General features: G+C 43.3%; 1 long non-coding RNA gene across 1 annotated transcript; it reads left to right on the top strand.

Moving 5' to 3' along the window:
* Positions 1 to 37662: 37662 nt before the first annotated feature.
* On the top strand, positions 37663 to 58078 carry LOC134929104 (uncharacterized). Its single transcript, XR_010178288.1, has 5 exons — positions 37663 to 37799; positions 52763 to 52944; positions 53506 to 53558; positions 56190 to 56311; positions 57895 to 58078. It is a non-coding gene; the product is annotated as an uncharacterized LOC134929104 (long non-coding RNA).
* The last annotated feature ends 14011 nt before the right edge of the window (positions 58079 to 72089 follow it).

Genomic DNA, 72089 nt, shown 5'->3' on the forward strand with positions numbered 1-72089 from the left:
CTGGGGAGCACTATTGCAGTGCCAGTTATAGGTTATAGCAGGAGCCAGGAGTACATAATATATTATATAGTGAGTGACCACCAGACACACAGTGCAGTTTATTTAATATATCCGTTCTCTGCCTGAAAAAAGCGATACACACAGTGACTCAGTCAGTCACATACCATATCTGTGTGCACTGCTCAGGCTCAGGCCAGTGTGCTGCATCATCTATTATCTATATATAATATTATATATATATCTGTCTGACTGCTCAGCTCACACAGCTTATAATTGTGGGGGAGACTGGGGAGCACTACTGCAGTGCCAGTTATAGGTTATAGCAGGAGCCAGGAGTACATAATATATTATATAGTGAGTGACCACCAGACACACAGTGCAGTTTATTTAATATATCCGTTCTCTGCCTGAAAAAAGCGATACACACAGTGACTCAGTCAGTCACATACCATATCTGTGTGCACTGCTCAGGCTCAGGCCAGTGTGCTGCATCATCTATTATCTATATATAATATTATATATATCTGTCTGACTGCTCAGCTCACACAGCTTATAATTGTGGGGGAGACTGGGGAGCACTACTGCAGTGCCAGTTATAGGTTATAGCAGGAGCCAGGAGTACATATTATATTAAAATTAAACAGTGCACACTTTTGCTGCAGGAGTGCCACTGCCAGTGTGACTGACCAGTGACCTGACCACACTGACCACCAGTATAGTTAGTAGTATACTTATATTGTGATTGCCTGAAAAAGTTAAACACTCGTCGTGTGACTTCACTTGTGTGTTTTTTTTTTTTTATTCTATAAAAATAAAACTCATTCTGCTGACAGACAGTGTCCAGCAGGTCCGTCATTATATAATATATAATATATACCTGTCCGGCTGCAGTAGTGATATATATATATTTTTTATATCATTTATCATCCAGTCGCAGCAGACACAGTACGGTAGTTCACGGCTGTGGCTACCTCTGTGTCTCTGCACTCGGCAGGCAGTCCGTCCATAATTGTAATACCACCTAACCGTGGATTTTTTTCATTCTTCTTTATACATACATAGTTACATAGACATCTTCTCTTTATCAACCAGTCTATATTAGCTGCAGACACAGTACAGTACGGTAGTTCACAGCTGTGGCTACCTCTGTGTCTGCACTCGGCAGGCAGTCCGTCCATAATTGTATACCACCTAACCGTGGTTTTTTTTCATTCTTCTTTATACATACATAGTTACATAGACATCTTCTCTTTATCAACCAGTCTATATTAGCTGCAGACACAGTACAGTACGGTAGTTCACGGCTGTGGCTACCTCTGTGTCTGCACTCGGCAGGCAGTCCGTCCATAATTGTATACCACCTAACCGTGGATTTTTTTCAGTCTTCTTTATACATACATAGTTACATAGACATCTTCTCTTTATCAACCAGTCTATATTAGCTGCAGACACAGTACAGTACGGTAGTTCACGGCTGTGGCTACCTCTGTGTCTGCAGTCGGCAGGCAGTCCATAATTGTATACTAGTATCCATCTCCATTGTTTACCTGAGGTGCCTTTTAGTTGTGCCTATTAAAATATGGAGAACAAAAATGTTGAGGTTCCAAAATTAGGGAAAGATCAAGATCCACTTCCACCTCGTGCTGAAGCTGCTGCCACTAGTCATGGCCGAGACGATGAAATGCCAGCAACGTCGTCTGCCAAGGCCGATGCCCAATGTCATAGTACAGAGCATGTCAAATCCAAAACACCAAATATCAGAAAAAAAAGGACTCCAAAACCTAAAATAAAATTGTCGGAGGAGAAGCGTAAACTTGCCAATATGCCATTTACCACACGGAGTGGCAAGGAACGGCTGAGGCCCTGGCCTATGTTCATGGCTAGTGGTTCAGCTTCACATGAGGATGGAAGCACTCAGCCTCTCGCTAGAAAAATGAAAAGACTCAAGCTGGCAAAAGCAGCACAGCAAAGAACTGTGCATTCTTCGAAATCCCAAATCCACAAGGAGAGTCCAATTGTGTCGGTTGCGATGCCTGACCTTCCCAACACTGGACGTGAAGAGCATGCGCCTTCCACCATTTGCACGCCCCCTGCAAGTGCTGGAAGGAGCACCCACAGTCCAGTTCCTGATAGTCAGATTGAAGATGTCAGTGTTGAAGTACACCAGGATGAGGAGGATATGGGTGTTGCTGGCGCTGGGGAGGAAATTGACCAGGAGGATTCTGATGGTGAGGTGGTTTGTTTAAGTCAGGCACCCGGGGAGACACCTGTTGTCCGTGGGAGGAATATGGCCGTTGACATGCCAGGTGAAAATACCCAAAAAATCAGCTCTTCGGTGTGGAGGTATTTCACCAGAAATGCGGACAACAGGTGTCAAGCCGTGTGTTCCCTTTGTCAAGCTGTAATAAGTAGGGGTAAGGACGTTAACCACCTCGGAACATCCTCCCTTATACGTCACCTGCAGCGCATTCATAATAAGTCAGTGACAAGTTCAAAAACTTTGGGTGACAGCGGAAGCAGTCCACTGACCAGTAAATCCCTTCCTCTTGTAACCAAGCTCACGCAAACCACCCCACCAACTCCCTCAGTGTCAATTTCCTCCTTCCCCAGGAATGCCAATAGTCCTGCAGGCCATGTCACTGGCAATTCTGACGAGTCCTCTCCTGCCTGGGATTCCTCCGATGCATCCTTGCGTGTAACGCCTACTGCTGCTGGCGCTGCTGTTGTTGCCGCTGGGAGTCGATGGTCATCCCAGAGGGGAAGTCGTAAGCCCACTTGTACTACTTCCAGTAAGCAATTGACTGTTCAACAGTCCTTTGCGAGGAAGATGAAATATCACAGCAGTCATCCTACTGCAAAGCGGATAACTGAGGCCTTGACAACTATGTTGGTGTTAGACGTGCGTCCGGTATCCGCCGTTAGTTCACAGGGAACTAGACAATTTATTGAGGCAGTGTGCCCCCGTTACCAAATACCATCTAGGTTCCACTTCTCTAGGCAGGCGATACCGAGAATGTACACGGACGTCAGAAAAAGACTCACCAGTGTCCTAAAAAATGCAGTTGTACCCAATGTCCACTTAACCACGGACATGTGGACAAGTGGAGCAGGGCAGGGTCAGGGCTATATGACTGTGACAGCCCACTGGGTAGATGTATGGACTCCCGCCGCAAGAACAGCAGCGGCGGCACCAGTAGCAGCATCTCGCAAACGCCAACTCTTTCCTAGGCAGGCTACGCTTTGTATCACCGCTTTCCAGAATACGCACACAGCTGAAAACCTCTTACGGCAACTGAGGAAGATCATCGCGGAATGGCTTACCCCAATTGGACTCTCCTGTGGATTTGTGGCATCGGACAACGCCAGCAATATTGTGTGTGCATTAAATATGGGCAAATTCCAGCACGTCCCATGTTTTGCACATACCTTGAATTTGGTGGTGCAGAATTTTTTAAAAAACGACAGAGGCGTGCAAGAGATGCGGTCGGTGGCCAGAAAAATTGCGGGACACTTTCGGCGTACAGGCACCACGTACAGAAGACTGGAGCACCACCAAAAACTACTGAACCTGCCCTGCCATCATCTGAAGCAAGAAGTGGTAACGAGGTGGAATTCAACCCTCTATATGCTTCAGAGGTTGGAGGAGCAGCAAAAGGCCATTCAAGCCTATACAATTGAGCACGATATAGGTGGTGGAATGCACCTGTCTCAAGTGCAGTGGAGAATGATTTCAACGTTGTGCAAGGTTCTGATGCCCTTTGAACTTGCCACACGTGAAGTCAGTTCAGACACTGCCAGCCTGAGTCAGGTCATTCCCCTCATCAGGCTTTTGCAGAAGAAGCTGGAGGCATTGAAGAAGGAGCTAAAAGGGAGCGATTCCGCTAGGCATGTGGGACTTGTGGATGCAGCCCTTAATTCGCTTAACAAGGATTCACGGGTGGTCAATCTGTTGAAATCAGAGCACTACATTTTGGCCACCGTGCTCGATCCTAGATTTAAAGCCTACCTTGGATCTCTCTTTCCGGCAGACACAAGTCTGCTTGGGTGCAAAGACCTGCTGGTGACAAAATTGTCAAGTCAAGCGGAACGCGACCTGTCAACATCTCCTCCTTCACATTCTCCCGCAACTGGGGGTGCGAGGAAAAGGCTCAGAATTCCGAGCCCACCCGCTGGCGGTGATGCAGGGCAGTCTGGAGCGACTGCTGATGCTGACATCTGGTCCGGACTGAAGGACCTGACAACGATTACGGACATGTCGTCTACTGTCACTGCATATGATTCTCTCAACATTGATAGAATGGTGGAGGATTATATGAGTGACCGCATCCAAGTAGGCACGTCACACAGTCCGTACTTATACTGGCAGGAAAAAGAGGCAATTTGGAGGCCCTTGCACAAACTGGCTTTATTCTACCTAAGTTGCCCTCCCACAAGTGTGTACTCCGAAAGAGTGTTTAGTGCCGCCGCTCACCTTGTCAGCAATCGGCGTACGAGGTTACATCCAGAAAATGTGGAGAAGATGATGTTCATTAAAATGAATTATAATCAATTCCTCCGCGGAGACATTGACCAGCAGCAATTGCCTCCACAAAGTACACAGGGAGCTGAGATGGTGGATTCCAGTGGGGACGAATTGATAATCTGTGAGGAGGGGGATGTACACGGTGATATATCGGAGGGTGAAGATGAGGTGGACATCTTGCCTCTGTAGAGCCAGTTTGTGCAAGGAGAGATTAATTGCTTCTTTTTTGGGGGGGGTCCAAACCAACCCGTCATATCAGTCACAGTCGTGTGGCAGACCCTGTCACTGAAATGATGGGTTGGTTAAAGTGTGCATGTCCTGTTTTGTTTATACAACATAAGGGTGGGTGGGAGGGCCCAAGGACAATTCCATCTTGCACCTCTTTTTTCTTTTCTTTTTCTTTGCATCATGTGCTGATTGGGGAGGGTTTTTTGGAAGGGACATCCTGCGTGACACTGCAGTGCCACTCCTAGATGGGCCCGGTGTTTGTGTCGGCCACTAGGGTCGCTAATCTTACTCACACAGTCAGCTACCTCATTGCGCCTCTTTTTTTCTTTGCGTCATGTGCTGTTTGGGGAGGGTTTTTTGGAAGGGACATCCTGCGTGACACTGCAGTGCCACTCCTAGATGGGCCCGGTGTTTGTGTCGGCCACTAGGGTCGCTAATCTTACTCACACAGCTACCTCATTGCGCCTCTTTTTTTCTTTGCGTCATGTGCTGTTTGGGGAGGGTTTTTTGGAAGGGCCATCCTGCGTGACACTGCAGTGCCACTCCTAGATGGGCCCGGTGTTTGTGTCGGCCACTAGGGTCGCTAATCTTACTCACACAGCTACCTCATTGCGCCTCTTTTTTTCTTTGCGTCATGTGCTGTTTGGGGAGGGTTTTTTGGAAGGGACATCCTGCGTGACACTGCAGTGCCACTCCTAGATGGGCCCGGTGTTTGTGTCGGCCACTAGGGTCGCTTATCTTACTCACACAGCGACCTCGGTGCAAATTTTAGGACTAAAAATAATATTGTGAGGTGTGAGGTATTCAGAATAGACTGAAAATGAGTGTAAATTATGGTTTTTGAGGTTAATAATACTTTGGGATCAAAATGACCCCCAAATTCTATGATTTAAGCTGTTTTTTAGTGTTTTTTAAAAAAAACACCGAATCCAAAACACACCCGAATCCGACAAAAAAAATTCGGTGAGGTTTTGCCAAAACGCGTTCGAACCCAAAACACGGCCGCGGAACCGAACCCAAAACCAAAACACAAAACCCGAAAAATTTCAGGCGCTCATCTCTAGTACGGATGCTATTTCTTTTAAGCACTGTATATATATTTATCACAACACAATTACTACTAATTGTATTAACTGTAAGCCTGATTCAGAGAAACATGCTAATGCAGCTACTAGTGCGATTTTCTACACAACATAACTGCAGATATCAGCAAGTGAAGATGCCACCAAGAAATGAAAAGAACTATATGCAAGAGCAAGGAATATCAGGATGAAGGTTAGACCTATGGCTACACCCAGCAGTAGTCATGCAGGTGCCATGTTTTTGTAAGTTAGGGCTGACATCAGATGCACACCCCAAAAATGGCCATGACATTCCTGTGTTTTAACAACCACTACCCGCTAACACCATGTTAACACCCCAAAACGTTAATTTCCTGTCAATCGCTTTGTGAAGAAGTCCTCATTGCATGCAGGTTTTAAGCGGCACCTTGAAGCATGCACAATGCGAATGCAGCACATGCACACTTTGGCGATAATTGGTCAGTTTGGTGGAGCATTGGTTCATTTAAGAAAATGCTTGCATCTGTTGTGTATAGGTGTCAGGTGCACTTTAATGATTAAAATATAAAAATATTTTTAGTTTCTTTTATATGTAAAATAGTAACAAAAAATAACTAAAAAAAGTATGCAATTAGGAATGTTTGTGCTTATTTTATATAATTCAATAGCTATGGAAAGAGAAACAAATGAAAAAAAAACACTCTAATTTCTGCTCCAGGTAACTAAGAGGTGAGAGGAAGTAACAGGAGAGAAATTAAACACTGAACAGCGTTGGCCTTAAAGTATCTCTGCCCGTGCTTGTGAGGTGAAGTGGGACAACCCAGCTGTATCTCAACATTAATTCCTCAATAATTAATGATAAATCCATTAAATTTTAATCGTGAGTTGATAAGTAATCGTCCGGATGTCATGTCACTTGAATGTAAATGTGGCAAGTTGCCTGAAAATGTTCTTTACACCATCTTTTCGCTCTTCTTTTGATCAGGTGAAGGTGCATAAAAGTATACTTTGATAAAGATGACACCAAATTTCAACCCAGTAAATTGTGAAATATTTGTATGCATATAATTTATATAATCTCAGGTACAAAAGTTGCCAGGTAGTAATGTGCAGAAGAATACCTCAACACAAACAGATTCTATAAGGCGCCCATAACTTTATTGCGATTAACATAAACCTTTCTTAAGCTAGCTTATCACTAAAATAAAACGACACACACTGAAATAAAGACATGGAAACGGTAGCTGGAGTTAAAGGTCAGACGATATTTATTGATCGCTGACCAACTCTTTAAACTATAATTGTAATTGAAATTGAAATTTATTTAGATTGTAAAGTTAAATTTAAATTGGAGGATGGCAAAGGAAAAGTCGCTACCAGACACCGGCTCTAGTCACTTAGATGAAATCCAACAAACCAAGGAGGGGACTAACCAAACCCCGCCTCCTTCCTGCATAACCCGCATTGTGCTGGCCTCACCACTCTTATCTCTGGCAAACGTTCGGTTCCCACAGGGGAACGTCTAAATGTCCACCCGCAAGGGAAGAACACACCTGCCGTCCTTCTAAAGAGGGTGCCCCACAATGACCACTTATGCCTGTTTGACCGCTGGTTGGTAGCGACTTCCCACCACAAAGGTTTAACAAAATTGCCACCGCCATCCGAACAAGCAAACAAGAAAAACTAAAGATCTCTAACGAAAAGGACCAAAAACATCCTCCAGGATAACCTGAACTCCGTTCGGAGAAAGTTGAACCCCATCTTCCTTGTAGAACTGCCTATTACGCAGCACAAGTAAAGGATACCTGACAGCCACGCCACCTATGGCCCTGACAAACAGCGACACCGCCGAATTCACCTTCTTGCGATCCTTCTCAAGAGCCGAGAAACGCACCGCACCCCGCCAATGAAAACGCGGAACTATCTCAGAACACACAATACGGACTCCTGGCCAGTGACAACGAATCGCCACCAAATCCGCCTTAATGGACAAAATTAAGTCGATGCCTTTAACTCGGCCCAAATCATTGCCGCCCAAATGCAGGACACTACAGCTGGGGCAACCCCAGCGGTGCTCACGGTGAAAAAGGAGCCGCAACAAATCACCCCAAAGCATACCACGAACACCTAACCAACGTAACTCTCTAGTCCCAAAAACGTCAGCTGCCCTAAGTGCCATAGGATGCCTTGCCGCCCAAAAAATATAAGAATGGCCAACCAGCCCAAAATCAACGACGGCTGAAAAAGAAAACACCCTAACATAGAAATTTGAAACACAAAACTTAGATAAATGCAATAAACAGAAATAACCCAAGTGAAGGAGAAAACTCAAAAAAAAAAACGTGGACCTTAAGAGAATAGCCAAAATTAGGCCCCATCGGAGGAAAATTTAAAAATTCATTTCACACCCTCGATTCCTGAACGGTAAGCGTTCAAAAACCGACGAGTAAACAAGTTTTTGGGTTAGCGCAACAGGTGCACCTAAATCTTATCAAAACGAACATAAGACTTATAGGAGGCAGACTTCCAATGGCCCAGCTCCCGAATAGCTGCCGGGGAGGAGCCTGTATTTGCAGCATGGGTAGCCGCCCCAATCCAAAAGGAATGGGTACCGAAGTCCGCCCCGCGCAAGCCTAGCGCCTCCAAACATTTCTTAAACACTGCAGCAAATTGGAACTTAGTCAGCGGGCCCGCGTGCGCATGCACTAGCAACTGTTCGCCACCCGAAGGTCTCAACTGGAGATACTCCTGCGCTAGCCGCTGCGGGCAAACACTCGCATCCTCCCGGGCTTCCAAGTACACCCAGCGACCCCGATCTGTTTGATCTGTCTTGGACCGCACAATCCTACAGAGCAACAGGCCAACCTGCATGCGCACATTCCCGTAAAGCATACCGGAATCACAAGACGACTTTCTGCACGCCACTAACTCGCTCACCCTGAAAGCCCCAAAGAAAGCTAGGGCAAAAGCACAACTAAAAAGGGCCACCTAGAACTCAGAGGCCGCAATTCGAGGCAGCACACCCAGCAACTCCGTTAGAAGCTGCAAAGTCACGGGTCTACGGGAGTCCGCAGGCGCCGGTCGCATCCTAGCCCATCCTTTAAGTGCTCTGGAAAGGACAAAAGACCCGGTGGGGTCCGTCATCCCGTGGAGCCGAGAGTGAAAGGAAATGCCCGCAAGGGCAGAATACATGGCCGCTTTTGACCTACCCCCTTGATAATGCTCCCAAACAAAGGCCATCAAAACGTCTGCCGGGGACTCACCTGCCACACCGTACCTACTTTGAAAGGCCGACCAATCACGCCAGGCCGCATCATACGCCCTGAGCGTGGAAGGAGCCAACGCACACCTGGCCAGAGCAGCTAACCCGAGTCGACAATCTGCCAGACAGAAGGCGGGCACGGTAAACCCTCTGCCGCTGCTCCCGGAACCAACGCACGGAATCTATCAAACTGGAACCGAGACAACGCATCCGCAATCCCATTGTCGATTCCGGGAACGTGACGGGCCCTGAAATGAATATTGCGCCGCAAGCAAACCAGCACAAGATGTCGCAACAGCGCAAAGCCTGTGGAGAAGAAGAACGCTAATTATTGATAGCGTGCACCACTCCCAAGTTGTCGCAACTTAACGATATGTCCCGATTCGAGAACTGGCAGGCCCACAACTCCAGGGCAACGACGATCAGGAACAATTCCAGCAAAAGGAGGTTCTTGGTAAAACCCCGTGCCACCCTAGAGGACGGCCAAGCAGCAGCGCACTACGACCCAGCAAAAAATGCCCCAAAGACATGACTGCCCGAGGCATCAGTGAACAACTAGAGCCAACTGTTGGACAACAAGGGGGGTCCACAAAACCTCCCTGTTGAAGGACACCAGGAAAGAAGCCCAAACTCGCAAATCATCCCTGATCTTGCGGGAGAGGTACAGGGTGTGATGCTGCCTGACCGTCCCCACCGTGGCCCGTTCAAGTTTGCGACAGAAAACCCTACGCATGGGGATAATCAGGCACGCAAAGTTGAAGGAACCTAGCAACGACTGTACCTGGTTAAGCCGAACCCTGCGCTTGCCCAAACAATCGTGAATTAAATCCAAAATCTTACGCACTTTATCATCGGGGAGGCGACAGCAACCCACTACTGTGTCTATTTCAATTCCCAAATAGCTAAGACAACTGGAGGGGCCCTCACACTTGTCCGGCGCGACGGGAACCCCCAAACTTTCGAACAAGGACCTGGCAACCGACAGAATATTGCCACAGACAGAACTTCCCCCTGGGCCCACAAAGAGAAAATCGTCCAGGTAGTGAGCCGCTCCGGGGTGGCCGGAGGCGGCCTGGACGCACAAATGCAAAAAAGTGCTAAATCTCTCAAAATAGGCGCAGGATACCGAACAGCCCATGGGGAGACAACGATCCACGTAAAACTCGGCCCCCAATTTGAAACCCAGAAACCGCAGGGAATCAGGGTGCAGGGGAAGGAGCCGAAAAGCCGATTCAACGTCTAATTTCGCCAACAGTCTCCCCGGACCACAATCCCGAACCAAGCGCAGAGCCTCATCAAAAGACTGATAACGCACCCTGCACATGGCCTCGGTAATGGAGTCATTAACCGAAACACCAGGAGGATGCGACAAGTGCTGTATCAGGCGGAACTTACCCGGGGCCTTCTTGGGCACCACCCCCACGGGGGAGATGCACAAGGAGGGCAGAGGGGGAAAGGCGTAGGGCCCACATATGCGCCCCAAGCCAATCTCCGCGTCCACTTTCCACCGGACCTCGTGTGGGAATTCGAGAGCCGACTTCAAATTCCAGTGCGCCACCACATGCACCGAATCCAAAATGGGCATGCGAAAACCGTGACTAAAACCCTCCAAAAGGAATAACGCTGCCGACTTGTCGGAGTATAAACTAAGCGAGTGTCACAATTCTGGAACCCGAATAGGGGAGGGAGCCTTACTTACCAACTCCTCCGGCCTTGGCAGGAGCGGAGGGCTTACCGCTCGCCGCCGAGGTGCAGTCCTTGGCCGGATGACTGGCCCCGCACAACTTGCACGAGTGGCGAAAATTACAATTTACACCCCTAGTGCATTTGCCTTCGTTGTAGGCAAAACACCTGCCTTTCCCCGAGGAGCGGGAACCCGAAACACCGGTCGCCAAGGGCTTCTTGCCCGTGGCGTCCGAAGTGGGCTTAACCTGCTGCGTAACCTCCAACCAGACCTCGACATCCTTAAAACCCGCGGGCAGAACGGGGTTACCATCCTGATTACGACGGAATTTTTTGTCGTAATCTCACCAAGCGGAGCCCTTGGACTTCAAATACATGTCATGCACCAGAAAGAGATATTTAACCAAGTTTGGATACTCTGCGGGCCGCCATTCAGTGTAGCAAGCCGTGAAAACCAAGAAACCCTGCAACCACTAGTGAAAATTACGGAAAGCACTCTCCCCAATGCCCCACCGGTTTCTTAGCTGCGTCAAAAGCCTGTCGCATCTCATCCGTAAGGGTGAAGATGTCAACGTACTTCCCCTTCCTGATTTTCTCCTGCATCCGCTTGCGAACCCCCCGCGTAACGGCCGTATTGGCGCAATGCACAATCTCCATATAACGGGGGGGTAAAAGGGAACCGACGTCGCCAGCGCTATCGCCTTTCGCGATTCCTTAGCCACGCGCCGTGCAATAAGTCTAGCCAGTTTATGCGGGCACCGCGGAGAACCTGAGGAAACACTGCTAGAAGAGGTGGAAGAACTGCTAGAAGAATAATGAGAAGGAATAGCGTGCTCACCAGCGCCTGAAGGACCCGGAACAGCGTCATCCGCTTCACCCATCTCCGGTTGGTGTGGAATATCCCCTGTCGGTGCTGCGGCCGCAGCTCTCTCCGACCTCCGGCCCCTCCGCGACGAAGTCCCGGAACTCGCCATCACCTGAGCGGAGGAAACAGAAGGGACAACAGGCGCAGGAGAAACCAGCGCATCAACAGAATTGGGGGGAACAGGCGGGAGTGGGGGCAAAGCACATTCACTCGGTGGCGGGGGGCTAGCAGGTAGAGACAGGGAAGCACCCCCCACTGAGGAGGACGCAACGGCGGAGGGGAGAGGAGCCCTGACCCCCGGCGCGCCACCAACGGCGTAGGCAGGAAGCCACGCAGGAGGTGAAAGGTACCCAGCCGACCCGGGAAATCCTGACGAAACAGGATGGAACGGAGGGGGGGGGGGGGGGGTGGCTGCCAAAATTGGGCCAATGGGTTCACCCCAGCCGGGGAGGACCCGAAATACGCGTCCGCAAAGGAAGGGGGGGGGGGGATCGCAACCCGAGGGCCACGTGGGCTGGAAACTCGCGGCCGATCTGGCAAAATACGGAGACAAGTGCGGTGTGGAGGAAACCGGGAGGCCCGTGAAAGGCGCCCCAGAGGACACAGAAAACGCCTGCACAACTGGCCAAGGAAGGCCACCGGGGAAAAACTGTCCCCCTGCAAACCTGTGTGGCGCAGCAAACGACAGAGGAGGACCAGGCAGGTGGAACGCAGCAGCAATGGACGACTGTGTCGCCACCAGCTGCACCGCCCCCACTGGGCCCGGGGGAAGCGCCTGGAGCCCGTGCGCAGAAACCCAGCAGGTGACCGGGAGCCCAGTGAAAATGTCCCCGCTGAGAGATCCCCAGCCAGGGACCCCAGCGCCGACACCGCCCGTGGGGCCTCCGACGCGGCACTCCGTAAAATCCCCACCCCCCTGTAAAGCACCGGGGCCAGCACTAACGGTCCCATCCCCAACAAAATAAGCAGGCAAAAATGGCCCCCTCGCAGAGGGGAGCCCATCCGCTGCAGTTCTGGCCGGAGGCAGAGAGGGCACAGGAGACACCTGTAGCCCCACAGTAACAGGACCCCCCTGCAGCAGTTGACCCCCCTCACCCCCCGCAGCTCGCTCGTGGACGACAGGCACCACGTGGGTGCCCCCACCGCTGGCCGCAGCCGCCGGCGGGGGGGGAGGGGAGGCATGCCGGAACCAGCCGTGCCGGGCGAGGGAGCCCGGCCGAGACAACCCCCCCGCAGCCGCACCTGCAGTGCGCCCTCTAGCCGTACAATCATCTCTGGCAGGGGCGCGTGCCACAGCGGCCCGGCACCACCATGACACCGCAGACGCCGTGGGTAAACTCCGGGGGGGCGCACCAGCGGCCTCCACGAGGCAGCGGGAGGGAGGGGCGTATCGGCGGGGACGTGGAATGATAAGTGCTGCAAAGAATAATCTAACATGCAGGGCACAAATAATAAATGAGGAGGGAGGGCAAGGGAGGCAGCAATTAAATACAGAAAGGAATAAAAAACGAAAGTAATATTTTGGGATACAAATGAAAGTAATACAAGGCAAACCACACAGTACTTAAGGGCAGCAATATACTCAGCCTTCATGGGCCATACAAAATGGCAAGAGGATTTCTGAGGCACTTGACTATGGATTATATATTATCCTGAGACCAACCCCTAAAACCTTGATGGACAGCTCTATAATCCTATAGGAAAAATACCACCGAAAACCATGATCTATCTAGCAACTGCTTAGTCATAAACAACCAATCACAAAAAATTGGGCTCTTATATGGCCTCAGGCTTATGCAGCCTTCAGCTAATCTAAGGTAATCATTTTAACATACAATAAAAATAATATGTTGCATCATATACTACAGGAAATAAAAAACATAGGGATAAATGTAATAGCCTGCAACTTGCAGTAAGTGCTGATATTTTGGCAAATAAGCCTCAAGTTCCAGGTTGGTTTTGGTTTAGAAAAAAAAAACCACTTCAAATATCATGGCTAAATCACTGAAAACTTGCCACAACTCACAGGCTCAGAGTCGGAACTGCCGCCAGTGCAACCAGTGCGTTGCACTGGGGCCCGCCTCTGTCCAGGGGCCCAAAGCATGTAATGAGTCAAACTGACTCATTACATGCCGCTGTGTGCTGCGGGCAACCGCTGCCCGCAGCACACAGCCGCCCGGAGAGAGAGGAGAGGAGCGCAGCGGTACAGGGGAAGGAGGAGGAGGGAGGTGGAGCAGGGAGCCGCAGCAGCGCTGTTATTGGATGAGGCGCTGCTGCTGCTGTCCCTCTGCTTCACGATAGGCTGTCTTCTGCCGCTGTGAAGCGCATCCCAGCATTCGCAGCGGTGGAGAACAGCCTATAGTGAAGCAGAGGGACAGCAGCAGCAGCGCCTCCACCAATAACACAGCGCTGCTGCGGCTCCCTCCTCCACCTCGCTCCTCCTCCTTCACTCCTGCCCGGGAATCGTGATCTGCCAGAAGCTGCACTGAGGAGCCTGAGCCAGCGGAGAGGGTAAGTATAATTCATTCATTCTTTCTTTCTTTCTTTCTTTCTTTCTTTCTTTTTCTTTCCCTTTCTTTCTTTATGTGCAAAAAGGGGGACTGTCTGCCGTAATGTGTAAAAAAGGGGGAATCTGCCTGACGTAATGTGTAAAAAGGGGGAATCTGCCTGCCGTGATGTGCAAAAAGGGGACACTGTCTGCCGTAAAGTGTAAAAAGGGGACGCTGTCTGCTGTAATGTGTAAAAAGGGCACACTGTCTGCCGTTATGTGTAAAAGGGGCACGCTGTCTGCCGTTATGTGTAAAAAGGGGACGCTGTCTGCCGTTATGTGTAAAAAGTGTATGCTGTCTGCCGCTATGTGTAACAAGGGCACGCTGTCTGCCGTTATGTGTAAAAAGGGGACGCTGTCTGCCGCTATGTGTAAAAAGGGCACGCTGTCTGCCGTTATGTGTAAAAAGGGGACGCTGTCTGTCGTTATGTGTAAAAAGTGTACGCTGTCTGCCGCTATGTGTAACAAAGGCACGCTGTCTGCCGTTATGTGTAAAAAGGGGACGCTGTCTGCCGTTATGTGTAAAAAGTGCACGCTGTCTGCCGCTATGTGTAAAAAGTGCACACTGTCTGCCGTTATGTGTAAAAAGGAGGACGCTGTCTACTGTAATGTGTAAAAAGGGGAATCTGTCCGCCGTAAGGTGTAAAAGGGTCTCTACTTGGTGTAGTGGTGCTACTGTGCAGCGTCATTTGAATAATGGAGACTACTGTGCATCGTTTTATGAATTGGTATTATTTTGTGGCCACACTCCTTCCCCACAAAGCCATGCCCCTATGTATTTTTGCACGTGCCTACGTGCGCACTGCCCCTTTTTTGCATGCAGGGGTGGGGCTCCGATGCCATTTCTTGCACACAGTGCTAAAATGTCTAGTTACGGCACTGTTGCTAGGTATCCATTTCTCTGGCCCTGAGCAGGTCCCCCTCACCAGATCCTCTCCAGGGGTGATGTGGTAGACTTGGATGGGATGGGGGGGGGGGAGCCAAAGCATTTTGTCGCACCTGGGCCCATCGCTCGCTAGTTCCGCCATTGCACAGGCTATTACCTATAGCCCATTGTAGCAAGATGTAATTTAATGTTTTAACCCTTTATCATCCATTGAATGTTTCCGGTGTATCCCAGTGATGACACTAGTATAGTAGACAAATAAGGCCCTAAGTAACCCAAAACATCTGGTTTGGCCATTTAGACCAAATGTCCATCCTAATGGACAACGATTTGCTATCATTGTAGCTCATACACCAAAACACTGCAATTCAATCTAATTTGACACTCTTATACTCTAGCAACTTCAGTTACTGGTCACATGACCATTTAGGCGAATTCGATTAATAAATTACAATACGTTGTTATACTAGTAAAGTGGCGATCTTTCTGGGTGATGCCTTCTTTCAAACTTACAGCGGACGTGCTGTAAACTGCTTGTGTATTTTCGTACATTTAAATGGACATTCGGATCTGAATGGCAGCCATCATCACAATACAGTCTATGGCAAAAACATTTTTAAATAATTTTCATTTAAATGGACAAGGGATCATAAAGGGTTAAAGAATCAATGTTTGCACACTTTCTTTTTACTACCAATGAAATGCAGCTTAATATGCATTTGTATACCTATAATTGTGCTGGTGATTATATATTGGTCGCAATCAAAAATAAATCCAATAGTGTATGTCTCTAAATCAGGCACTTACAATTGGATGTAGGTCCATTTGTGCATTTAACAATTAAACTTTATTACATTTTGTTGCTTTGCCTACAGTATGGATAGAATTTGTGTGTGTATTTTGAACAACCTTGTAGTTCTACAATCACATAGATAGGGGTTACACAGTACAATAATTTTCTATAACAAATTATGGGCCTAATTCAGACCTGATCGCAGAAGCAAAATTGTTCTCTAATGGGCAAAACCATGGGGGTCATTCCGAGTTGTTCGCTCGTTGACGATTTTCGCTATGTTGCGATTAGCTGCTATGGTACGCATGGTACGCAGCGCGCATGCGCTAAGTTATTTAACTAAAAACTTAGTAGATTTGCTGGTGCTCGTACAACGCTTTTCAGTCGCACTGTTGTTCGGTAAATGATTGACAGGAAAGGGGCATTTTTGGGCGGCAACTCCGCGTTTTCACGGCGTTGGCTAAAAAACGCAGGCGTGTCAGGGAAAAACGCGGGAGTGTCTGGAGAAACAGGGGAGTCGCTGGCCGAACGCAGGGCGTGTGTTTGTGATGTCAAACCAGGAACTAAACGGACTGAGCTGATCGCAATCTGTGAGTAGGTCCGGAGCTACTCAGAAACTGCAAAGAATTATTTATTAGCAGTTCTGCTAATCTTTCGTTCACTATTCTGCTAAGCTAAGATACAGTCCCAGAGGGCGGTGGCCTAGCATGTGCAATGCTGCTAAAAGCAGCTAGCGAGCGAACAACTCGGAATGACCCCCCATGTGCACTGCAGGGGGGGCAGATATAACATTTGCAGAGAAATTTAGATTTCGGAGGGTTATTCTGTTTCTGTGCAGGGTAAATACTGTCTACTTTATTTTTACACTGCAATTTAGATTTCAGTTTGAACACACCCCACCCAAATCTAACTCTCTCTGCACATGTTATATCTGCCCCCCAGGCTTGGACTGGCCCACAAGGGTACAGGGGAAACCACCGGTGGGCCCCACTGCCTGGGGGCCCACCTCCTGCTTTAAGGATCAGGATCTAGACTGTGCACTTGAATTAGGGTGTAGTATGGTATGCCGGCGGTCGGGCTCCTGGCGACCAGCATACCGGCGCCAGAATCCCGACCACCGGCATACCAACAGCTGGGCGAGTGCAAATGAGCCCCATATGGGCTCGCTGCGCTCGCCATGCTGTGGGCATAGTGGCGCGCTACCGCTATCTATTCTCCCTCCAGGGGGGTCGTGGACCCCCAAGAGGGAGAAAAGATGTCGGTATGCCGGTGGTCGGGATTCCAGCGCCGGTATGGTGGTCTCCGGGAGCCCGGCCACCGGCAACCTGAAGACCACCCGTTACCTTATACTGGACTATGGTGTATTTTCTGCAGTGCATTGCTGTTATTAATCTGTTATTAATCTGGTACATTATCATGCATGCAGCAGTTACATTTACTGAATATATTTAGAAAGGGGCCCAGATGTTGCACTCTCTAATGGCTAGTCAAACCAATGAGGTGGCAGGCCAAACCGCCTCTGCAGACTGGCCACACCCCTAAACATGGGTCCCTACCACTGCATTCCCACCGGTGGGCCCTACATGACCCAGTCCGACACTGTCTGCCCCACCTGCCCATTTGAGAACAATTTTGCTGTTGCGATCAGGTCTGAATTAGGCCCTGAATTTCTTACAGGCTACCTAAAATAACTTCTAGAGTGTGAAAATTATTCACTAGGCATTCACTATACAGATAATTTATTTCAAGAAATTGAAATCAATGATCATCCTCATTTTTACATACAATAAAAAAATATTGTAGTGAAAAACAAGTAATAGTATTTATGTAACTAGTAACATTTACAAGTATTAGTTTTTACTAGTAAACAGAACAGTTAAAAGATACTGTACTGCTGCAAGTAGATTTATTTTTCTTCATTATCCTCTTGAGTTATAGCTACACTTGAAATAGAACAGTAATACCAACTTTAGCAACTCAATTTAAAATATTTTACATATCATTGAATAAATGCTACTTGTTATTTTAAGCTACTTAAACAAATATCATAAAAAGTTGTTTATAGTAATTTTAGTATTTGATATACAGTATGACATGATATACATTTATGTAAAACCTATTTTTTTTGATCACCTGATTTTAGTGTTTTTTTTTCAACTCCTACTCAATAATGTTATTTTCTATCTACAAATTTATTTTCAGCTAGTTTATAAACATAGGGTACAATAGTGGTTTAAGGTTTCTGGGTGCCCTAGGCAACATTTCACCATTCAGCCCCAGTTCCCTCTAATATATACTATCCTCTGCATTAGTTTTCCCAATTTATAATAGGCCACACAGCAGTGTCCCAAATTCATAATATACTCTAAAGAAATGCCTCATAACACTACCCCCAAGTCATAAAATGTCACACATCTGAGCCACAAATTAATTATATATCAAACTGCTGTATTCAGAGGTGTCACAACCCAGGTGCAAGGGGTGCAACCCGCACCAGGGTGTCACCCTCGGAAGGGGTGACATCAAAGTGCTGTCTCTTCTACAGTGAAAGGAAATGGTGCTGCATAGTCTCCGAGGGCAGCCAGCATCTCCAGAGATGATGGATACCCCCCTGGAGTGATGTAGCAGGGATCCCCGTGAAGTCATGCCCCCTTTTTTATTAGTCCATGCCCTCTTTACGGATGGGCGGGCCTACAGCTCAGGGGAGTAACACTAAGCGTGTACTGGGTGTCACCACTGCCGGCTGTATTCCCAATTCATAATTGTGCTACACATTAATGCCTCCAATACATAATATGCGACACATTTGTGTTCCCAATAGATAATATGCCATATAGCTGTGCCCCAAATATATTGCATGCTATATGTAGGCGGTATCTTATTAGCAGCGATAAATCATTGGGTGCAAAAAAATTGTTTCTTACAGTTTTTCCTAACGTTTCTCCGATTTTTTGTTTTTTACAGGCTATCTAATTAGATAGCCCATAAAAAAATGCATTTTTCTCCCGAAAACACACAGGTACAGTGAAACCAGTGTGTTTTCGTGAGAAACAGTGAAAAATGGGCTTTTCCGGGGATTTGGTTACATTTGCCTGAGGCAGGTGAAACCAAATCCCTAATAAGCCGCTGCTCAAGCTGGTTCATCGGGGCTAATAGGATAGCCCCGGCGAGACCTTTAGCCATGGTAATTTAAAGCAGGTATTAGGATACCACCCATTGTTGTGCCTCAAATTCATAATTATGCTACATAATGCCCCCAACACATTTCACACATATGTGCCCAAAATACTATAAATGCCACATAGCTGTACCACTAATAAATTACCCCACACATCAGTCCACCAAATCCTTTTTATGCGACACAGCTGTGCCCCAATACATTATGCCATACATCAGTGCCCCAATACATATTTATGCCCCTATATATGTCAACACTCATAAATGCATTATAAATTATGCCAGCACTTATTTACCGACACACACTCAACCAGTCAGCACTTATTTACACGCACACTCACACCCATTGTGTCAGCACTCATAAACACACACAGACACACACACACACACACACACACACACACACACACACACATATTCATTTTGTTACAGTAGCACTCATTAATCCCTAAAACACACATACTAACCCTGTCAGTATTAATTACTACACAATAAGTCCCAAACCACTACAAATACAATCACCCATTAATCCTAATAGATATATTTTACAAGGTTCTATTCAGTAGAAGCAGCTCCCTGCATGGTCTGGGGGTGCAGAGATTTTTATGAAAGCAACAGACTGGCGCCCAGAGGGAAGGAGAGGAGAGGACTGGAAGAGAGGGAAAGTGCAACCACCACTGCTACTGATTCTGCGCATTTCATCTCACTGACTGGTAAAAGTGTAGTGCAGAGTTCAGCAGGCTTTCCACTTACTGTATGTACTGTCATCTGGTCAACCCAGGACTACTGAATGATAACCAAATAAGCACACATCTGACTCTTAGCCATGCAGCTAGCTCCACCACATTACAGCGGACATCAGTGCTGTCACAGACAGTGTGCCAGAGATAAACCACCAGTATGGGGTGATAAATCACAGTGGGGTCAGGCATAATGATGGCTGTGGTTGAAAAGACCCGCAGCCACCTCCAATGTCATGTAAAAGAAGGTTGTTTTTTCATGGACATTCTTTATTTTGGAGGTACTGTAGGTAGACTTGGCTATACTCTCCTAGGTGCTAGCAGCCACAGGCAGCTGCCTAACACTATCTAATGTTATCAACAGCCCTGACAGTTTATAAAAGAATGGAGCGAAGATGAGGAAAAACATTATGTATACTGAAACAATAAAGTAGTATACAACCGCTCTAACAATGAGGTCCAATGGTAATGTAACACCCTGGGGTTGGTTGGCATGTCTAAGTGGTTGGAAGAGGTATCACAGATGTTACGTGGCTATGTGATGGACTTTTTCCCTAAAGTGTTTCTACCCATGACCTTGTCTGTAGTACCTTGCTCAGAGAGGTAGGATAGATTGATATGCAACAGGAATGAGAAAGCAATTCCAACAGGATTTATTTTTATTGAACCACAATGAACTCTGGATTAAAGAGGATGATTAGTTGTTTAGCAAAAATTAGACAATTCACAAGAATGAGATGACTTCAAAGAAGATTGGTAAATCACAGTTGACTTTAGCTTATGACATGCAGAAAACAATTAGTAATTCAATAGGACAATCTAATCGCAGATATATGCTTATTCCAATGCAACACAATAATAATGTGGTGATGAGAAGAATGATGAAAAATACAATTCTCAATTACATTTTATATATGCCTAGCATTCCTTAATGTTTCAATCTTCACCGGCTAATAATGTTGGAGCTCTTTTTTAAATCCTGAAGGGCCACTTGTATACAGTGGGGGCGATGGCACATGTGAACACGATGAATCCTGGGTTAACAAGAATGTCACTATAACTCAGTCTATACTAAAAGGATGAAACTAGTGAAGGTATATTAGTGTCTGTCAACAAATGCAGCTAACTTAGTAGTTAGGCTTCCATGGGTAAATAAACTCAGTATTATCCATGTAAAGTAACTTAATTTCACTTGCACAAATTAATCAGTCTCTTTCTCCTTAAAAGTCACCAAATATGTCTTTCAGCTATTCTTGAACAGAGTGTGTTTGTCTTAATAGCTGTATTCAAGCAGGTGCTGGTTTGTAAGATGCTGCTTCGAAGTGCTGTATTACGCTGCTTGTTCCATTTACAGGTCGCAACATGTTAAAAATGGACACTTGGGCTCGGCACTTTGTTTGCCTGTTGCTTGCAACAAAAACAGTCTCTGCATACTCACTCACTCGCTGGACCTGTCTCAGTGGTTCCTTGCTGCACAAGATGGCCACAGCGTTCATGCCTTTCAGTATGCCTGACAGTGACATTTTGCGCTCGCTCACCTGGTTCTTTGCTCTCTGGTAGCCTCCTGCTGTTTTTGCTCTGCAGCACTGCTCTCACCACCCAGCGTGACCACATGGTTAGCATCCATTACTCATTGCCCATTCCACTCCTTATTCAGCATGTCCAGCACCTCAAAAACTTTCCTCAGACTCCACCTTTTTCTTCCCACAAGACTCCTCTGCTCCCAGACTCCCTTGTCCAATCCGCACTCACTATCTGGAACATGTGACTTGACCAGGGTCTGACCTTAACCCCGGCTGCACCAAAATGTCACCTTCTCCAGCTGCAGAAACTGTAAGTAAGCCTTAAAGGGGCACACACACTACTTTCCTGGATGCCACAGTAACAAAAATATTAGTCACCAGTAAAATGCAGAATTTTAGTGAATAAGATAGGGAAAGAAATATTAAAAATATACATAATTTCAATCTTTAAAAAATATGGTTTAGCTAAACCATAATACTAGTGTCCTATGATGAGTTCAGGGGAAGACAAACTTATCAGATGTATTTTTTTTTTTTAAATATAAACTTGAATTAAAATGATGTAGTCCTTTCAAGCAAAAAACCTGATTGGTTGCTATGCGCTCAACAGATTCAGCAATTTCTTTCCTTTGTGGCACATACAAAATACTATTTTTTTTTTCAAATTGAAACAAGTTAAAAGTAAAGCATAAAGCTGACTTGTAAACCTGAAACAGCTTTAAACCTTGAGGTTGAGTTGAGATTCAGCGACCCTTTAAGTAAGAAGTGATTGTAGGTGGTTGTGTTTATTTTCCATAGTGATAAGGTAGGCGTATTGTGTGAGAGGGGTGGAGTTTTGTAAATTTTTAAAGGGATTGACAGATTTTATCATTCATTTCGTCTTCTGAAAATTCCCTCTCTCCCTACCTACTTATTTTGGTTTTTGTTGTGTGTTTTTGTGCTGTCATTGGTTGATGGCGGAAAGAAACTATTTTTATTTGTGAACATGAATGATACTGAATTATGCCTTGATTGCCCTTGTCCGGGCGTGTTTTCTGGGTTGCTGGTGAGTTGAACACTAACAATTGAGTTTTCGAGGTATTGTAATAGGGTGCGAGAAGCTGGAGGTGTGGGACTTTGTGCAAGAATGCCTTTGTTTATAAAGCTGCAAGGAAAATCCAGGTTGGTTTGCCTTGTACTGTAAATGAATGCCGCTTTAAAAATACGGGCATTCTCACACAAATCTCACACCTCCTGCTTCTTGCACCCAATTACATTTACACCATTGTGTGCAAGTCACTGTCTTGTTTGTTTTTCATTCTTTTTGTCCACAAACATACTAAAATTTTAATCATTCAATTCAATATCAAAAATAAATTTGATGAATTTTTAAACATTAACTCCAGTTGTCATGGGTCGTTATATATTTTATTAAGGTTATATTTGTTATATATTTATAAAACGGGGCTGAATGACACACTTCAACCGTTAGCGAGTTTAGAAATATATTTCCAGAATGAATATTCATAAACATTAAAATACAAAGAATTTTTTTTTTACCCAAAATGAACTACTTTACTATATTTATAACATTTCAAATATATTCACTTTAGAAAATGTGTATTTCTTATGAAGATAATTCAACACTCAGAAAATATGCTAAATATTGGAGTATTCCCTTAGAAAATATAGCTACAGGCATTTTTTTCAGTGCTCGTCCTATGATCTTATTAATGTGAGTTCCCAGGAAGGTTGTCTAAATGACCTTGAAAAATGCAAACACTTTGGCATCATTTTTATTCTTTAAACTAAGGGGGAAAACAGAAGACTTTGCAACATTAGACAAAAAATATTTTCTTTGCTTCCATAAAAGTTAGAAAATAACTAATACTAAATGTTTGATTAATTATGCAAACTGATGTAGAGAATTTTACTAATGAGTTTATAGCAAACTGTTTCTTCTTCAAGATTCACCAATATATTGCTTTATTAAAAGTTTTATATTAGCATTTCCATACTAAGGTATTAAGTAAGGAACTGCATTAATCTTCTGTGTGGAATATCTAATTCTTCCCCTTAACTCTGATTCACAGAAGTGCTGGAAAACTAATGCAAAGCTTTCATTGAAGCCTCACATCTTGTGACAACACAAAGACCTCCAGGATACTAATACACCATGGAGCTTTAAGCCTCATGCATTTTTCAAATATGAACGGAAAATAGTATCCTGTTTCTCTGAGGTATGAGCACTCAATTTCTTTGAATATTACTAACTACATGAAGAAAATGGTTGTGATTTTAATTCAAGTGATTCTGGAACTATATCCACAGCATGGATACTTTGAGCTTATTTGAAACCATATTTTTTAAAGCTCTTCACAGTTTCAGTTATTTTTTAAATTCTCAACAGGCAGTTTTCTCTCTATTCTCAGGTGTCTTATATAGTTTGCATTTGATTTTGTTACGTTAAATGATTCATTCAAATATATTATTCAGTGTAAACAATACATTGAAAGAATTTATGCTTTGGGCGTATTGAAGATATAGGTTTATGGAATTGACTTCTAGACCTGGAATACTTTATGAGGTTCTTAAAATATAAAGGAAGAAAAAGTTATTAAATGCAATCATGAAAGTGTGGAATCACTCGCTCTGAAAACTGAAGCCAGCAATCATAGTTGATAAGCACACCAAACTAAGGACCTGATTCAGTAAGGATTCAGTAAGTAGAAGAATTTGCAATCCTTTGAATCGCTTGTTGGTGGCCTCCCATCACAGGGCAAGGCCCCTCAGCAAGCTAACAGCCCCCCCTTCCCCCCCCCGACCATGCAGAAATTGAGGTGCGACCGCAATTTCAGCATGATCGCAAAAAAATTTGGTAGCCTCCTGCTGGTGCAGCTTGACTGCACCCGTAGGAGGCCTGCCACCATTTTAGTGATCACAGCGGCTGCATGTGATGTCATGCAGCCACCCGGATCATGCCACCCGGTTCGCAACGACACGCACCCGTTTCTATGTTGCCACCCCCGCAACGCTCCATCTCCAATTTGGAAATGGAGCACTGACGCCCCTCTGGCCCATAAACGCCTCTGCCTGATTGACAGACAGAGGCAATTGCATTTTCTGTGGAGCACTGAAGAAAATGTGGCTGCATGCGCATGCACTTGCATCCTCTTAGCAGATTTTGCTGTTGGATCGCGTATTGCGATCCAAACTGAATCAGTCCCTAAGTTAACATATATTACTTGCAGTAGTAATTCAAACACACTAGTAGGGATATACAGGATGACACATTGTTTGGCACTGTTGCTCATGTGCCTGAGCTGACTATGCATTTGTGTACATGCCTACAATATAGAGAATTCTACCAAATAGTTGCACTGGGAGGAACCCCAACCATTTACATTGAAGTTCCAGCACAGTATCTGTAAAGCTTTCAGATAGAGCTGTTTTCTCAGACCTCTCCACCTATAGAGAAAACTGAGCAGTAATGGGGTGATCAGCAGATGTTATGGCTATATGTCTATAATGGGGCGCTCAAATATTATACTTACCTTACTTCTCCAGTGTCGGTGCAAATGACATTGCTGTCTACTTTGCAACTGGGTCAGAGAGAGAGGGACCCACATGGAAGCTGCACATGCAGTAGCATTACAAGGATGGAGCCAGTGAAGCATGTGCCCAGGGTGCTGGCAGAGAAGGGGCACCAGCATGGGGTTTCTGCTCAGGATTTCACTTGGCCCACATATTCCCTAGTGATCAAAACTGGCAAGAGCTCCAGAATATTCTCATGTACAGGGGTGGCATCATGACCTTTTCAGTCTGCTCTGACAACACACACAACAGCAGTTGAAGATGATAACCTTATGCTTCCATCAGTGTCAGGCACAAGATGCATAGATTACACAATGTTGTTCTGACAGGAGCTGAGAGGAAAGAGCAGAAGTACAATAAAACACATTTATTGGTAAGTAAACCACTGGGTAAACTAACAATGGGAGTAGGGAATCAGTAGCATAAATCACATTACTGAATATACAGAGTGTGATTGGGGGAGGGGTAGCAATAAGGAACATATGGTATGAGAAGTGCCCAGCAAAGAAAATACAGGGGAGACACTATGAGGAGAGTACTATCGGTGACACTATAAGGAGAGTACTATCGGTGACACTATAAGGAGAGTACAGGTAGGGGGGCACTACAAGGGCTACAAAAATGCAGAATACAAGACTGCAGAAAGGATGGCACTATGCAGAGAATATAACCAATGATGGCTATATAAGGAGAATACAAACAAAGAGTGGCACTATAAGGAGAATACAGACAAAGGGAGGATACTCTATGACAATGTGCTGTACTGTATTTCTGACTACCAATAGGCTATAATTTGCAATAACAGTTTTCAAAGATTGCAATTTTTATTTGCCCTGGGCGCTATTGACACTAGCCTCTGGGAATATGGACCCCTCCTCTTTTTAAACACCCCTGGCTATATGTGAGCATGTTGACAAAGTATTTTCTGTGTAATTCTATCCCTAATGCTAACCCTAATGCTAACTTCAGGAAGGGGCGAATGACAGAAAAATGCAGGTCATGTCAGGTCATCAATGGCATATATAGTATATAGGGACATGGTCAGTCCAGGTGATGTAACTTATGTGGAAGAAAAGCAGTAGGTTCAGACGAATGTCTTTGAGTCAAGAGCAACAGTTTTATTCTAGAGTAGCAACGGTGGGTGTTTGAAAAGTAAACTCTTTTAGAGGTGTTCCAATCTCACGGTGTCAATTTAGAGTTCACCTGCTGTAGTATACAGAACAGCCGTCCAAGCTCTAAATCTCTCTGAACATTTTAAATCCTTTTTGCTGCTTTGGAAAGGTGAATTAATAAAAAAGAAAAGTATACTTTTGGGTAGATTTTGTTAAGAGAGGTGATATAAATGCAGTAATTATATTTTCTGAAAATTCAAAGTGTTCTTAACAGCAAAGTATATTTATGCAGTCACTGCTTAAATATCAGATTGCTAATGTTACTTCTTTTATACTGTTTTGTGTATTTTAATTACGTAATGTTTTATAATAATAGTTGAAATTTAGCAAACAACTTACTTTTTTTATAATTCCAGACACACAAATCATTTCAATAAATTACTGTTGCTTTTTATTCATTGAAATTTGATGACCATTGAATTCCTCTCTTTGCAAACAGTTCATCACCTCTGTTTCTAAAGTTTATATTTCTATATTTAATTGGTTAATTTAAAGCCTATGGAAATTTTCTTTGCTTGAAAAAGATATGTGTAATAATCAATTTACTAGCTAAATGTGTCATAACTAGAGATGTGCGGCGGACACTTTTCGGGTTTTGTGTTTTGGTTTTGGATCTGGACTTCCGTTCGTGTTTTGGATCTGGATTGGTTTTTCCAAAACCACCCTTTCGGGTGTGGTTTTGGACCTGAATTATTTTCAAAAAAACATAAACAGCTAAAATCACAAAGTTTGGTGGTATTTTTGAGCCTACAGTATTTTTAACCTCAATAACATTCATTTCCACTCATTTCCAGTCAATTTTGAACACCCCACATCTCACAATATTGCTTGAGGCCAAAAGGTTGCACTGAGGTACAGTGCCGTAACTAGACATTTTAGTGCTGTGTGCAAGATAGGGCATTGGCGCCACCCCTTTATGTAAAAAAGGGGCAGTGCACGCCGTAGGCATGCAAAAAATATAGGTGCGTGGCTTCATGGGGAAGGGGTGTGGTAACAAAATAATACCAATTCACATTACATATTATAGTAGTCTCCATTATTCAAATTACGCCGCACAGTAGCGCCACTACACCAGGCACAGCCCCTCTTACACATTACGGCGGACAGATTCCCCTTTTTAAACATTACGGCAGACAGAGTCCCCCTTGTACACATACGACAGACAGCTTCCCCTTTTTACACATTACGGCAGACAGCGTCCCTTTTTGAACATTACAGCAGACAGAGTCCCCCTTGTATACATTACGGCAGACAGCTTCCCCCTTTTTACACATTACGGCAGACAGCGTCCCCTTTTTACACATTACGGCAGACAGCATCCCCTTTTTACACATTACGGCAGACTGCGTCCCCCTTTTTACACATTACGGCAGACAGTACCCCTTTTTACACATTACGGCAGACAGATTCCCCTTTTTACACATTACGGCAGACAGCATCCCCTTTTTAAACATTACGGCAGAGTCCCCCATGTACACATTACGGCAGATAGCTTCCCCTTTTACAAACATACCACCTCCATATTTGATGACTTTTCACATTATGAGAACAGGCAAGAGGAAGAGGAAAGTGTCAAGAAGGTGATTAAAAATTAGAGAAGCACACGCAATCAGGAACAACACACAGGCTTTCAACTCCACTCCTATATTGGTGTGGAATGGAAAGGACTTCAACCAAGCAAATATATAATTACCACATCACTGAGCAAACTGAAAAACTAGGGGCCAAAGCCTCTGAATTTGTACCCCCTCTCCATTTTCAGGGATTAAGATAATCTCGGATTTAATGCTGGGATGCAAATAAACTGGTGTATACTACAGGATCAAGATTGGATATTTTCCCCTCCACGGAGTCTGGAGACTTATTTTGTGAAAATTTTGTGGGTTTCTTTTTTTTCTCCATTTTTTATTGCATTTTTATTTACATATTTTGTGGCAGAGGCCTTATTTTTGTTTTTAACAAATCCCAGTTACACGCATGTGAGCATACCTATGAGTCTCAGTTACACACAAGTGAGCAAAACTGTGCATCCTGATTATTTTATTCATATTTTATTTTTAACTAAAACAGCCCCTTTGATGTTTTAGCACCCCTCCTGAGCCCCCACAGCAGCCCCGGATGGGGCAAGTTGAGTTTGGGTGGGTTCAGTACAGTATTAAGCAGTACTGAGCAGTGAATTTTTTTGTTATTTAGCCCCTACCCTAGTGAAGCTTACCACTCTACAGTCAAAACTCATTTCATACTATAAGTAGGACTGTGGGAGGAAGCAATGCTAACCTTTGTGCCCACAGCATGCCTCAGCCTGGAAAGCCAGACATCTACCTGGCTGTAAACCACCATGAGACTCCATACTGGGCCTTATTAAGTAACTGTTTGTGCCTCACAGGAGCTCCTGGCCCACCTAGTGCTGCAGTGCAATGGAAAGCTGATGCAATGCAAGAACACTGATGCTCTGTTCTTCTAACACTGCAAGGTCTTTTGATAACCCTACGCAGCCCTCCGGAAAATAACCCTATACAATAAATGTGCATTTTGTAAAAATATAATCCCAAAATATGGAACATTAATAAATCAAAATTAAGGTTGATTAATTAGAGCCATTCATTTGAGTGAGTCCCTATCATGAAATAATTGAGAACAACCGCTGTCTAATGCTGGGTACACAGTTCATACCAGAAGATGTAGATGAACGGGTTCAGACAATGCACCCCTAGAATTATGTCAGACATATAGACATAGGTGTGTTTGGAAAATCTAGTTTTCTCCGACAGTTGCGATGGATTATGATTCTGTCTCTTCAGAGTCTGGCCACAAATATGGTCTCATTGGAAAACAGTTCGTCAAAATTGCATTTTCCATGTTCACCTTTGGGCTATATGTTTTCACAAATCTGTTTGTGATGTTGCAGATTGTTTCATATTCTGCTCTAGGCTTTAATTTTAACCTAGGCTCAAGTGCAGCAGCACCCCTGAAATTATACGGCAGCACCTCTGGACTTATACAGCACACAGGCTGCACCCATGGAGAATTACACAGCACAGCAGACAGACAACAGCATAACTGGACTTAAATGGCAGTGGGGCAACACCACTGGACTGATAGGGCAGAGGGGCAGCACCACATATAGGGAGCACCCCTGGAATGATGTGGCAGACAGAGAAAAGACGTGCAAGATGGAATTGTCCTTGGGCCCTCCCACCCACCCTTATGTTGTATAAACAGGACATGCATACTTTAAAAACCAATAAATTCAACAACAGGGTCTGCCACACGACTGTGGCTGAAATAATTGGTTTGTATGGGCCCCCACCAAAACAGGAGCAAATAATATTTCCTTTCACAAACTAGCTGGCAAGATGTTGACCTCATCCTCAGATCCCCCCTTCAGTGTTTACATCCTCATCCTCACAGAGAAATACTATTCAAACAACCCACATCATGTAGGTGTCAGTGGACTGCTTACGCTATTACCCGAAGTTTCTGAACTTGACAGGGGGCATGCAAATGGTGGTAGGAGCTTCCTCTTCACATGCAGTATTTGGAAGGTCAGGCCTAAAAATCGCAACCACAGACACACTTGGACTATCCTTGGGGATATGTGATATCTCTGAACGTACAGTTGTTTTTCCTTATTTTTTTTATTTTTCAAGAGGGAGGAGGGCTTCCATCTTCATGAGAAGCTGAATCACCAGTCACGAACATAGGCCAAGGCCTTAGTCTTTCCTTGCCACTTAGTGTCGATGTCATATTATCAATTTTACATTTCTTATCAGATAATTTCTTTATTTTTTGGGTTCTTAATTTTTGCTTCCCGGATTTTACATGCCCTCTATGGCATTGGGCATCAGCCTTAGCAGACGACGTTAATGGAATTGCATCATCAATGTCATGACTGGTGGCAGCAGCAGCTTCAGCACTAGTACTAGGAACTGGAAGTGGTTCCTGATCTTTCACCATTTTTTCATCCAAATTTTTGTTCTCCATTTCATAGGACAGCACCCCTTTATTATTACAGCACACAGAACAGTGCCCCTTTATTTTCACTGCACCCCTGAATTTTAACAGCATACAAGACAGGGCCAGTGTACAGTTATTTAAACAGCACCTCTACATTTTTACAGTATACAAGACAGGAGCAGTGTGCATTTATTTTCACAGCACTCCTTTATTTTTACAGCATACAGGACAGTGCCAGCACCCCTGTATTTTCACAACACCCCTGAATTTTTACAGTATACAAGACAGGGCCAGTGTACATTTATTTTCACATAACCCCTGAATTTTTACAGCATACAAGACAGAGACAGTGTACATTTATTTTCACAGAACCCCTGAATTTTTACAGCATACAAGACAGGGCCAGTGTACATTTATTTACACTGCACCCTGGAATTTTTACAGCAATTTAATTTTATAGCAAAATTCAGGGGTGCTGAATTTTTACAGCATACAAGACAGGGCCAGTGTACATTTATTTTCACTGCAACCCTGAATTTTTACACATACAAGACAGGGCCAGTGTACATTTATTTTCACTGCACCCCTGAATTTTTACAGCATACAAGACAGGGCCAGTGTACATTTATTTTCACAGCACCCCTGTATTTTCACAGCATACAGGAGGACAGTGCCCCTGTACAGCACAGCAGCCAGGACAGCAACACCCAGGTACAGCTGCAGCACCCCTAACAGCACATGAAACACAAGTGACAGCCAGGGCAGTACCCCTAACATCACAGGGACACCACAATGACAGGAAAACACCCCTAGAGAGCACACACTGACCTACCCAATGTCACCACCTACAGAGAGAGACAGAGGTTTTCTCCCTCACTCTCCAAGTCTGGAGTGAAAATGGCGGTGACGCATGGCTCTTTAAATAGAATCCAAAACCTGCGAGAATCCAACAGCGGGATGATGATGTTTTACCTAGTTCTGGGTTCTGAGTGTTGTGGGAAGTCCCGAGCCAGGCTCAGATCCTGGCACGGATCTTGAAGTTCGAGGTTGGAGAGGGGTCAGTATTCTGAGTACCAAACCCACTCATCTCTAGTATTAACTTCAAAAACTTAGACCATTTAGGCTAGATTATTTTAACTCCTCACAGTGATGCCAACTGTATCGAAGAACTGTATCTTATGCCACTGGGCAAAATAGTTTCCCCCTCTTTAGCTGAAATTAAGATTAAGCTCCAATTACTTTTTTTTAACAGAAAAGTGACTATCCCAGATGTTAATGCGAGAGTAGAAATATTTTATACAAAATGGAGTCTTTACATTGATTCCCTAGACATCCCTACATGACAAGACATATTCAAACTATTTGAATTAACAGACTGGTTTTTATATAAAGAAAAAGTCAGAAAGTTACCAGTTCTTTTAATAGTATACTATATGACTTAATATTGATACCTACATCTCTCTTGTTGCTAGAATTGGCTTGTTAAGTCTTTTCTTTATTGATACTATTACACATATACCCCTTTCACACCTCCTGAGGCGGGTCGAACCTGGGAGCCTGACATTGGAGCTCCCAGGGTGCGACCCACCTAAGGCACCCTGTTGCCACTGTAAGCAACCCAGCATATTGCCAGTTTGCTGACGTTAGCAGTGTTGTGGCGAGGGGCGGCACATAGATATATAATGATCTCCAATCGCCACCCATCCACACACAGTGAATGGGAAATGGGTCACATTGACCTGGCTCCCATTCACACCACACAGCGAGCTGCGTTGAATACATGTTCAACCCTGCTCTCTACCCGAGTTGGAATAGCGGGTCGTTGGACCCGGTATTTCAACCCTGGCACCTTTCAGACCGCACATGAACATGGTTATGCACGCTCATGTGCCAGTAACCCGTGTTTATAGCTGGGGGTCTGAAAGGGGTTAATACATTGACACATTATGGGGTATATGCAATTGCCAGTGAATCGCGGCAATTTTTCGCCCGTTTTTTAATTCGACACAATTCGACCGTCGAATTCCGGCAAGTGGGTGCCGGAATTCAACATATTCAATAAAAAATGGATTCGACAGTCCCGCTGTCGAAAAACGGGCGATTTGACGGATTTTGATTAGACTTGTAAAAATGTAAAAAAAACGGGAAAAACGGTAAAGACCACGAAAAAAAATTGCGTGGGGTTCCCCCTCCTAAGCATAACCAGCCTCGGGCTCTTCGAGCCGGTCCTGGTTCTAAAAATCTGGGGGAAAAACTGACAGGGGATCCCCCATATTTTTAAAACCAGCACCGGGCTCTGCGCCTGGTGCTGGTGCAAAAAATACGGGGGACAAAAGCGTAGGGGTCCCCCGTATTTTTTACACCAGCATCGGGCTCCACTAGCTGGACAGATAATGCCACAGCCGGGGGTCAGTTTTATACAGCGCCCTGCGGCCGTGGAATTAAATATCCAACTAGTCACCCCTGGCTGGGGTACCCTGGGGGAGTGGGGACCCCTTCAATCAAGGGGTACCCCCCCAGCCACCCAAGGGCCAGTGGTGAAGCCCGAGGCTGTCCCCCCCATCCAAGGGCTGCGGATGGGGGACTGAAAGCCTTGAGTAAAATTATATAATATTGTTTTTTTTAGAATAACTACAAGTCCCAGCAAGCCTCCCCCACAAGCTGGTACTTGGAGAACCACAAGTACCAGCATGCGGGTGGAAAAACGGGCCCGCTGGTACCTGTAGTTCAACTGGGGGAAAAAATACCCAAATAAAAACAGGAGACACACACCGTGAAAGTAAAAGTTTATTTCATACATGCCGACACATACATACTTACCTATGTTGACCCGCCGACTGCCACGCCCCCCTCGTCACTGAAGAATCCGGGGTACCTGTGAATAAAATTATACTCACCTGATCCAGTGTCCGGATCTTTTTAAATAATCCTCGTACTTGGCAAAACAACAAAACGGCAACCCGGACCAAACGGACTGAAAGGGGTCCCATGTTTACACATGGGACCCCTTTCCATGAATGCCGGGACCCCACGTGACTCCTGTCACAGAGGGTCCCTTCAGCCAATCAGCGAGCACAACGTCATGGCACTCTGCTGATTGGCTATGCGCGTCTGAGCTGTCAGACAGCGCATCGCAAAGCCTCTCCATTATATTCAATGGTGGGAACTTTGCGGTCAGCGGTGAGGTCACCCGCGGTCAGCGGCTGACCGCGGGTAACCCCACTGCTGACCGCAAAGTTCCTACCATTGAAACTAAAGGAGGGAGCTGTGCGATGCGCTGTCTGCCAGCAGACGTGCATACAGCCAATCAGGAGAGTGCCACAAAGTGGCGCTTCCTGATTGGCTGAAGAGACCTTTCTGTGACAGCAGTCACGGGGGGTCTCTGCATTCGGGGAAAGGGGTCCCATGTGTAAACATGGGACCCCTTTCAGTCCGCCTGGTCCGGGTGTTCATTTTTTTTTTTGCCAAGTACGTGGATTATAATAAAAGACCACAGGACACTGGATCAGGTGAGTATAATTTTATTTTCAGGTACACTGTGGATTCTACTTGGACAAGTGGACAGAGGTCGGTGTGTGAACATAGGTAAGTATGTGTGTGTCGACATGTGTGAAATAAAGTTTTACTCTCACGGTGTGCGTGTCCTGTTTTTATTTGGGTATTTTTTCCCAGTAGAACTACAGGTACCAGTGGGCCCATTTTTCTCCCGCATGCTGGTACTTGTGGTTCTCCAAGTACCAGCTTGCGGGGGAGGCTTGCTGGGACTTGTAGTACTACTGGAAAAAACAATATTCTTTCAATTTTCATAAGGCTAACAGCCCCCCCATCCGCAGCCCTTGGATGGGGGGGGCAGCCTCGGCCTTCACCCCTGGCCCTTGTGTGGCTGGAGGGGGGGACCCCTTGATTGAAGGGGTCCCCACTCCTCCAGGGTACCCCGGCCAGGGGTGACTAGATGCGTATTTAATGCCACAGCCGCAGGGCGCTGTATAAAAGTGTCCCCCGGCTGTGGCATTATCTACCCAGCTAGTGGAGCCAGATGCTGGTGTAAAAAATACGGGGGACCCCTACGCTTTTGTCCCCCGTATTTTTTGCACCAGCACCAGGCACAGAGCCCGGTGCTGGTTTTAAAAATACGGGGGATCCCATGTCAGTTTTTCCCCTGGATTTTTAGAACCAGGACCGGCTCGAAGAGCCCGAGGCTGGTTATGCTTAGGAGGGGGGACCCCACGCATTTTTTTTTTCTGATTTTTACCATTCCATTTTAAAAAAAAATAAAAAAATAATAATAATATTTTTAAAAATATATAAATAATACTTGTGCCTCCAAAATAGACAAACCAAGTACCTAATCCCTTCTAATATAAATAGATATGCTATTACCAATAAAAAAAAAACAACAACAAAAAACATGTTTTAAATTTTTTTTATTAGATTTCGCCAGCAAAGTGTGGCGGATTGAAAATGATGAATTTACTGTCTAAAAGCACTGTTGTCGAATTTACAATCTTCAATTGAATATACTTTTGTCGAATTGCCGCATGTGTACCATTGCAGAAATGTCGAATTTGACAAATGTCGAATTTCAAAAAGTTGAATTTTGAAAGTCCGTTTTTTTGACGAAAAGTACTGAATTGCATTGTCGAAAAAAAAATTTGGGCGAAAATATCCTGTTTTTCGCCATTTTCGGGAATTCGACCGCAATTGCATATACCCCTATGTCCCAATATGTGGTAACTCTATGACAAATACTGTTTTCAAACACTTTTGATTGTAATGAATGAGCCAGATTGTACACCATGACTGTGTTACTGCCACTTGCTTTGTCTTGTACAATGCTGCAAAATCCTTTAATAAAACAGATTTATAAATATTAAGAAAAAATAAAAAATCAATATTAAAGAATTAAAATGACCACTTGTGAATAAATGTATACTTGGTATATTTACAGAACACCAACATCATAAATCTAATAATGGTACCCACATTAGTCTATATATAATTATCTCCAGGAATGATAAAGCACTGTTTGTCTGCATGTGTGAGAAAGGCATTGAATGGGAGCAGTATTTGTAAAGCATGCTGTTCATTGTAGTGCTAATGGGAGATCCTGGGGGTGGCTCCCGGGTAAGTTAGCTCTCTGTCTGGATGCTTTTTAGTATGAGCCTTTATCATGAGACCTTACTGTAGACAAATCACATGGCCCTATGTGTTCCCTGTTATTATATAGTGTTAAGACTGCTGAAATCGGAGAAGCCTTGGCGCGGCTCAGCAGCTAAACTTTATAATTGTATTAAATTCCATTTTATTTACCATACCAGTGTGTTTCAACATACACTTTCACACCTGGGTATTATCCACATACATAGGTGACCGTAAGAGAGACCAGCGACATTGTAGAGAGAGCACACCCCCTTTTTCATTCAGCAGCTAAACATGTCTTTGCAAACGCATGTGACCAATTCTCTGAAATTCTAATACCAGATAAGTTCAGGTATGGTTACAGGTAATATTTTAGTGTGCTGTGGGGATACCAGGGGGGTAAAGCACCCCCCTCTCTGTCTGCTGTTTGTCTGTGACCCATTGGTGTTTCTATAATGGGTGCAGTGTGTGTGGTGCACACGGGCCCCTGAGTCCAGGGGGACCCACACCGCACACACTGCACCCATTTCTCCTGTATTTACCTTTCTGGAATCCATCACTGACCGCGTGCGCAGCAGCCATTTTTCGGAGCCCTGCGCATGCGCTGTAGACTCTGGCACTGTGCCAGAGTCTACAGCGCTCAGAGTGCTAGCAGCGGTGCGACAGCTATGGGAGAGGAGAGGGCCCATACACAGAGTCTGCACATGGGTCCCCTACTCTCTAGAGATACCCATGCTGTGGCCCCTCCCCCTTTATAGCACCTGATATATAATTATCTCCAGGAATGATAGAGCAACTGCCACTGTTTGCATGTGTGAGAAAGGCATTGAATGGGAGCAGTATTTGGAAGGCATGCTGTTCCTTGTAGTGCTAATGGGAGATCCTGGGGGTGGCTCCCGGGTAAGATAGCTCTCTCTCTCTCTGGATGCTTTTTTGTATGAGCCTTTATCAGGAGACCTTACTGTAGACAAATCATATGGCCCTATGTGGGCACTGCCATTATGTAGTGTTAGGACTGCTGATATCAGAGAAGCCTTGGCGTGGCTCAGCAGCTAAACATGTTCTTGCAAACGCATGTGACCAATTCTCTGAAATTCTATTACCAGATAGGTTCAGGTATGGTTACAAGTAATTTTTAGTGTGCTGGGGGATACCAGGGGTGGGAAAGCACCCCCACCCCACTCTGTCTGCTGTTTGTCTGTGACCCTTCCCCCTTTCTAGCACCTGATATATAATTATCTCCAGGAATAATAGCGCAACTGCCACTGTTTGTCTCACCCACATTAGTCTGCAAAATTTGAACAAATGTCAAAAACTATATAATATAGTGCATTCTCAACATTATGCACTAATAAGTTTGAAATTCAAGGTATGATTTAGCTCCAAACTGGTTATTAAATAAGAAAGCATTAAGTTTGTACTACTCAACACTCTGAAACTTAGTGGTAAATATACTCCAAAGATAGCCTAGAGTCCCACCACATTTAAGGGGTCATTCAGATGGGGTTGCTATTGCACTAACATGCACAAAGTGATGAGGTTCGGTACTTTGCATGTGTGCAGTGACGTCGCAAGTAACCCGGCAACATAATGTCAGTGATTGACAGTCTAATAATGTTTCCAGGGTTGTGATGGGCTCCGTTTAGAGACATGTCACTGCTGTTTAGCAAGCATGAAAAGGTCAGGGATCTCCGTCCTTGGACATAGACTTCCTGGTCTCTGTGATGGGCAGCTTGTGCAGCACCATTGATGCCGCAAACCACCTTATGGTGGGTGCTTTAGTCCGATGCTGCATTTTAGGATTGAACTCAGATCACTATTGCAGCAGGAGGCATCTGTTTGGTCATTTATCTCCACCAGTGCAGTAGGATTAGGGTGCGTATGATCCTTTAAGATGAATAAGGCTGACCATTTTATTGGTGCTGCTAGTGAGATATAGCAAATGAGATACAAGTCCTTTGTTAAAGTCATACAGTTCAGGTATAAGTTTATACATTTCATACTAAATACAAACTTTCAAACAACGTCATAATTCTTCAGTGCTGTCTTGGTTAAATAGTTAATAAGTTGTATAATAAATCTTCAAAGGAATTAGGGTCAACATTTTCAATAATGTAATTTAGTAAATAAAATATTAATAGTTTACTGTCCAAACTGGTTTGTTACATGTGCAAATTTATATTACTTCTATATCTAAGTTAATTCCCTATGCACAAATTAACTGCTTTATTAATTACTAACTTTATTGCTGGATTTGTTCTTTTCCACCCTTCACTTTTAAGCATGGTTTTGTTATCAGAACGACCGCAGGAGGCGCAATCTTACTCCATTAGAAGGAGCCAGAAAAAATTATGCTTCACAGAGAATAACTCCTCCCTCCTGCTGCCCCTTCCCCCGACTGAAGTCAGTACACAAGTGCAGGCCTATAGAATGTTGCCAAGCAATGGTGATATCATCATTCCATGATGTCACAATTAGCAACTGCATTCTCTAGGGCTGCAGCTGCTGGCTGGAATCAGTTGGGGGCAGCAGGAGGAGGGATTTATTCTTTCTGAAGCATAATTTTTTTTTCTGGCTCCTAATCTAGCAAATTAGCAATTCCTGCTTCTGGTCTGCGTACAAAACAATGCCCACCCATGTGGGCCTCATAGTCCACACTCCAGAAATCCAGTAAGTCAATAATTAAGTGCTGTAACTTAAAATTTCATTGTATTCTTATATCAAGTGAAATATTTCATCTCACTGTAAGGTTTGGACATCTAACCATTATTATGTTATTCTATGAAATTACACTGTTGAAAAGTTGAACACCGTTTTTTGTAAGGGTGTATTATACATCTTATCAATTAGTTATCCAAGTCAGTGCTGGTGAATAATGTCTGTACCAGTTTGATACTTGACATTTCTGTATACCCCCATTCTGTAGCTTCATTATACAGTATGTATATCAGCTCTAAAAATTATTCTACCGTTAAATGTATACTTGCTGTCTATATGCAATGCATATACATGCCCACATGAACCAAGCAGAATCTCCAGAACAACTGTTATTGTCAAGGAAACAAGTTGAGTGCGAAGACACTCCTCATATACCTTTCCCTTTTCACTTAATTAATGAATTAATTAAGATTTATTAATTTGGCATGAAATGTTTATTGTGGCTAAGACGCTCCACTGCGAGTTGAGATTGGATGGATTCACAATATTTTTTTTGCCTCAAAAGAATTTATATAAAGTAGTAGACTAAAGTAGTATACCTGAAGGAAAATCACAAGGTGTGGCTATGTTGCAGATTACATTGCATGGATAATTTGGAAATACACCTTAAATGGGGAAAGGTGTATGTGGACACATTTGTGTGTACACTCGACTCTGAGTTTTCTGCATACTGTAAGTGGATGATTTTTTTCTGTCAAATTACATAAGAAAAAATTGTAATCAAAGGCTATGTAATCAAATGTGGGCCTATTTCTATGTCGCAATCAAAAGCACAAGCAGCTGCTACAAATTCCTCACCACATGCACATACATTTGCCCGATGAAAGCTGTGAGATGCCCACTTTTAGTGTTCTTGTGCACTGTAATATCAATTGGAATTTCCTTATACGTCACCATCGAAACTTGAAGCAGCCCTATGGGAGGGGATGTTTCTCTGTGAGACTCTGGCCTCTTATGCCATCAGCTGTGGATCTGTAAATGCAGTTTCTTGCATTGACATATCTGTGAGACTCCCATAACACGCCCACTGAATGGGCCAAATATATGTGCATTTCAAACTACCGATCAGTCACCACAAACCAGGAACACCAATCACTTTTCCACAACATTTTTGATATTATTGGCCCAGTCACAACAGAACCTTGTGTAACACAGTGTTGTAGAGGTTTTCAGAATTACTCATGAATGAGAACCTGCAAATAATCAGTGATCTACATAAACATGGGCATTGCATGCTGATTACAAGTTACCCAAAATCATTTTAACCATATCAATTTCTTCAGATAAAAAAATGAGGATCTATTTATCAGTGATAGAATGAAGACAGATGTCCTCATTCTAATCATTCTTACATAATGTAACCTTTATTAAATACAAGATTGGTTACATTTCATGAAATAGTTCATCACATTCTGGATTGTACCCTTAATGCATATCACATACTGACTTTGATCCCTGTATATTGCAGAAGCACATTTCCTATATTCACAAACCATAAACCTCCAAATAAGATGCAATTCATTTTCCTCTTAACATTTTTATGCTGTTTGAATTATTTTTATTATAATAAATGTTATAATTTAGCAAAAATCTGCAGCAATGCAAATAACAACATGAAGACACCAAAAACATGTTTGTTTAATCTATGATATCATTATGTATACTGTACAGTCTTTATAAGCAATATAACAATATGAATGTATAAATAAAATATATGGCTGTAATAGTCAATCTTGCTGAATTACAAGGTAGTAACATAAATTAAAGAAACATAGGTTCCAGACCTGTATGATTATTAGAACAAGATTTTGTTTGTTGATTGATGATATCGATAATTGGAGATTAGCAGCAGCTGAGAAACAAACTATAAAAGGAAGGCCAGTGAATCAATCAGTTCCAAAAAGTATTTTTCCTTAGGAAGCTCACTACCTGTGTGAGTGAAACACATTGGAACTGATACACCTAAATAGATCAAGACCTTTCTACACCACCACCTGCAATAGTTCCCTATTAGATCGAGGGCATAAAAAGAATATGACACCAGGACACCCTGCTGAAACACAAAAAATGAAGAAACCACAACTGGAAGCAACCACATGCTGGTAGGGAGCACCTGAAAGCAAGCCATACTCAACCATAAAGATATGCAGAATTCACAACCATAAAGATATGCAGAATTAACTATATGACACATATATGAAAATGGATCAGGCAATTAATATCAGAGGTCTGAGCATACCACATAGAGAAAAACTCAGGGCCAAATGCTATAGCCTGTGATTTGTGGGAGCCTACGTGATTACAGAGAGATAGTCATTAGATTTAAATCTAGTGACTATCTCACCTGAATCGTACTGGCTCTTGCAAATTGTGAATTTTTTCGTTTGGCAATGAATTTCATTTAACATTACTCCAACGGTAAAATCAAGACATTTTCTTCAATCCAATGTTGCGAGACTCCACTAAAAGTAGAAAATACATCAAAGTTTGATTCATTTTAGGAAACAGACACAAGTGCATCTACAAATATGTGCATCAGAATTTCTTTACACTGCTTTATATGTTATATTTGGGAAAGTAGTGCAAGTGATTATCACCTTAAATTGATCAATTGATTCTATATTGCATATTCTATGTCCATCAGTTTATTTTTTAATCTTAATGGATTATTGTATTTATTGGGTTAAAGCTGTCTAGTTCTTGTAGATATTAAACAAATGTTTGATAATTGTTAGCAGAAAAAGGTGGCTCTACCAAGTACAAGTTGGCAAGGGGTTGAATAGTTATGCAAGTGGCTTTTTTCAGTTTCAATTTAAAAAAATCTGCAGATAAATATTGAACTCTGAAAATGCTATCTGTACCAATATGTGTAAGTGTCATTTGTAATAGACAAATCTGTTGATTTATGAGAAATCTAAACACTTTTGTATACATTATACATATGACAATTCCTTTTTCCCTAATATGCTTTTCCTTCTCTTACTTAGACTAATATCTACTCCATCTCCCTGTAATGGGACCGAACCCTCGGTCTCTACCAACCTGATGCTTATTTCTGTGTTAATATACCATGTATTTCTCCCAAAATGTCTTACACTGTAAGTCTCTGTTTTCTTGTTTTGCTCATTTCTTTATGTACTTTGTGCCATATAAATAAAAGGATTAATAATAATAATTTTATATATATATATATATATATATATATATATATATATATAAACAGAATGGCCGGCACTCTCTCCTTAAAAGTCTCAGTGCCCCGGTGCCTCCCAATTAGGTCTTTCAACCAAATACACAATGCAGAAATGGTGGCATTCACGGGTCTTGCAGTCAAAAGGAAAAACGGACACAGTGGTCTCAAACTTAGATCAACGTTTCATTAATTTAATAACGTCATCAGGATCCTGATGACGTTATTAAATTAACGAAACGTTGATCTAAGTTTGAGACCACTGTGTCCGTTTTTCCCTTTGACTGCAAGACCCGTGAGTGCCACCATTTCTGCATTGTATATATATATATATAATATATAGCAGTGCCGTAACTAGGTGTGGGCGGATGGGGCATTGCACACAGCGCAGTTGGACTGTGGGCGCAGCATGTGCATCCACACTGATTGCTCCTCACCAGCTGCAGTGCTGGCCACTGTAGCGTAGTGTAATATTAGTAGTGCTGCGCCCGGCACCTTCCCTGCCAGAGACAGCGCTGCTAATATACATTACATTACAGTCACTGCAGGCAGCGGCGCAGTGCTGGGCTGTCTGTAAATGTAGACTCTCTCCCCATGATCAGTCCACCTCTGCTCAGTCCACCCCCCTCCTCCTGCTCTTCTCAGCGCTGTGCACACACTTCCGGGTACTGGAGATGACTCATCTCATAGACGGCTGCTGCTGCCTTCACAGGAGTGAAGTCTCTCTCTCCTCCTCTCCCTCCCCTCGTGCAGATTCCATGCTTATCATGTAGGTACTGTACAGTATGTGTTTATTACTGTTTTGGGCAGTAAACTAAATAACATTAAGATAGACTGGCCTTGTGGTTGCTCATCCTGGACTATGTCTCAGTGATTTTTAAAAAAATCACTGTGTAAAATACAGTGTAAATATTTTGTATAAAAAACCCTTCAAAAACTGCACATACATTAATCTAATGTGTTTGTATGTGTGTGTGTGTGTGTGTGTGTGTGTGTGTGTGTATGTATATATATATATATATATATATGGAGTACTACTGTCTGTGACTATCGGATGCTGCCGCGCTCTGTAATGTGACTGATGGACGCTACCGTGCTGTGTAATGTGGCCGACGGATGCTGCCGTGCTGTGTAATGTGGCCGACGGATGCTACCGTGCTGTATAATGTGGCCGATGGACGCTATCGTGCTGTGTAATGTGGCCGACGGATGCTGGCGTGCTGTGTAATGTGGCCGATGGATGCTACCGTGCTGTGTAATGTGGCCGGCGGACACTGCCGGGCTGTGTAATGTGACTGACGGACGTTACAGTGCTGTGTAATGTGATTGACCGAAGCTATCGCACTGTGTATTGCGACTAACACCACCGTTCTGCGTAACGTGACTAATGGACGCCACCAGGCTGCATAAGGTGACTAATGGACACTACCATGTTGCATAGCGTGACTAATGGATGCTACCGTGTGGTGTAATGTGACTAACGTGAGGAGTGATGTGAGTAACAGACCCTACTGTGCGGTGTAGTGTGAGTAACGGGCGCTACCATACGGAGTTATGTGACTAATGAATGCTCCATGAAGTCACATCCCTATTTTTTGATGCCCGTAACTAGCGTTGTGTAATGGGGCGCGGGTGGACGAGAGGTAAAATTCATTTTAAAACATGGGGGGCGGCACCGATGCTGTTTCTTGCACAAAGCGCTAAAATGTCTAGTTACGGCACTAATATGTATATATAAATTCCACTCACGGCGGCACTCCAAATAAAGAGACAGTAATGCACTGCTATTAAGCTTTATAGCAGTGCATTACTGTCTCTTTATTTGGAGTGCCGCCGTGAGTGGAATTTGTGATTTGTTACCTGAGAGCAGCAAGATTGGAGGGCACCCAGCACCTTACATTACATGGGAACTAAGCGATCGAGTGCTGGTATCTCATTTCTGTATATATATATATATATATATATATATATATGAAGTGGTGGGAGTATGGCGCCACAAGTATAAGTGTGTAGGCCGAGTATACAGTTTAAAAATAACCAGAGGTGTAGACACTCCTTTAGGAGTAAAAGGCGTCAGCTGACCCCAAATTAAAAGCAGGGATAAGCTGCCTGTTAGTTTAAAGTGTAAAAGGGGGGGTAGGGGTACTAGCGACTATCAATGTCTACACTTAAAGGATAAATATATGAAGAATGATAAAATACGTATTTCTAAAAGGGGTATTTATTGTAAAACAGATAATTTAATAAAAGATATTTGAGAATAAAAAATGGGCGTGAAAATAAAAGGGTGGGTTTAATCAATTAAGACATAAATTCAGGCTGACTAGCATATAAAAACACATCTGGAACAATAAAAACATAAAAATATATTTGAGATAAGAGAAAGGTGCTTATCTTTAAAATGGAAGGTCACTTGAGGTACACCCAACGCGTTTCGTCCATCTGACTTCATCAAGGGGTAAAGGGCTACTGAGCAATGATTCTATTTATAGCCAAGGTAATTAGCAAGGTAACCATGACATCACTTCCTTCTAGGACTACTTGGTAATACAGTTGAATACAACATTATAAAATTCAGATAAAAACAAATGTCAGGGGTAGATGTTACATAGATAGTTTCACCAAGCTGAATCTGATATAAAAACGAGTAACAGAGCTTGCAGTAAAGGAAAAATAAGTCGGGGGGCGCATTTAGCATCACTTCCGCCCCGCTTCCTGTGTCCGCGTTTGAACACTGCGCATGCGCACGGTGCCCGCTTCCGGAATAAGCGTCCATGTTCAGGCGCAATGCTGCCCCACTTCCGGCTTGTTCTTTCTGTTAGGCATGCCACACTTCCTGTTGCGGCGGGGCGCACATATCACAGATATGATGCCTTATGTGTGTGAATTCGTTTTTGTTTTGTTGTTACCTAGGTAACCTTAGTATTTTGACTTGTCCCTCCCTGCGGGCGCCTTCCGATGACGTCGCCCGCTATACGGAAGCAGCTGCACAGTTTGTGATAGCAGCGGTCAGCGTGGCGTTCTGATCGGAGGGCAGGAGCGCAGGTGAGGTAAGTCAATTTGATTGTTTATGTGGGGAAGGTTCTGTGAGGGTATATAATGTTTGTCATTACTGTGTTGTACATCCCTGACGACGGGCGGATGCCCGAAACAATTGTAGGATGTCACTTCAATAAAGAAATCCGTTTGAACAGTCTCCTGAGTGCCGCCTGTTCTCCTATCTATCTATATATATATATATATATATATATATACATATAGGTGTCCGCACTCACATCTAATTGTAGATCATCTCAGGGGTGCTCCATAAGGTAATGCTGGAGGTTTTACCAATAATATAAATGTAAAAAGTTCATGGATTGGACAGAGGGCACTCACCATCCAATAAATATTTTCAATCTTTTATTCAGACATCAGTGTCAGTAAATATATGTCGATGTTTTGACCCTATAGGGTCATTCTCAAGACAGCCACATGAGGCATCCTCACAGCATGCAAGTTGTAGGACATTTTTCGGGTTTTGTGTTTTATTTTTGGAATCGGTTCCGCGGTAATGTTTTGGATTCAGACGCGTTTTGGCAAAACCTCCCTTAAGAATTTTTGTCTGATTCAGGTGCGTTTTGGATTCGGGTGTTTTAAAAAAAAAAAACCCTCAAAAACAGCTTAAATCATAGAATATGGGGGTAATTTTGATCCTATAGTATTATTAACCTCAATCACCATAATTTCCACTCATTTCCAGTCTATTCTGAACTCTGAACACCTCACACCTCACAATATTGTTTTTAGGCCAAAAGGTTGCACCGAGGTCACTGGATGACTAAGCTAAGCTACCCAAGTGGTCAGCACAAACACCAGGCCCATCTACTAGTGGCACTGCAGTGTCAGACAGGAGGGCAGATATCAAAAAAAGGCCCCTAACAGCACATGATGCAAAGACGAAAAAAAGGTGCAATGAGGTTGCTGTAGGCCTAAGCTAATCGACACAACCATCTGGCCCATCTAGTAGTCTCACGCAGTGGCTGAATGTCAAGAGTGGGCCGCAATTGTTCGGTCCACTGACAGCATCTCCAGCATGCTCCAGTCACTTTAAAAAAAATATGCAATTGGTGGACTTATACGGCAGTACCCCAGGACTAATACAGCAGTACCCCTGGACTCATACAGCAGTGTCACACAGGATGGCACTTTTCAAAAACTAGGCCCCAAACAGCACCTCATGCAAAGATGTCAAAGAGGTGTAATGAGGTAACTGTATGACTAAGCCAAGCGACACAAGTAATTCCAACTGGAATTATATGTCCAAATCACTGTAATTATTTGGCAAGATCACTGTAATTAATAATTATAAATCACTGATATTAATTGGTAAAATCACTGTAATGCTACGTCCAAATCACTGGAATTAATTGCCAAAATCTCGCTATCGCCTGCCTAGTGAAGTGGAATCTAGATTGGATTTGGTACTGGGGACACAATAATTGTCTAAATCCCACTGCACTAATGGCGGATAACGGGCGCACGTCTAACAGCGCACTGATTATACTGAGCACTGATTATACTGATCACTGATTATACTGAGCACTGATTACTCTGAGCACTGATTACACTGAGCACTGATTACACTGATTACTGATTATACTGAGCACTGATTATACTGAGCACTGATGATACTACGGAGAACTGACACTAAGCAGCACGATGCAGCACAAGACACGGTACTAGTATTAGTGAGCAACACAAAAGCCCTCTGGAATTGTCACCCCTCAGATACCACTGTGACTGGAATGATGATGACCTATGCACAGTGACAGGACACTACCACAGCACCCTACAGCAGCAAGATGCAGCACAAGACACTGGACTATTAGTAATGTACTGTAGTACACTGTAGTATACTGAGCAGTATAGAGGTGGAGGCATTGTTCAAAAGGGCCAAACCCAGGAAAGCTCCAGGTCCTGGCGGAGTGTCACCATCTGCCCTAAGAGCATGTGCGGGTCAGCTCACCCCCATATTCACCAAGATCTTCAACAAATCACTGGAGCTACAGAAAGTCACTTCCTGCCTCAAAAGGTCTACTATCGTCCCGGTCCCCAAGAAACCCTCTTTCACGAACCTGAACGACTACAGGCCGATAGCACTGACGTCTGTGGTCATGAAAACGTTTGAGCGTCTGGTTTTGAATCACCTGAAAACTGTGACTGGCCCCCAACTGGACCCCCTGCAGTTTGCCTATCGATCGAATCGGTGTGTCGAAGATACAGTCAACCTGGGCCTGCACTACATTCTACAGCACCTAGACATTCCCGGTACCTACGCGAGGGTCCTGTTTGTCGATTTCAGCTTAGCTTTCAATACAATCGTCCCCAGCATCCTTCACCCCAAATTACTTTGCCTAGGGGTCCCAGAAGCTACCTGTTCCTGGATAGAAGACTTCCTGACAGATAGGACACAGGTGGTGAAAGCGGGGGAATTCACCTCTCAAGCGCAGTCCATTAGTACAGGGGCCCCTCAGGGCTGTGTCCTCTCACCCCTGCTCTTCTCCCTGTTCACAAATGACTGTACCTCAGAAGCGCAATTAGTAAAGATCATCAAATTCGCCGATTACACCACCGTCATCAGCCTCATCAAGGACGGGGATGAATCGGCCTATAGACGGGAAGTAGACTGGTTGGCCCACTGGTGCATCTACAACAACCTTGAGCTCAACCCCCTCAAAACTGTCGAGATGAAAGTGGACTTCAGGAAGAAGTCATCTAGTGCACCTCCGTTAACGATTACTGACAGTGTGGTATCGCTAGTGGACTCCTTCAAGTTTCTAGGGACCACAATCTCCCGGGACCTTAAATGGGGATCCAACGCTAATGCCACTGTTGGGAAAGCGCAGCAGAGGTTGTTCTTCCTCAGGCAACTAAGGAAGTTCAACATCCCACAGAAACTTCTGCTCCTCTTCTACTCCGCGATTGTGGAGTCGGTACTGTGCTCCTCGATACTCATATGGTACAGCTCCGCAGCGTGAGGTACAGAAGCAGGCTCCAAAGGGTGGTCAGAACGGCAGAGAAGATCATCGGGGCGACCTTCTCTCAGTCCAGGACCTGTACCTGTCCAGAGCTAAAAAGCGGGCAATGAAGATAGTAAAAGACCAGCTACGCCCCGGCCACAGCATGTTTAACTTGCTTCCTTCAGGCAGGTGTTACAGGGCCATCCCCGCCAGCTCCACCAGAAGCCTCAAAAGTTTCTTTCCCCAAGCGGTCCGCCTGCTGAACTCCTGAACATTGACTGACTAGACGTACATGTAATTAACTTGTGTCCCTATGGTATACCTATCTGTGTGACTTTACTTGCCCCCCCACCTGCTTATCTGTTATCTACTTGGCTGTTGTATAGCAAACCGAAGACAAATTCCTAGTATATGCAAGTATACCTGGCCAATAAAGCTGATTCTGATTCTGAGCACTACACAATGCAGCACAAGACAATGGGCAGTGATACTGAGCACTGATGAGGATACTAGAAATGACACTGGGCAGCGAGAACAGCACTGGACTATTGTACTGTAATATACTGGTCACCACAATGCAGCAGCAAAACAATGAGCACTGATGAGGATACTAGAACTGACACTGGGCAGCAAGAACAGCACTGGACTATTGTACTCTAGCAATATACTGGTCACCACAATGCAGCAGCAAGACAATGAGCACTGATGGGGATACTAGAACCGACACTGGGCAGCGAGAACAGCACTGGAAAACTGTTCTGTAGTATACTGGTCACCACAATGCAGCACAGATAATGAGCACTGATGAGGATACTAGAACTGACACTGGGCAGCGAGAACAGCACTGGACTATTGTATTGTAGTATACTGGTCACCACAATGCAGCACAGATAATGAGCACTGATAGTGAGCTGATATTGAGCTGATATTGAGCTTTCCACTCAGAGAACGTAGCCACGTCCTCTTGCTGTCTCGACAATGCACGAGTGAAAATGGCGGCGACGCGCGGCTCTTTATATGGAATCCGAATCTCACGAGAATCCGACAGCGGGATGATGACGTTTTCCCCCATTCGGGTTTACCAAGTAAGGCGGGAAGAACCGAGGCTGCCTCGGACCCGTGTAAACACGTGAAGTTCGGGGGGGTTCGGATCTTGGAGCGGAGAACCGAACCCGCTTATCTCTAATATATATATATATATATATATATATATTACATTCTTGAATATGTATGGGCTTGATATGGTGATGCAAATAGTAAGAAGTGTAAGGCAGTCATATAAGCAGAGTTTATAATAAATAAAAAAAACTCTTTGCATGTTTTTTTATATATATACACATGTGATTAATGTTAATATTTCACATATTACCATTGTCATGTATGTCAATTTTGTTTTTGATATGTGATCTATACATGTATCAATAAAGAAAATTGTTTAAAAACAATAATAATAAAAACAGAAAATTGTTTAAAAACAATAATAATAAAAACAAAGAACTTTCATTCATACCTATTTACTAGAGAAATTATGGACAAATGACAGAGAAGTATAGTGAATTGGTGATGTCACCAACAAGAATAAAAGACCTCTACAGTCAATATGTTAAAGCTTAACTGTATAAATTGGTCTTTTCCATGGTGTTCATTCTGAAAGGTTTAACATTATCTCTCACAAGTGCTCTAATAAATGTGCATTGCACTTATTTGCATAATTACCTGATTTAATTGTCTTTTGACTCTAGTCTTCATATGATATAGATAAACAAGTCTTGCAGCTTAGAACCTTGTCAGAAGTGATTATTAGTAGAAAACAAAAGGAAATACCTCAGGGAAGCATCACTGACCTAGCTTAATTTCCTTTAACTTAATATATCACATTTAAATTGTTTAAATAACTTAACGGTAATCCCATTCAATCTAGTGTTTGAATAAATTAGGACAATATCAAGTCTATATAACAGTCAAGGTCCTGCACAATTAAAATAAAAAGGCACTCTTCTGTTTTTGTATTTTTAAATCACAACATTGCATAAAAGTAATTAATATAAAATTATAGGACATGCTAAATGTATATTAAAATATATGTGCACACCTTTTACATGCCCAAGAATGAAACTGTTTGAATTTCTATCACTCAGCACTTTAAACTAGAAGTTTTAGATCAGAAACATGCCTCAGGGTAGTGCCTGTAGTAATCTCCACTGAGTCCTTGCTGATTGTCTAAGAAGAGATAATGAAAAACTAAATTATTTCCCAGCATGCTTGGATAATGTCGGCAGACCAAATATTTATTGCTTTAGGAAATATAGCTTTTATTTATATAACGCTCACCATTTCTGTAATAACTATTTAAGAAATAGTAATGATGTGTAAATAATATATCAGATACTCAGCAAGACCTGATTTTACATTTAATTTTCATTTAACCGTTTATTAGTGACAACTTCTCCCCCATGGTGGTGCTTATACCTCAGAATAAATATACCATATATATCTTGTAATTCATTTTAAAAGGAATATTTTTAAGTTTTTTTTATTTGTTTGCAATACACATTTAAAAGGCAAATGCATAAGTATTTCTGCTAAAAGAGCCATTGAACTTTATATATCTATATATGGATGGATTTTGAAAAGGTTTTCACAATTTTAACATTTGTCGAGGAAGGTTTAGGTGTTTAAAACATTATTCTATGACAAAGTGAACCAAGCAGTGTCAATTTTTGTGATGCAAGTCAGTAAGACAAGAATGGTAAGGCTCTACAGTGCCAAACAAATGGAAAGTGTGGAACTGCAATAGCTTTCTTCAGTTTTTTGCATTAGAGCTATAGGTGGGATGTACCTAATATAATGGCTGTTGGGATCCCGACACTGGAATCAAGACAACAAGTAAAATGCCAGTGGTCAGAATACTGAGGCCCGCCTCTCCCTGGTATTCCCACTCGGGTGCTGAATCCACACCACCAGTCAAGAGAGAATAGAATCCTTCACGAGCAAAGTTCGCCACCGGACCTGAAAAGTGATGAGTGTAGCTAGCCCGTGAGGGGGATCTCTCTGCTTGATGCCAGCATTATGACTGGCAGGATGCCGCTGTTGGGATCCTGACAGCTGGCATCCCATCAGCCGCAGTAATGTATCCAACCCCTATAGGCAGTCCAGATACCTGTATTCAAGGGAGTTGCTACCGTGGGTGCTAGGAATGCTGTTGCTATGGAGCCCACAGCATGTCTGAGACCTGCCTCCATAAAGCACCCTGCTCACCACAGGGGACAGAATAATAATGATGGTGAGAGAAAGAAGTGACTATTGCATTGGCTGCACCATACAGCAATGTTCTGATAACATACAGCTGAACCCTCCTACTCCTGGTTACTCCCACTATGTAAATATAGAAGTGGGGGTTACACAGACTACTGCTGGGAGCAACATTTAGGGAAAGATTCAAATGTTATCGCCCCCTATCTCCCCCTATTTCACCTACATAGAAGTAGGAAGGGTCGAATTCAACACAGCATCCAACTTTTCTGGATTTAAGGAGATCAGTACCTGAAATTATACATCTCAGGAAGGGTACAGCAGGAACCTCAAAGGTGCACTTGGATAGTTTACTATAGAGACGGTTACTGCTAAGTCAACTGAGAACTTCCCTTACTTGCCCGTGGTTAGGAATAAGATCTTTGGACAATATGAGTATATCATCAACTGACATTATTTTTAACAAAAGAAAACAAACAGCGCCAAAGAAAGAGGATAAAGGATGAATGAAGCCTTTTATATATATTTTGACATGGCTTAAGTTTCAGGAACTGACAATATATTTATGATCCCATGGAGAGGTTTTCTCTGGGATCAGATCTATGGGACAGTCCCATTTTCAGTGAGAGTGTATAACATCAGCAGCTTTTTCACTAAAGACATCAGAAAACTCTTTGTAGGGATCCAGCAACTCTGGTTCAGACTTGATATCAGAAGATCTGAGAAGAACAATACCTTGTAAACAGGTCTGAAAGCAGGATGGACTCCAACTTGCCAACTGAAATGTGGACCAGTCAATTCAAGAGTTGTGGAGTTGAAGCCAGGGTAACCCCAATATGATGTCATGGGTAGCTCTGGGTATCACTAGGAACTCAATCTGCTCACTGTGGAGGATACCAATGCACAAAGTCACAGGAAAAGTTTTATGAGAAACTGTTCCTTCAGAGATGTGACTTCCATCCACTACTGTGGGAGAGAGAGAGGTTAAACTGGCAGTCTGAGTTCTTGGATGATGGCAAAGGACAGAAAGTTACCCACAGCACCCAAGTCAACTAGGGCAGACAAATACTTGGAATCCTGAGCAAATTCCAGGGTAGCAGGCATAATACAATCAGGATGTGGAGAAGCTTTCTTCAAGACACCTAAGATGACTTCCCCATTACAAGTTAGGCATTGCAATTTCCCAGATGGATCGAGCAGGAGTTTAGGAAATAACCTGGAGCAGCACAGCACAAACACAATCTTTCCCAATTTGATTTTGGGATATAAATCACCCGGCGCATACATATACATATATATGCACAAAGTTTTCATCCTAGGCCCCTGAAGTTTGGTTTGCCATATTCGCAGTTTTTGCGTGCTATTAGGATCTGTAGTGATCATGAGCAGGCAGAGATCCAGATTGATGATATGATTCGCAAATTTAACAGTAGAGGGTATGATATGGATCTACTGTTGAAGGCGAAAATACGAGCATTGGGCTGTAGTAGATAGTCTTTGTTAAAATCTAGAAAGGATAGACAAAAGTTGAATAGGATTCCTTGGGTTAATCACTACAGTACTGCTAGTGGAGTGATTATTAATTCGGCAAAGAAATTGTGGCCTATTGTTGCTATCGATCAAGACCTTAATCTGGGTAATACCTCTATTATGCCATGTTATACACGTGGGCGTAATATTAGGGATTGGGTAATGAAGACCGACATTACTTGTCTTCAAACACAGCAGAGCGTACAAAGTAGCTTTATGACACTTAAAAAAGGATGTTTCAGGTGTCTCAATTGTGTGACATGCAGTGCATTGATGGTGGGTACATTTTTTACTCATCCGCATAGTGGTAAAAAGTATGAGATCAGACACAGGGTTACATGTATAACGAAATTTATAATATATATATGATTGTATGCCCTTGTGGTAAAAATTATGTAGGAAAGACTGACCGCACTCTTAGAGAGCGTATGGCCAATCACAAATTGCCCATTCGGAATGCATTAACCTCCGGAAGCAGTGACCAACCTGTGGCACGTCACTTTTTAAGTGCTGGCCACAGCTTGGCATCACTTAAGTATATTATAATTGATCATGAACCTGCTAAACTTAGAGGCGGGGATCGGTCTCTACGTCTCCTACAGAAAGAAGCACGTTGGATCCATGAGTTAGGAACACTTTCACCTAGAGGCCTTAATAAAACTCTTGGTCTACATTGCTTTTTGTAAATCATTATGAATATGTCTACATCACATTGACTATTATTGTGGATTTTCGGTATATATGTGGAGTTTAGATGTGCTCTAGTTGGTCGTATCTTGACTCCTGTGTTAGAGTGATTTATCCTATCATGTATTGTGTATCTATGTTCAGGCGTTTTATGCCAATTATGTTTCTCATAAGTGGTTGTTGCCAAGTGCTTTTGACACAGGTTCTGTTATGTCTCATTATTTTTAAATGTATTGTTTCTTTTTTGTTTACAGTGGTAGCTATGGAGACGCGGGGACGGGAGCGGACATCATTAGCGAGCGCCAGCCCTCTGACATCACACGCCGGGTCTAACATAGGCCTCTGTGGGATAGTGAGGAGAGCGGACGTCATCAGTGGGCGCCCGCCCACCAGAGCCGCGCTCCAAGCAACACTCGTGGTGGGGATTCTATTTAAGGTATGGTTTTTAATTGTTTGTCTTACCTGATGACGGAGTGGTAATAAAGTTCTCCGAAACGTTGTATATTCTGCCTTAAACGTATTCTACATCTGAGTGCCGCCGTACCTGGGAGTATGCTGTGGGCCTATTTGGGCACCTAGGAGGGCACCGGAGCCATTGCATCTATTATTGGGAGTGCTGCCCTAATTGCAGATATATATATATATATATATATATATATATAAAAGAAATGCACTATGTTTTTGAACTTTGGTTTAGTTTTACAAGTAAAAACATTTATTTCACAATTCATAAAAACAATATTATTTGATTCATTAAATGAGCAGAAGTATAAAAGCATACAATTTGTGCCTTAAGCTGTAACGGTAAAAACCAGTGTACGTTTTTACTAATAAGTGCGCTGCACCTTCTGCTTATAAAAGAAAAGTCTGTACATTTAGAAGTTCCTTTCTGCTGATAAAAGGATTTGTTCCTGCAGTATTAAATAGAGTTTCTAACTTGTGTGCACATTTGGTAAAGTGCCAGCGCTCTCATTGGGTACCATGTTGCTCCTTACAGGTGGTGGAGGAGTGCTGTCCTGCTGCAAGCTGGCCCTCTTCAAAAGCTCCAAGGTGGGTGTTTCACAGGCAGGGCATGGAAGGGCCAGTGGTGTGGCTGTGCTGCTGCTCACTCTCAATGCAGAGATTCCCTGAACTGCTGCTGCTGAATCCTGTTAGCCGGAAATGTGGTCTGGTCCTGCAATCTTCTTGCCCAAAGCAACCTGTCTTTCTCCCAGCTGTGCGGGCATCAGTTCGGTACCTGTGGTCTATGCAGTGGCTACTTCCTGTTTGCGGGTAGCCGTTGCTGCGATAGGTTGTGGGCTGCAGTCATGTCCAAAGTGGGTGTGCCAATGCATTTCTTCCATTCAGGGCTATGTCAAGGCATAGACCACGACCACCATTTTATTTTTTGGGGGTCCCCACTTTCTGAGTAATTCCAGCCCAGGGCTGACTAGTTTTGGTGCTGGTTAATGTTATGGCAGGAGTACCCCACACAGAGTGTCCTCCTGCTATGGTATTGGCCCACTGACTGGTTCAGCCTGTTCAGTCTGGTGCTGATTTTTTTAGGGGAACCCATTACCATTTACACTACCTATTTTCCATTGCCAGATCAGGCTCAAAGGTGCAGGGCTGGTTATTATGTTTTTACATGTTTTTATAGTCAAAGCAACCATTATTAAAATCTCCTGTCCCCATACTCCAGCCAGTATTCACCCCTCCCCCCAACCACATTAACAATAAACAAACAAAAAATGCCACTTCAGGTTAGACACAGATTAGAGTTCTGCTGAAAATTGGAAAAGTGTGTAGACTGGATTGGATGTAGAATCTGCGAGCAGGTCTGCAGTAGGATTGTATAAATAATGTGATCTGGAGTATGATCTGCTGATTGGACAACTGGGTTCCCAGCTTAACACCCATTGCTTTGCCTCTTGAGTTCCTTTACCAGCTCTCCCTATTACAACAACACTATTGTACATACACTATAAAGTATTCATGTGCAATAGGGTTTTTTAGAAACAAATGTGCATACTAAGTAGCAAATAATTGCTCAACTCTGCCAACATCTGCATTGCTTAGAATCAGGCCAAGTGTGTACAGAAGTCCTGGTTGCAAGGGTTCCCTTTTGCAAAACAAGCTAACACTTGCTCTATTGGCATTTTTATAATGGGTGCAATGTGTGCAGTGCACACATGCCAGGAGGGCCCACACAGCATACACTGCACCCATGTTTTATTACTTTCCTTCCTGGAGTCTCACGTCAGTGCTGCGGTTGTGGCAAAAAAAATCACTGCCAAATTAGCATGCACAGCAGTGGTTAGTCTACGGAACATGGCAGGCACCATATTTTTGGAGACCTATACATGCACAGTAGGCTCTGACACAATACCACAGCCGACTGTACCGTGGAGAGGAGGGGCCCTCCTGGAATCTGCACAAGGGCCCCTTCCTCTGTTAAAATGCCTCTAACTTGATGCCAATGTTGCTAACTGGAAAACCATTAAAGAAGATTGAAGTAGACGAAAAAGCCATGGGCTAATGGAGTTCTCTTTACTAAAAGTGTCTGTGGGGAGTCTTTTTCCAGAGTACATTTGTCTCACACCCTGCCTTGAGCATTAAACCCAGGCCTCCTTACTTAGCCACCACTGTATTTGCACCTCCAGTCTGTTACACCATGCTCTTAATTTGGTGTATACATTAGGACTTCACCATCCACAGTTCCATCTCTGCACACTGTCACTGTACAGTGGGAGGTAGAACACAAAAAGAACACTGAACACATAAAGACATCAAAGTCTAGGATACAGTACGAGGATTTTGCCACAGTCTGTTTGGGCTGAGCATTGTTCCCAGATTGGGCTAAAAAGTTTGGTAATCAACTGGTGTTTCATTCCAAAGGTTTCTGTTGAGGTTGGGCGGTCAAGTTATTCCTCAGCAAACTCTTCAGACTGTTTTCTTGATGGATCTCAATTTTTTTACAGGGTAATATTGGAGTCTTTCCCAAGATGTTGCCGCAAAGATGGAACCACACAATTCTCTAGTATGTCAGTGTATGCTGTAGAGTTACAATTTTCCATCACTGGAAAAAAGGAGCTCAGTCCAACCATGAAAACAGCCATAGATGAGATATTACTAATGATCATAAGTTGCTATAATGATCATAAGTTGCTATACAAGTGAGCTACCCCCTTGTAATAGAGTGTATCTATGTTTCTCTAAAAATAAATGTATAACCTACAATCAGAGATCATAGAGGTAATAGATTGAATAAGCATTTTATTATTTGACAATAAATATTATTTGTCTTCTCAAAGACACATGCTATCTTCAATACATTTCAAGAAATCCTTAAAATAATTTTTTAGAACACAAAGAAATAATTAAAAAAGACTATAAATTGTGTTTTGAAACACTTTCTCCAAAACCAATATAGGAATATCTTGGAACTAAAGATTACAGAAATTTAATTATAGCATGCCACCAACAGAATTCGAAAGGCCAAATTTCTGGATAAAATTTGAAATAGCTAAGCCTGGAAGGTCTTATCAAGTATATTTAAATTGACATTTAAATATCCCATGTAATTATCATCTCTAGGGAGAATTTTAAGTTTAGTATTTTTGGTGATGCATATGAGAACCTTATTACTTGTAATATGAGTAATTTTAAAGTTTTTTCCATTAATTTTTGATGTTATTTCAGTGTCAATATTTCCCTTCCAGTCATGGACCCCCAATTAGTGCACTGCATCCCCTCACATGGCTCGCTTTGCTCGCAATACTTCAAGCAAGGTGCCTCGCTCCTCTCTGCTTCACTCGCCACAGGTTACGATTCTGAATTTTAATCCACGTGAATGGTATAGTATGAAAAATACCTAAAAATGGAAGAAATCCCCAAAACATATGCTGTGTCAACCATTGTCATGTCGATTATTTAAACCTGTCGACCTTTTGACCATGTCAACCATATGTATGTCAACCATTTGGTGTTGACCATATGCACGTTGATCATTTGGTGTCGACCTATTGCTTGTCAACCTTTTAACTGTCGAGCTAATTCCGGATACCCCTTACATTTACATTCATTGTGTTGACTTGCAAGCTACCTTTTTATGTAAGACTCAACAATTTTAGATTGGAAAACATTTTCTGTTATATATGCTTCTTAATAAAATATTGCCATATAGGGAACATATTTCATAGAAGATAAAATGGACTATATAAAGGTAATTTTTATGGAGAAAATCTAACAGTCTAAACTAGAATTTAAATTAGAAATTTAAGTTAGCTTAGTTTTGTCTACATTGTTTATAGTATTTACATACCTCCAATTTTTATACTAATTACATCCGATACAAAAAATGTCAATATAGATAAACTTTATATGCTGTACATTTTTATTAATATATACTACTCTGCTTAAATAATAGGCCGATATATCTGTATTATGATGCAGAAATATACATTTTCTAAGTGTAGTATATGATTTTTTTTTAAAGGCTACAAAAGTCTCTTGATATCTTTAACAATGAAGCATAAATTAATATTTTGGTTTATCAATTCTCTTAGAAAATTATTATTAACATGCTTTGTAATTTTATTATTTTGTGCTTCATTATTATCTGTATTTTTTTTAATAAATCACATTGTTTTAGACAGATAAATTCAATTAAAAACATTGCAAACAGTGTATGTGTATTATAATTGTAATCACAGTCCTAGTTTATCAACACAGAGCAGCGAGTTGACTAACAATCAGTTTTAATTGGACAAGAGGGTTTTAAATAAACTTGTATGATACTATTTATTACACAATTACCTCTGATGAAATCATATGTGCCTTGATGAAACACATCAGGATAAATCAAAAGCATTCATTTTAAATTGTCGTATAAAAAAAACATTCAGATGCAACTGTTATTGTTTTCCTAAAATTGTAGAAAAATAATTCATAAAAGTTCAAGGAGGTTGATTAAATTTAGGACTGGTATGAAATACAGTTTAGCTAAACATTATTCTTAAAAGGCATTAACTGACTTTTTAAAAATTATTTAACTGTGTAATATATTTAAATTCTTTTATTAATATTTAATTTTGCTAGGACCTACAAAGCAAGTTATAAATAGTGCAACTGGCTGTGGTTGTAAAATTGAGTTTTATTATGGGGTAAGATTATAACTGGTATTTTCTAATATTCACTAATTTGTTGTTTTAACTTTGGAAAAATTGTAATAGAGAGACACTGAGAAAAAAGGGGGACCAATGGATAGAGCAAGAGGGGAAAAGGGATATTTTATGTCACTGGCGCATTTTGCACTATCACTCACAACAACATTTAGAAAATGTAGTAGCTATTGTTGTACCAAATACGCAATGCAGTTGTATCACCACTGCTTTTCTGTCCACAGCCGCAAATGTCATCATTATTATCAACACTTGAACCTGGCCTGTGCTGGACACAAGACATCCATCAGAAACAGACTTCCCTTTGCTGTACATGTACCATAGAATAGAACTGAACTTAGTTAAATGCCCGTGACACTCCAATTACAATCTCATGAGACAAATCTCTTGCATGGAACCGCAACTTTGTCATCCTGTTGCTGCCCATAAATGCACAATACACAGACAGATTTTGCCAAGATGTCCTATTTTAACTATACAAAAAATATTCTGTAGCAATGCGCTATTAACTGTTTTTTTCATGCAGCACAATACATCAATTGCTCTCTACATACATTTTTACTATATAAATAAATAAATGTATCAATGTGCAATACCAGAAAGAAAAAAAATAATCACTCTTTGTTTAAAAGTTCCAAAATGAAGGACCTTAAACAGTAAGGTCAGGTACAATGTTCAAAAGGAAACTTGTTTGCATGCTCCAACGATCCTTATATCCAAAGTATGATCTTTAGCTCTCTCCTCCACAATTTATGCCCACAGGGTTAGAAGCATGTCACATGAAAAGAGAAGGAACAAAAAACAATAGTGCACACACCTTTTTGATAAAGAGTTGAAAATTTAATAAAAATGCACTCACAAACAGATCAGTATTAAAGTATGTAACAAAAAGATGTTCTGGTTAGAGAATATGCCATACTCATTGACCAGTCCTTTAGGTTGGATAATCAGGGTCCCGGACACCCTCCGTCTCATGCAGGGTCCAGAGTCGGCAATGTCTCATTCCACAATCAGACCCTATAGAAATGCCACAACGCTTGCTAAGGACTGGTCCCCTTCCACACTGAGGGTTAAATGTATGATACTGGTACATATCATGCAGGCATGTCTCTTCCAGCTTTGCCTCTTCACTAAAGCAAAGCATGAAGTACTTCTCAGCTGCCGGAGAGGTGGAGTGAAAACTTCCCCTTCTGGCAATGCCTATCAGCTGAGGCACATTGTCTCACCTGAGATCTCCCATGCAGCTCGGAGCTGGCAGCCACCACAGCCAGGGACAGAGCTGTCCCTACTGTGTGTATGGGCAATGACATCTGCCACTGTCAAAATTGAAAGCTGCAGGTATTGGAATGGTCAGTGCTACTGACCATTCCTACATTGCTCTGCATAATGGCATGATATATTTTTTAGATCAGTGCCAATATAGACAGGGCACATGTCAACTTGCACACACCGCCAGAGTCAAACATGGGGGAGAAGCAGTGTAGCACACATAATGTCCACTGCTACCACTTCTCCCCCATAATGGAGGATCATATATTTACCTCTGAACCAGTTTCAGCACCTGTCTCTGTCCTGAATGTCATTTTACATACCACCTAGAAGCATGCCTCCAGATGCAATGTCAATCAGCAGCTTTGAAAGGTAACCCAGGTTGAATTTACTGGGGTTGCACCATTCATACTTCAACTCGTACCTAGTAATAACCCTGGTATCTATCCCGGTAGTGGACACAGGTCAGTCTCAGGATGCGCAACCTGGGTCAACCCTTTCACACCAAAGCAGTACCTAGGTCACACCAGCTTCCCTGGATCTAACCTGGGTTAATACAATAGTCTCATTTGAAACAACTATTGATAAAACCCAAGAGAAGTACAGATGCCTGAGGGAGTTGTAATGGCCAACTCCCTGCCTGAGGGAGTTGTAATGGCCAACTCAGTCAACACCTTTAAGAATGGGTTAGATAAATTCCTAATGGATAAGGATATCCAGGGTTACGGGGCATAGTCACGCACTATGGTTATTATAAAAAAGAGGGGTTAATCGGAACGGCAGTCAGCAACTTCAGTCAAAATTTTATACAAAATAATCGTGCAGTGGAGACCACAAATAGGTTGAACCCGATGGACAATTATCTTTATTCAACCTTAGATACTATGTTACTATGTTACTATGTGTCCACACACATTTTTGCTGCATTTGCGGCAAATAGCCATTATTGGCACACCAGGTCCCGTGAGACTCTGCTAGCGCTGGGTGTCGTTTTGCATTTTTTTTTTGCAAAGTATGCATCTTAGATGCAACACGATGCAATTGGGACACAGGGAGACTGTGCAGATTAATTTGGTATGCAACATTTGTAGACATTATCTGTGTGCAACTGAGTCTTTGAATCTGCATAAACATGACTACAATGCATCAGCTGTGTTTTTTTCATATAAAGTTCTGTTGGGCTTCATATACAGACTCAGTCACATACAGATATACAAGCATTGCATATCAATAGATCAGCACATCCTGGTGTGTTGCATCCAAGACAATAGCAAAATTGCATGGGAACTGCCAGGTCACACACAAGAAGCATCTGCCACTGCTTGGTGTATTGAAAATAGATGTACATATCTGTAGATATCGCTAAATCTTTATTATGTTTGTGGACAAATGACATGGGGGTCTATTCATGGAGCAGTAAAGCCCTTTACCAGTGAAAAGATGGCTTTTAACTGCTTCTCTCATTCAGAGAAGGTGTTACCATGAAGAAAGGTCAGATTTCTCCAGTGGTGCTCCTAAACAGTGTAGATATAACTTCCCCATACACTAGTACAGTGGTTTCCCAACTTTATTGAATCACGGCGCCCTAGAATATCAGATTTCTTTTCACGGCACCCCTAGAAGAAGAAGATAGATATACACACTCCAGCGCTAAGGAGAGTACCACATTCACAAAATATATTCAGAACACTTCATGCAAAAAACTTATCACCAGTGTGGATAATAGGTCAATCGGTAATACTTAACGTTAGGGAAGTAATCAGCACAAATGTAGAATGGTCTTAATCCGTAGATTTCCACAGTTTACCATTTAAAAAGAACAAAAAATATATAATAGTGCAGATTATTTAAAACAAGATTCAAATTTTATTACAGGAATCCACTTACAAACATGAGGTTTGGTTTGAGCCTGATATTATTCCTGTAGTGGCAATTTCAGCATCTAGTAGTTGCATCGATTCCAGGTATACTTTGGATCCTTCAAATTGACTCCTGTGAACAACCTTATTGTGAAAAGAACCTGTGTGATGGCTTCACTGTAGTTGTCTGCAGTTCCAGACTCTGACTCACAGCAAGTCCAGTTATACTGCTAAAACTCATTGAAACCGATAACTGGACTTGCTGTGAGTCAGAGTCTGGAACTGCAGACAACTACAGTGAAGCCATCACACAGGTTCTTTTCACAATAAGGTTGTTCACAGGAGTCAATTTGAAGGATCCAAAGTATACCTGGAATCGATGCAACTACTAGATGCTGAAATTGCCACTACAGGAATAATATCAGGCTCAAACCAAACCTCATGTTTGTAAGTGGATTCCTGTAATAAAATTTGAATCTTGTTTTAAATAATCTGCACTATTATATATTTTTTGTTCTTTTTAAATGGTAAACTGTGGAAATCTACGGATTAAGACCATTCTACATTTGTGCTGATTACTTCCCTAACGTTAAGTATTACCGATTGACCTATTATCCACACTGGTGATAAGTTTTTTGCATGAAGTGTTCTGAATATATTTTGTGAATGTGGTACTCTCCTTAGCGCTGGAGTGTGTATATCTATCTTCTTCTTCTATTCACTGTTTTCTGAGTAACCTGGATGTACTACTCTGATATACATAACTAGCTGCAATATAGGGGGGTTTTCTTGCGCACCAAAATTAGAAACATATTTTTTGTTTACTATACACGGCACCCCTAGGCCAAAAATTTCTTATTGGGAAATTTTAAAAGAAATATTACATCAAGTAGATAGCGTTTATATGTCATCCTTAGGGTCAGTTGTGTGGTGAGGGACAAGATTTGCTTCTGTTTGGCCACATATTTTACGACTGGCAACCACCAGCACTGGTTTTGCCTATTATATTGACCATGAATAATTTGAATTGGTCCTGGACCACTAACCCAGGGCACCCCTGCAAGTGTCCCGAGGCACCCCAGGGAGCCACGGCACACAGTTTGGGAACCTCTGCACTAGTAAGAGAAGAGTGATTCATAAAAGCATGGAAAGCTCAACCTTCCTTTTCGCTTTTCTAAAAAAATATTACCATTTCAGGATGGCATAACGAGGGATATTATGGGAGAAGAGCAGAGAAGCATGCTGACTTCCTGCCTTCTTCCTGTTTCCCCTTCTCTGACTGTGGACAGAGAGGTGCCCATGTCTTCTCAGCAAGGAAGCAGAGATGTCTGTGTTCCTGCTTCCACTTATGAGACCCGAGTCAAATGAGACTGCCAGTGCTTACTGCACCCCCCCCACCTCCATCCCTCCCACTACTGCACTCTGCCCTCAAAACTGATCACTGCACCCCCACCCCCATGCCGTACCACTTACTCTCATCTGTCCTCTGCAGCTGACTGTAGGTACTAATGTTTTGCTGTGCTGCTCCTCGGCACATGCGCATTGAGAAGATGACAGATCTGACTCCCGATATGTCTGTTTTGTGCTGCTTCCCAGTATTGTGGATGGGCCATTTACCTGAGAACATCACTGGACCAGTAAGTGTTACTATATGAGTCCACACCTTTTCAGGATATAGATGAACTACTGTATACCAATATTCCTTTAGAATCAAAAAGCACAACTGCTCATTTCCTATATAATAATTAACTTACCACAGGGAAATTGAAGTCTAACTTGCAGTTCCATTTGCACAATCACAGTCAATAGAGTATATGGGGGGTAATTCCAAGTTGATCGCAGCAGGATTTTTGATAGCAATTGGGCAAAACCATGTGCACTGCAGGGGAGGCAGATATAACATGTGCAGAAAGAGTTAGATTTGGGTGTGTTATATTGTTTCTGTGCAGGGTAAATACTGGCTGCTTTATTTTTACACTGCAATTTAGATTGCAGATTGAACTCACCACACCCAAATCTAACTCTCTCTGCACATGTTATATCTGCCTCCCCTGCAGTGCACATGGTTTTGCCCAATTGCTAACAAAAATCCTGCTGCGATCAACTTGGAATTACCCCCATGGTTCCTTTCTCCTTCCACCTTCATATGGTAATGTCACAACCGAGGGCTGGTGCTGACCAGGGGGAAGCCTCAGTTGTAGGGGCTGAGGTATATGTGTACCTGGGAGGCAGTACAGGGTTCTTGGACATACAGGGTACCTTTAGAACAAATGCCCGAAGGCGTGATCAAGACAACGAAGGAAAGTTCAAAGGTTTTATTAAACACAGTTCAGAGGAATACTGATGACTTGGTACCGGTAATAGGAAACACAGTTCAGATAAATACTTGGGATCGATGACGGAACACCGATGGTGACTTTGGGATCGATGGCGGAACACCGATGGTTACTTTGGGATCGATGGCGGAACACCGATGGAGACTTGGGATCGATGGCGGAACACCAATGGAGACTTGGGATCGATGGCGGAACACCGATGGTTACTTTGGGATCGATGGCGGAACACCTATGATGACTTGGGATCGATGGCGGAACACCGATGGTGACTTGGGATCGATGGCGGAACACCGATGGTGACTTGGGATCGATGGCGGAACACCGATGGTGACTTGGGATCGATGGCGGAACACCGATGGTGACTTGGTATCGATGGCGGAACACCGATGGTGACTGGGGATCGATGGTGGAACACCGATGGTTACTGGCAGGGCAGAGCACTGCTGGAAGCTGGTGTCGGTAACTGCCAGTCACAGGATGCAATGATGAGACACTGCAGAGTCAGGCTGTACTGCAGAGAAAGTCCATGGAAGGACTGCACACTGGAATCACTGAAGACAATTGAAGCACTGACCTCTTTCCACCCCAGGAACAGGATATTTATACCAGCTGGGAAACAGGGATTGGCTGGCTGATTAACCAGAGACCAGAGTGCAGCTGCTGGGTAATCAGGCTGAGAGCAGAGTGCAGCTGATAGGCTGAAAGGTAACATGTGAGTAGGAAAACATGGCTGCGCCCATGTTAGCTTTTGGAGGGAAAGATTGTTTGTAACTTGCATGTGAAACTTAACCCTGATGCTGCCAGAATCACAGTAAAGAGATTAGAGACAGAGATGCAGCGTGCTGCACACAGACAGTGCAGATGGAATCCAGGCTTGGAACACTGGGACAGTCTCAGGAGGCAATTGGAAGGTAAATACTGATAAGGAATTACCTGGATCGTGACAGCACCCCCTCCTTTAGGAGTGGCCCCAGGACACTTCTTATAAATTCTTTACCTGAACAAATGGAAGAATCTAGATTGAATCCTGATGAACTTGAACTGGCTGGAACCAGAGGAGACTGTACTGGACCTATGGACGAGACCAGATTGAGTCCAGACAAACTTGAACCGGCTGAGACCGGCGGAGACTTTGGGCCGACGGATAGGACAGGATTGAGTTTGGAGACCGTTGAATCAGCTGGAACTGAAAGAGTCAGAATCCGGTTAGAACCGGAATGAGTGGTATCTGAGTGTTCAGTTAGACCATCCTGGACCTGGTCCATGCTGGATGCCAACAGGGTGGTGCTCTCTGAAGACGGCAAACAGGAGTTCATAACTGCATCTGTAGCACAAAAATTTCCATCTGGGAACTTGGCTCTGGATACTTCCCTTGGGGCTGAAACTTTGGTGACCCCTCCTGGGGTTGACGAATCAGACACCTCTCTCAGGGTTGTTTTCTCCAGCACCCCTCCTGGGGCTGACAGATCAGAAACTCCTTTTTGAGAAGACTCATATGCCCCTACTAGAGCTTGAACATTGGATACCCCTCCTGGGGTTGCAGAAACGAACGCCCCAACTTGGGCTGTAGACACAGACGTCCCTTCTTGGGCTGTAGACACAGACGCCCCTTCTTGGGCTGTAGACACAGACGCCCCTTCTTGGGCTGTAGACACAGACGCCCCTTCTAGGGCTGAGGAAAGTTCGGACACTAGGATCTGGTACAGTACCAGATATTTACCGACTGTTCGTGTCCCATGACGTAGCCGGAGGATATCAGAGGAGGCACAGGTCACACGACCTGGTTCATCAAACATGCGCCTGAAGGTTGCCACGAAATCTGCATATGAAGAGAGCAGGGCATCAGACTTCTCCCATAGAGGTGATACCCAATCGAGGGCGGAGCCACTGAGGAGGGAGATGATGTAAGCAACCTTGGTGTGGTCAGTTGGGAAACTGCTAGGCTGTAACTCAAAATATATCTCACACTGATTTAGGAAACCCCGACAGGCTTTTGGGGAACCATCAAACTTGGCAGGTGTCGGTAAATGGAGACAAGGAGCAGAAACGGGAATGGTGGGTGGGGATACCACCAAAGGTACTGCAGTCGGCACACTGGACGCCCCTGAACCACGGAGGGTTACTTGTATTCCATCCAGCCGAGAGGAGAGGTCCTGGAGACAGCGAATCACATGGCCCCGTGTAGCCCCCTGACGTTCAAGGCAGGCTGCAAGTTCTTGCATCGACCTGGTCGCTTGGACCTGGTCTCCGGCCGGATCCATTAGGTCAGTGCTTACTGTCACAACCGAGGGCTGGTGCTGACCAGGGGGAAGCCTCAGTTGTAGGGGCTGAGGTATATGTGTACCTGGGAGGCAGTACAGGGTTCTTGGACATACAGGGTACCTTTAGAACAAATGCCCGAAGGCGTGACCAAGACAACGAAGGAAAGTTCAAAGGTTTTATTAAACACAGTTCAGAGGAATACTGATGACTTGGTACCGGTAATAGGAAACACAGTTCAGATAAATACTTGGGATCGATGACGGAACACCGATGGTGACTTTGGGATCGATGGCGGAACACCGATGGTTACTTTGGGATCGATGGCGGAACACCGATGGAGACTTGGGATCGATGGCGGAACACCAATGGAGACTTGGGATCGATGGCAGAACACCGATGGTTACTTTGGGATCGATGGCGGAACACCGATGATAACTTGGGATCGATGGCAGAACACCGATGGTGACTTGGGATCGATGGCGGAACACCGATGGTGACTTGGGATCGATGGCAGAACACCGATGGTGACTTGGGATCGATGGCATAACACCGATGGTGACTGGAGATCGATGGTGGAACACCGATGGTTACGGGCAGGGCAGAGCACTGCTGGAAGCTGGTGTCGGTAACTGCCAGTCACAGGATGCAATGATGAGACACTGCAGAGTCAGGCTGTACTGCAGAGAAAGTCCATGGAAGGACTGCACACTGGAATCACTGAAGACAATTGAAGCACTGACATCTTTCCACCCCAGGAACAGGATATTTATACCAGCTGGGAAACAGGGATTGGCTGGCTGATTAACCAGAGACCAGAGTGCAGCTGCTGGGTAATCAGGCTGAGAGCAGAGTGCAGCTGATAGGCTGAAAGGTAACATGTGAGTAGGAAAACATGGCTGCGCCCATGTTAGCTTTTGGAGGGAAAGATTGTTTGTAACTTGCATGTGAAACTTAACCCTGATGCTGCCAGAATCACAGTAAAGAGATTAGAGACAGAGATGCAGCGTGCTGCACACAGACAGTGCAGATGGAATCCAGGCTTGGAACACTGGGACAGTCTCAGGAGGCAATTGGAAGGTAAATACTGATAAGGAATTACCTGGATCGTGACAGGTAATTTCCAGTCTCCTTTAAGATAGGTTCCCATTCAGAACACTAAAGGGAGAAAATAACTCGCAACGGTGAAATACCATTATTTTAACATAAGTTGGGTAAAAACACATAAAACTTAACATCAACCACCAAAAACTAGCACAGTAGATTTTAGGGGTGTATAGCCAAACACCCAATATCGCTCAAACAGATACAGTATGTCCAAGGACCTCCCAGGAACTGGAACCTTGAACTCTGTCTACTATGGTCAGGATTCTTCATCAGATGTTGTTTTGCCAGATTACTACGCACTTTGTATCCCCATATTCAGTTCAATTTCTTGTTCAGAATATCAGCAACTTTGGAAACTTTGCTAAACACTAACCCCGTGGTGTGAGTCACTTAAAGTGGCAGATCTATCCCTAGGCATGCAGAGCCCAGAGACAGAATTCCTCTCTCAAGATGGACAGGATATACTGTAAAAGAGAGAATTTTCAGCCCTTTTAATCAGGTGACTACAATTGTCCTCCACACCAAGTAAATCTGCTAAAATTATATGTTAAAAAAGAAATGAGTAAGGGATGGGCCTTTAAGGGACCCAGGTAGCCCTACCAAGTATAAATTGTACCTACATAATGGATTTTCAAAATTACATATCTTGTTCCATAACTAGTGCTTCTTCTTCTGCAGTGAGGAGGTACTGCATGTTGCTTTAAATGTAAAACATTTTTAAACATCACCCTTTTATGCCTCGGTAGTCTGGGCTTGCTGTGGTAATTGAAACAAATAATTACTACAAAGCAGTCTCCACAACCCTTAACTTACACATTCATCTCACAAACACCTTCAACCTAGTAAATTTATCCCTAACACAGTTTAATATCATCACCACTTAGTACCCCTATACACACACAAACACAGCACAAACAAGTGCTTGCCACTAACCATAACTCCCCCTTTTCATGTCAGTGATCTACACTATTCACCTCCATACAACTCAGGTTACACTTTCCTTACCAGCCAGTCCTGCTCACACCCTTAATCCCACCTAAACTCCTCTACACCGTCCATCTTCCAGCAGACTCCATCCATCTTCCAGCAGACTCCTCTCTACATCATCCTGATAAAACTCTTCCCTCAGTAACAGTCTCTCACCCCAACATCAAACTATCAACTGCCCACATGTCCACATCACCCAGCAAAGGCACACACTAACCACCCCCAAATAGGTATTTCAACACACTTACATGTACAGTCTCACTCCCAAAAAACACACACACCCTCAATCCTTACACACCACCCATACATATAATGTATTACAACAACCCTACATCTACTGTAAACACTACCACATTCTAATATGGATCATATCCATCGCACATTAATCTCACTCACACAAAGGTATCCGGACAAAAGATCTACAATGTCTAGGTAGACAGTCAATAGGGCAACACCATATGGTCAACATGCAACAGGTCGACAGGTACAAAATGTTGGCAGGTAAAAGATTGACAGATGAAAGGTTGACAATGCTTAATGTTAACATATATACAAGGATAATAGGTACAGAAGGTTGACATGACAATGGCCGACACATGTTTTTGGTGTTTTTCAAATGTTTCTCAAACATTTGCTTGAGTTACTATCCAAGAGGACATTTATTGGGACTAGTAACCTGTGGTGAGCGCAGTGGTAGTGTGGTGAGCTGAATATACAAGATATGGCATAAAAAATGTGTGTCAAACATTGTCATGTCAACCTTTTGTACTTGTCTACCTTAACCACTGTCAACCTTTTTCTGTGGACCTTTTGTACCTGCAAACAAACACAGTGGTAACTGCTTAATAACTCATACATGATAAGCTGCCAAGCTCCTTCACAACCTTTTGTACCTTTTGACCTAAAGCATGTTGACCATATGTTATTGACCTGCTGACTGTCTACCTAGACACTGTAGATATTTACACCACACCCCACACAAATACACACACACACACACACACACACACACACACACACACACCTAACGCAGCTGTCAAGTGCTAGGATCACCCATTGCTATCAAGTTTCTTCTGTAGCCCTACATTCCTAAGCCACTCCAAACTCCCTATAATTACTACCATGTACATACCAAGGTTCAGAGAAGTGCAGTCTATATAATTATCTGAATGAGCCATTCAGCCCCATGGTCTCACTGAACCACAGTTAGGTGATTTTAACACAGCTCTACTGAAAGGATAGCATACAAGCTATGTAGTACTAATCATCTGCCCCCCACAATTCTATGGCAAGTATTCCTCTATGAGCTGCAATCCTGCCCAGAAAATCACTATCTGAATGTAATCTCAGCCAATACCAATAAACAAGCACCTAGTAAAATAGAAAAGCTATCAGTTGTCAGGTGAATTCTGCTAGATGGAAAAAGATGGTCATCCCAATATCTGACTAATTACGAATCAGCCGATAACCATAAGAAAATGGGTCACATTAGAGCTAACAGGGGACTATACCAGATTATAAACAATATTAAAACAATTCAAAATACCTGACAGTGGTTTCATGTAAGTCCAGAAATTTTAATCTCCCTAAGTTATTTACCCTTTGTGAACTTTTACACTATGCTATTTGACCTATGACCATAGTGTCATGATTAACTTATGACCTTATTATTGTGAGAGGTTTTTTTTATATAATTCTGTCTCTCCAACTTCACATTTGTCTACCTAGAGGTTTTTACCCTCATTATTCTGGTCTTTGTCTATGGACCAGAGAATTGCATTGTCATTTTTTGTTTTGCATAATGTTATGTTGCTTAACCACCATGGTCCTATTTTATATATTCTATAAAAAGTTAAGTTTTATATATGAACAGGTTGAGTGCGCCAAAAAAAAAGAGAGTACTTTCTGTTTTCATTTGTTGAAACACAGAGATGGGTAAGTAAATGACTTTGCTAAACTCAAATTGTGCCATTTCAGCAGCAGCTCTGTTTAGGTACCAAGACTGCTAAATAGCCATGTCATTGACCCACATGGGCATGGGTGCCCTACTTATAGATGCATCCTCATATATCTAGCCTCAATATGCCATGCAGAGTGAGATGTCAGGTATGATTGAGTGACAGGTCCCGTGCAACTCTGCTATAAATTCTTTTTAGTCTTAGTCACAACACAACTTGAAGAAGTCGCACCAGGAGACTGTGCTGATTAATTTTCTATATGTATAGCGGCTACTACATTGTAGAACTTCAGATTCACATTCAAATACTCACACAGACATACAAGTGTCATATATCAAATTAATCAACACAGTCTCCTTGTGTTTGCTAGTCACATTGCGTTACAATGAAGATACATTTTCACCAAAAGAAAACAAGCAAAATATATGCCCGATGTTAGAAGATTCCCACACTACCTGGAGTGCCAAGAGTGGCTATTTGGCGTGACTGCAGCAAAGATGTATGAGGACATATCTGTAGCTGCACAATGCCAGACTGTTTGGCAATAGAGGGGTGCAAAATGCTTACCACACTCCTTGGCTAGGTAGACTTCACTGCAGAGGGAACACAGAGGTGTCAAAAATTACAAAAGTGCAGAAACTGGCTGATGCATAATAAAACCTCCCGCCACATCTTTACAAGTCCATAATGCAGAGACAATCTGGCTTTCAACAGAACTGCTCATCATATGCCTTCCAGACTGGACCCTTGGCTGACTGCAACAAACCATGGACCAAATAAAGAAAACAGATGACAATACAGTAGCATGATCTTACTTGATAGTATCAAAGTAGTAAGCTATGAAACATGTTCTCCAGCCAATTATGATAAGAAAAGTAGGTGTTCTCTTTAATTCCACCCTTGGCCTTGACCTCCTTAAAAACTACAGTGCTGCCAGTATGAACTATTTTTACGCTAGTATGAACACTTGCCTTACCTTAGCTTGCCAGCCCCATGAGACCCATGACATGCAGAGACTCGCTGCACTTCCACCTGGCTACCTTCACTGCATAGCTGTCTTATTAAGAGGGAGTGTCACTGGAGGAAGGAGATAGAGACCCTGTCCCCAACCTGAGGAGAGAGGAACAAAACAAGAGCTGGGAGGGAGTAATTGCTGATGTAACTACCATGGTCCAAGAGGTATATAAAGTGCTAGAGCATACAATGGAGGTTGCAATAGTTACAAATACCTGGTTAAAAGTAGAGATGACTGGGTTCGGTTCCTCGGAAACCAAACCCGCCCGAACTTCACCCATTTTACACGGGTCCGAGGCATACTCGGATTCTCCCGTATGGCTCGGTTAATCCGAGCGCGCCCGAACATCATCATCCTGCTGTCGGATTATCGAGAGTTCAGATTCTATATAAGCAGCCGCGCATCGCCGCCATTTTCACTCGTGCATTGGAAATGTTAGGGAGAGGATGTGGCTGGAGTCCTCTACGTTTATTAATAATATTTGTGCTACTGCTTATTGCTTAATTGTGGGGACTGGGGAGCAGCTGTATTATATAGGAGGAGTACAGTGCAGAGTTTTGCTGACCAGTGACCACCAGTATACGTTGTCTGCCTGAAAAACACTCCATATCTGTGCTCAGTGTGCTGCATATATCTGTGCTCACACTGCTTAATTGTGGGGACTGGGGAGCAGCTGTATTATATAGGAGGAGTACAGTGTAGAGTTTTGCTGACCAGTGACCACCAGTATACGTTGTCTGCCTGAAAAACACTCCATATCTGTGCTCAGTGTGCTGCATATATCTGTGCTCACACTACTAAATTGTGGGGACTGGGGAGCAGCTGTATTATATAGGAGGAGTACAGTGTAGAGTTTTGCTGACCAGTGACCACCAGTATCAGTGGCGTAAGTACATCACAGTCGCCCGGAGGCAAGATAAATATTGGTGCCCCCCTATTTCCTATATTAAGATAAATATATGTATGTATGTATGTATGTATGTATGTATGTATGTATGTGTGCGTGAGATATATGTGTGTGTGTGTGTGTGTGTGTGTGTGTGTGTGTGTATATGGAGTGTTCTGAAAAAAATTATATACTGTATTTATACATTTAATTGTCTTTTATTTTAAATCAGACATTTCTTAGCAGTCAAACCCAGGATTAGAACCCATGACCTGTTACACTAACAGCAGTCACTTTACTGATGGAGTTATTTGCTCCTGTAGAGGAAGCATGAGAATTCTAACTATATGAAGTTACGTGTAATTGTCAGAGAAGTAGCTTCATATAGTTAGAATTCTCATATTTCCTATACAGGAGCAAACCGCTTCATCAGTAAGGTGTCTGCCACTCCATATCTGTGCTCAGTGTGCTGCATATATCTGTGCTCACACTGCTTAATTGTGGGGACTGGGGAGCAGCTGTATTATATAGGAGGAGTACAGTGTAGAGTTTTGCTGACTGTAACCACCAGTATATATAGCAGTACGGTACGGAAGGCCACTGCTCTACCTACCTCTGTGTCGTCAAGTATACTATCCATCCCTACCTGTAGTGCATTTCAGTTGTGCGCAGTATATATAGTAGTAGGCCATTGCTAATGATACTGGCATATAATTCCACACATTAAAAATGGAGAACAAAAA

Source organism: Pseudophryne corroboree, chromosome 5, assembly GCF_028390025.1.
Source record: "Pseudophryne corroboree isolate aPseCor3 chromosome 5, aPseCor3.hap2, whole genome shotgun sequence".
NCBI lineage: Eukaryota > Metazoa > Chordata > Amphibia > Anura > Myobatrachidae > Pseudophryne > Pseudophryne corroboree.